This window comes from Phalangium opilio, unplaced genomic scaffold, assembly GCF_054372755.1.
Source record: "Phalangium opilio isolate 3A_F unplaced genomic scaffold, DU_Popi_V2 ptg000070l_1, whole genome shotgun sequence".
Taxonomy (NCBI): domain Eukaryota; kingdom Metazoa; phylum Arthropoda; class Arachnida; order Opiliones; family Phalangiidae; genus Phalangium; species Phalangium opilio.
Window position 1 is genome coordinate 9,933,737 of NW_028324182.1, and position 52,831 is coordinate 9,986,567.

The following is a 52,831-nucleotide window of genomic DNA, read 5'->3' on the forward strand; positions in this document are numbered from 1 at the left end:
AGATAGTAGTACGTCACACCCTCCCAAGTCTTACCGCTATTCTGGTAGCCATATTGGGTGGTCTCAGCTTCATTGCCGCTTTAAACCCACCAATATGGCAGCGTAAATTATGACACGAGACTCACCTCCTCCTCCAACTGAAAGCTCTATAGGGAACTAACAACCGGCTAGGGGGAAGAGATAGTCTGACGTCACATAGCCCTCATGGTTTCCATTTTTGTGCATAATACTGTTTCCAACCGTTAGGGGGGATGAAACTCCAGTAAGAGATAGAAGGGTGTGACGTTTCAGGGTCAGAACTGTTAGCTCCCTATTGCATATATTCAAACGAATTCAACCTACGATTCTCTAATGGAACCAAAGTTAAAACACTTTAAATACAAGTAGTTTAGTGGAATATTGTAATTTCAATTTGAATATTCGTGTAAGATCCGAATAAATTCATATGAAATATCCTTACCATCTCAATACCAGTTCAAGGGTCTTAATTATCGAATTTAACTGAACGACAAACTTAATCTCATCCGGCTGGGAAATTAACAACATCCGGAGAGATAATTCGAAATATAATTCTAGACTTTTTTATCGTGAAAGTTTCTCAAATTACAAACGTCGTTCGTTCTGTGACCTCTTCCCGACTAATTGAGACTCGACTAATCATTATTTTGTCGAAGTAAAGTAGAGATATATTAAAATATGATCGGGTATTTGTTTTAAAAAAAAAAATTCATTTCACTTCGACGTCACCTCATTAAAAACTAATCCTCTTTTTTAGAAGTAAAAGACAACTTTCCAAAAATAAGTTAATTGGATCAGAATTCTCGGAAATACGCCGAAGATATCGAGGGTGGGGGGGAGGGTCTTTGTTAAAATTAATAATTAAAAAATGAAGTTAAAATGTTTTTAACTAATTTCTTGGAAGAACTGCTATCCTGCACGGGAATGGGATTGATAATATGAGATGAAGGTAAAATAAATAGGCTCTTTTTATGTGTGTTACTTTAGGATACTGCAATAAATGTTAATACAGTAAAGAGGTAATGAGGATTGAGGCGGAAAAACTCTAGCACGTGCCTCACATCGAAATTGCCGATTTGGGAGCTAGCTCGCGATGTGCCGTTGATAAAAATGGCAAAACAAATTCCGAGGAAAAAGCTTTTCAACGAATATTTCCGCGAGGATCTTTTTCCTCTCGAATTTCTCCCGATAAACTGCCGGTTGTCGGCTTCCTCCTTCCACCTCTTCCTCGGATCCATCTCCGGAGGATGGATCGAGAGGTCGAAAAGTTGCTATACCTCACCCGGCCCAAGGTTGCTTGAGCAAAGTTAAATTTCAACAAACTGTCTGTCCCCCCGGAAATATGGAGCTCGGAGAAATCTGCTTTCCAGCTGCAACCTTAAGCAAAAAAACTTTATTACTGATATTTTCCGGAAAAAAGATGCAGCGACGAGACACGTCGCGCTTCGACATTTTCTTGGGACTCGATTATAGGCAAGTCACGTTGGATAGAGAAAAAAATGCTTTTAAGAGCATACTACCCATATATCCCAGTCAGTAATGTACTTTTTAAACCTAACCGATAAAACGGTTCTTACGATTTCCCGAGAAGTTGACGGATTGACCTGTTCTAACCCCTTCAAAACACAAATTTTACTCTTTTAAGGCCTAAGAAAATCCTCAAATATAACTCAGAAGAGTCAGAACTAGGTACAGAGCTTTGTTCCGTTTCTTTCGAGGAGAACGAACTCAAAATACATAGTTTACAGGCATGGAGGATTTCAACCATTAACACAAGGAGACCAAGCGACTTAGAGCGTAAAATCGTCCGCTATTTTACATTCTAAGTTGCCTGTCTCCTTGTGCAAATGGTATGAATCCTCCTTGCGTGTAAACCATGCATAGCTAAGCCTACTTTAAAAAAAATTCAAAATAGGCTTAAAAAAACTGAAAGCAAATAATTTTCATCATCGGAATCCCTTGAAAATTCTTTCACGTATAAAAAAAACTCGCTTCAAATTCGGATGTAATTCGGCCGAACCGAATTCTACGTAACAATAAAATACCTTTTCTTTTTCAAAAAGGATAGCTGGATATACCATCCATAGTCCCGGGTCAGTGATGCTATTACAAAACGCCAGACGCCAGCGAGCCGAATAAAATGAAAAATTCCAAACAGATTACACCACACGAATAATGAAAAATAAAAAAGTTTTAAAAAAAGCATACACACAATCCTAAACTACAGGACGTTGCGGCGATGTAATGCCCATCCCATGCTTACGTAATATTGGAGAGTTCACGAGCCCCTGAAGAGGGTAGAAAAGGTTCAGGGAGGGAAAAATTTGATGCAGGTATGATGATGGAGCTAAACCTAAACGTAACGTAACGTATAATTTAACAAAAAAAATCTCTCCCCGATGTTAAAAGAGAGAAGACGTGAAAGGAGTGGCTCGGTTCAAAAATTCCAGTTTTTATCGAGGGACAAATCACTTGGATTATTTAAAAGCAAACGTCCGTAGATGAAAAACTAAAAGTGTACTTAGTTCACAGTTCCCAGACTTTGGATGTAGATGCCCATGTCAAATGAGAAGCAAGCGTCCCTCCTCTCAACGTCTATACGAACTAACCAATCATAGATGAGGTGTTTTGGGGGGTCAAAGATCTATATAAAATAGCTATCTATTGTGCCGATCCGAGCGTTAATTCTTGGTACTACCGTCAACTTAATCATACGCGGAGGGGGTCGACACTATTCTGAGAGATAAAGGGGGGGGGTGGCGTTCTCATATTACACGGCGCGAGGAAGCTTCAATGATGTACCTACACTTTTTGTTTACCTATGAACTTTTGTTAAAACTTATCCGTTGGTCGAACCCATTCTTTTATGCAAGCAAAATTAAGTTATTCAAACCTAGCTTTTTAAACATACATAGATAGTCTGGAAAATGCAATATAGTCGATGGAATAAAGCAGTATATGTCTGACCCATCCCACATTACGTATTAAAACATGATCGGAAGGATTTAAAACTCGGAAGTAAACAGCCTTTAGCAAAGGATTTAAATTCGGAAATGTTGTTTACTTCCAAGTTCTTCAGTAAAATCAAATGAATGAAGCTTAATTTTTAATTAATATTGAAGTTCCGTGATTTAAATTTCATATAAGAGGCTTATTATAAATTAACTCTGATAAATAATGTCCTACGTTGGTTTATTTTGAAAAATAATGACTAGCTTTTTTTCCATTATTATTAAAAAAAATGGTTTCAGATGAATTGAGTATTAAAAAAAAAGGAAATACAAAAATAAGAAGTTTAATTTCTTTTCTGAGAAATGACATTTCATTTCCTCACTCCTTCCCTTCCCCTATTATTCCTTGTATTTTTGAATCCCCCCCCCCCCCCGAATTCTCAAGATTCGGATTTCCAGTAAGACGACCCCCTTTCTTCCTCTTTACTTTAGCTTCAAGGAATATTTCTCCTCCCACTAAAGGTTTTTGTTACAAAAAATGGGACATATTCTTTTCGTTTCAAATAAAATAATACCTTTTTTTCCCGAAACAAATTAATCTTAACCGAATAAAAAACAAAACAGAGTAAGTTGTTCCAAGGAGTAAGGCATAATAAGAAAACAATGTAACTGATCTTTCTAGTGGAGTTCTTCTCGATCAGCGTTTGGACGAGGGAGCAATATTGTTACGGTCAAGCTGACGTTAAAAACAACCCATAAAAGTCAGCGGGGCCATAAGCCTATCCTGGGCTGGCTGGAACATCGGGGGTTTAGCTTCGCGAAGTTTCGTGGAATTTGGGGTGAAAAATATACTAGTCAATGGTACCTGAGACTAACTGAAGGGAGAAATAAGGGTTGTCAGGCTATTATTAATTGTCAAAAGTTAGGATGAAACTATCGAGGCACGCGCGAAAACGCCACGGAGATACGCTAGCTGTCTCTCGACTGAATTCCGAAGTAGATTAGGCTGAAGTTATCAAATTCCCTGGTTGCCCTAGGAATTTTCTTATTGACTTTTGAAACGACAATGTATATAATCCTAACAGAACGGCAATAAGCCTCTTCAGGGCCGGATTAAGCAATTTTGCACCCCGGGGGCCGAGATAGTGTGCGCCCCCTTAAGTCGGAAAAAAAAACGGAACAGCAAATGTTGCTAAGGGGGAATGGTTTAACTTAATACGCCCCCAACAAGCCTTGCGCCCGGGTTCTAGTAGCCAGTACCCCCTCGGCCCCCCCTTTAATCCGGCCCTGAGTCTCTTCGATGTAACTAACGTTGTATAACTCTGCCTTGTATATCTGTTTCCGGCGTCTGCGCTGTAGGCGTTTTGGGTCCAGAGAGTACCCAGAGATGGCAATGGGTCAACCCCCTTGTACGCTAAGATACTGAGGGTTGCCCACCTCCTTTTGTTTACATCGAAGAGGCGGCTTCTTTCATTGCCGCTATTACTGTTAGCGCGTGGAAGGGTACGTTCCTTTTTACATAACTTCCGAGCTCATATACTTCGGTAAAAACGAAACATTTCGGCCTCATCCAGAAAATCGCGCGCTCTTTTCCAGGAAATGTCGACGGGCTTGATCCCTTCGCGCGATGAAAGCGAAGCGCCATTGGTCTAGAGTTTCCACCCTCCACTCTAACCGTCCCTGTCTACCATACTATACTCCCCTCCATTCTATGGTTAACGCAGGAATAAAGCAGCGGCTGTTCCTAACCGAGGTCTTTTCTCCGAACGAAGTCCTCGAGGAAGCCTTAACCCTTACTTCTTCCTTCCCTGACATCTCACAGAGTGAATCTCCTCTTCCATCCAGTTTCCCCCAAATTTTCCGTGTGACGTCACATTTGGAGGGTGGCCGACTCAAAAACAGAAGATAAAAAATATAAAACACCCAGGCACGAGATCACGCAACGCAACCCCCCCAAATGTCTGGAAATAGAAATTTGCGTAGCCCAAAAATAACGCGCATTTTTCTTTTTATTACCCCGTTCACCACATCGAATTTCTCACGCTAGTGACGAGATTAGAGGATCCAGGACACACCCTTTCATAAATTTGGTTCTTTTTCAACCAAATTTTTATATTTAGACTGGAAGGAATAACTAAATGAACATTCCACTCATAGATAAAAGATAGTATCCCCTTCTCATATAAACATTTAACAAGGCCTAACTGATATACTCTTTATCATACCAAAATATGTTATCTATATAGGGTGTTTGCTCCACAAAAAAAGTATAGTGGGTGGTTCTATGGCCTATTTTGAGCGAAAAAAGTTCTATAACAATTTCCCCTATGGTTCACACTTCACAGTTTACAAGTTATGACTGGAGTATTTTAGAGATGCACTCTTAATTAAATTAAACTAATTAGAATTGTTTTTCAGTTCATTAACTTAAATTTAAAGGGGGTCATCCGTAAAATACTTCAATCTTAAAGGCCGACTTCCATCGAAAAGAGTTCTAGCGAACTGAAAACCGAGCATCGAGACTAACAATGAAGCGACCGTGCCGATTTTCGAAACCCCGCTGGGGTAAAAGTTGGTAGGGTTCTAGCTAACTGAAAGCCGTGCAATGTGGTTCTAACACAATAGAAATCCTTTTAAATTTATTTCCTCTCGAATTTTTGCTTTCCGCTGAAGGAAATTCACTATTGCGTATCTTCAGTTCGCTGGAACCACATTGCACGGCTTTCAGTTAGCTAGAACCCTTCCATCTTTTACCCCACTGCGGGGCTTCGAAAATCGGCACGGTCGCTTCATTGTTAGTCTCGATGCTCGGTTTTCAGTTCGCTAGAACCCTTTTCGCTGGAAGTCGGCCTTTAAACCCGCTCAATTTCCCCATAAGCCTACGTACTAAAATTAAATATTTGCATATTTACATATATATACGATTTTGTTTCGTTTGGCAACATAATTTGGTGTACTTTTTTAATATCACAGACGTAATAATCAATGACGGACAAACAGGACGAAAAAGGCACCGTTATATACTTTTTTCTATCTCCCCCAAATAAGTTTCTTAGGGGGAGATTATTACGAGTCCACTTATCAGAGTTTGATTCACAAATTTTTATCAAGAAAGTCATCTGTGTATTTTTGTTTGTTTGTTTACTTTGTTTACTGTGTTTCATTTACAGTAAACGAAGTTTTTATCTTTAAGTTATATACAGGAACATATTTTGTTGATTTAATTTGATACATTTAAAAACTCGCGGTAGTTCTCTTTTTTTTACACATTTAAAAAAAATCTTGCGATATTTTCATCGGATATTTTTAATTTCATTTCGTAGAAAAATAAAAAAAGGTTAAAACAGGTACTGGTAAATTTGTTACAATTACTTATTTATCTTTCTATCATTTGCGTGTGTGTTTTTGTGTGATATCCATCAATAGGAACAATTATTTAATAATAATAATAATAATAATAATAATAATAATAATAACAAAAAAAAAAATTAAAAAAATACGAATTTAAATTCGCGACGCGATTTTTCTTTCTTAATTTATTTATTTAATATTTATATTTCTTTTATTCTAAATTGCGGTTTTTTTATTTATTTTTAAGTCGCATGGTCCCACTTTAATCAATTTCATTTAATTTTTTTATCCTAACTCCCTTTGATGGAAAATGTTTTGTTTTCTGTATTTCTGATGGAAAAACGCGCACTACTACTACTAGCGGAAAACTGTTTTTTTCTCGCGCATTGAATGAAATAAACGCGACGTTAAAAAGCTAAAAATTTTTTTTATATTTTTCTATATTAGGAACGGAGAAAAATCGCTTTCTTTTATCAGTTCGTATTTTAGGGTTATAACGAAAAAAATATAATAAAATCCTATTAGGTTTGCGGTAAAATAATTCCCACTACGTTTTCCGCGAGTCAAAATTATTTTCGCTACATTTTCCACGCGAATCAAAATTATTTTCGCTACATTTTCCGCGCGAGTCAAAATTATTTTCGCAACATTTTTCGCGCGATTCAAAATTATTTTCGCTATATTTTCCGAGCGAGTAAAAACAATTTTCGCTACATTTTCCGCGCGAGTCAAAACAATTTTCGCTAAATTACTTCCAAACTAATAAATATCCGTGACTTTTGCGAAAACAATCTTTTCCATCACGTTTATTTAAACAATTTCGCGTGGCGTTTTTCGCTCAGAAAAAAACAAAAAAATTACGAATTTTACGTCAACCAGATTTTTCACGGAATTTTTTGGTACAAGTGCTAGTACAAGTACGAGTACAGCAGTATAAAAATCGTCGACGTCAAAATTCGTAACAATTCATGGGAGGCGGCGCAGGAGGGCAAAGCGTATAGCTCAAATAAAACTAAAAATCCTTGTTCCATTTTAAACGAAGGCCAACTGACGTATGAGGCTTTAGTAAAACCCAAGAAGCCGTTTTGGTTTTTTTTTTTTTTTTTCAAAATAGGCATGAATAGTCATTCATAGGAAATTTTGAGGAAAGAAAAAAATTTTTTGGTCGTGTCGTTTCGTTTTTACTAGGAAATTTTACGGAGAAAAAAAAAAGGTTTTGGTTTTAAAAACTTGCGGGGAGGGAAAGAAGAAATATTCAAGGCGGAGTTTAGTTCAGTTCTATCGCGTAGCCCCAATTAAATACACGCTGTACCGAGAAATTCTAATTAGACTCGAAAAAGTTCTAAATTCTCTAGAAAAAAATAATAAAAAATAAATTATATATCGGAAAACTGGTTTACGATAATCATTACTAAGAAAAATCTTATATCCGCTTATGACTTCTTCTAACTTTCAATCGTAGGGTTGTTTTTTTTAAAGATTAAAATATAAAGTCGATCATTTTAAAAATTTGTTGAATAAGGTCATTAAAAAAAAAAAAAAAAAAAAAGGTTATGCAAATTTTTTTCGGGGTCTTTAACGGATCCTAAGTACAGTTTTAAAATATAAATATGTAAATTGTTATCCCTAAATTTCCGAGTGAGTTTATTTTGCTAATATTATAGCGTAATTTAAAAATTTAATGAAGAAATTAAAAATTAATAATTATGCTATGCCTTGGGGTTAAATTTTTAAGCAAAAAAAAAAAAAAAAAAAAAAAAAAAGGGTCCATGCGCCTCTCTCTCTCTCTCTCTCTCTCTCTCTCTCTGCTGTGGGTTTTATTTTTCTCTCATCAAAGGGGTTAAATAATAAATTATTTTTTCTAAATATATCTTTCTGTCTGACGTTTCATCCAAAGGCAGTTTTAAGCTGATTCGGTTTTTGTTAATCATACAAATCCCACTCACGGAGTCGCGTCTAGCAACACAATTAATTAATTTATTGATTGGTTTTTTTTTAATAGTTAAAGACGATTAGTCCGCGCCGCTTTAGAAAAACTAAAGTATAGTTTTCGATGGATAAAATGTAAGTATACATGGGGGGGGGGGGACGAGATGTAACAGTTAATCCTAAGCGTCTTTAACGCGTCATAGCCAGTAAGGGTATTCTTTTAGGTAGTTTTTGACGACCGAAGGTAAGTCCAAGTCATCTTCGGTCAGTCCTTTCTTGTTGATTAGGGTGCGCGCCGCGGTTCGGCAGGCGTGTTGAAGGCTGGGCACGCGACGATACAATGGCCTGTACAATCGTACCCTGAGGTCTCTTTTGCCGGAACCGTCTAACCAGACGCACGATTTTCCTTTCGCGGTTTGGCTTAAACGGACGTAATGTTCGACCAATTTTAGGACGCAATCGAACGTAGGCATAGAGCAGATTAAGTTGTCCTCGCAATCCAGTCTAAAACGACCGGCGGCGTAATGGATTCTCACGCTAGTCGGTCCGCGGTCAGTTTGCACGGACAAGGAGTACAAGTGCCTGGGGTCGGCGCTTTCGCGCACCAAAAACGTTCCGACGGAAGCGCCCCGTAACAATTCGGAAGCCCTTTGCCACGTTATGCCTTCGTAGTAGAAGCCGCACGTTTTCAGAGCACTTTGGGTCCCTCGCAACCGTTCAAAGTCGTTAGAGTAGGAGGACGTGGCTGGAGTCGGAAAGCAAGGGGGCGCCGAACCCTTGCCCGAAAGGGACGCCGGGGTCGGCGTGCTGGGCGCCGAGGCGCAATTGGGGTCCGGGAAGCACCAACGCGGATTCGAAAGCGTGGTCGACGGAGATAAATTCGTGGGGTTGTGGGGGGAGTGCGCCCCGAGGTAGCACGAGTTGGCCACTCGCGTCGTCGTTGAAGAAAAAGAGTCAAAGGGGTCACTCGGCGCCGTCACCGGGGTCGTGGTAGCCTGATGCAAAATGACCCCGCCGCCACCGCCTCCGATGCAGGGGCAAGTGACGAAGAGGACCACTTCCGGCGTTGTCGGGGCAGCCGGCAAAGCACCCGACCCGGTGGAGATCAAAGACAAGTCGAAAGCCAGCGGAACTCTAGTTAGCATGGCTATGCCACGCGACGCGCCCGATATATTTACACGCTCTCTTTTTGTCAATATCGCGCTTATAGCGTTTCAGATTTCTTTCCGAAACATGACTCAAAGACAATCGTCTAAGAAATATCCATGCAGCAGTCTGCAAAAATCCAATGGAAGGACAAAAAAAGGAACAAAATCAAAATACGCTCTCCAAAGCCAGAAAACAATGAACCCATCGCGTGGAATTCCCATAATGGAATAATCTAATTTAAATTAATACTGATAAGATGGTGCGCGGAGTAAATTTAAACTAGATAAAAATATAAGGATATTATTGGGAAAACCCATGAGGGGGAAATTAGCCGTGCCATGCGTGGAACATGGGCCGAAAAATTACTATCCTACGCTTTCAAAATTATCTTCTATCGTAAAAGAAATCTCTAGGAAAAGGGGCTTAATAAAATAGATAGTGAAATTTTCTTAAAAACTCACCGTATTCGACACGGAGCTAATATTCCCATAAACTCCGCTACAATCGAATCGATTCACTTCAAATCCACAGAGTGGTCTTAAGCGAAGTTAAGCCTCGGACGTCACGAAAACAAACCGTTCCGCGATTTATTCTTAGATCAATGAAGCCCGTTCTAGGACTAAAATGTCCGAATATAAGCTCGAAGTATATTATTTCAAAGGATGATATTCGCACCACGAGTTAACGGATCGAAATCCGGAGGGAAATGACATCCAAAAGCGATATTTAGCTACGTTTTGCCATCGTTCCGTTTCTAGCCAGAGTGACGACGAGGCCTCCGTATCTAACAACTGGAAGCTAGAGCCAGCCAGAAACCGCGCTCGTTACCTAGAAATCGTTCTCCTCACTCAGTTCAGTTTTTGCCCTCGCCTCTTCCAGGAAAAAGACGCGCGAAAGCAGAGAGAGATCGCGTACACGCCGTACAGACAAACGTACACTCGACTCGACCGAAATCTGACTGTCGCCCGATTCGCTCAGAATCAACTCGCACCACGCCTAACTCGACACTCTCTTTTCATTGGCTAGAAAAATTTACCCGCGAAAATAGGGATATTTCGATCGAACGCGAGACCGCTTCAGTCACACGTCCAAAGTTAGACCTACTTTATACCTAAAATAACAAGCTATTTTCAGATATTCCCGGGAAATGTTGAATCGATAGAATTGATTATGAATTTTGAAAAAAAAAAAAGAAAAACTAAAAAAAAAGGCGGGAGATTGTGAAATTCTAGAAATCGAATAATAACAATGGTTTAGGCTATATGATATTGGAAAACAATTTCAATTAGGCTTAGGAAGAGTGTGGGAGAACAGAGTACGGAAGAGGGTCTCATCTTTTAGGTCATTCTCTACCTAGAGTTTTGGTTGCATAAATTAATTTTTAATGAAGTCTGACTTTCATTAATAATTTCGTACTCCGTAAAACGTGTTGATTAAAATTTAAAACTTAATTGTGGCACACCTAACTTTACTGTTTTATTAAATTAAAAAGTCCATTATAAATTTCCTCTCTACGCCTGTAAAAGTGTTCGACCCTCCGAGCACCGAGGTTCAGAGATAAGGTAGCACACACAAACGCGAAAGCCCTCGGAGCAAATGCATTTGCAACAAAGCGCGCAAAGCCAGGTTTATTAATTAATCTTACATTTCAGATTATAATAGAACCTAATAAATTCTTCGAAACCATTGAGATTATTCTGGTATTATATTAAACATCACGTGACCTCGAATTTACATGGAATAACTTTCAAGGCAAAGTTTTCACTATAAATACATTTGAGATCTCCGAGAATTCCTAATTTTGTTGAATTAAACTTGGAAAAGTGAATATTTTGATTTCAAAGAAGGAAACTAGCTTAATTGTAATAACAAAAGAATGTTTGATAAATGTATTTGTAATGAAATTCCAAGAGGTCAGAGAAAGCGGAGAATATAATGAATTTTCATTTCCTCATCTAAAATATTTTTTTTTCCGGCTAAAATGTGTCGTTCCTCTTTGAAAAACGAAGTTCATTAAATAGAAGTAAACAATTATTAACTCTTAAATTAAAACAGGCTGTTTTGACGAATCTAAGAAGGGAAGTATGCGGAGGGGGGCAAAACTCTGCCTTCCATCTCGCTTTTCGACGCCTGCGCTGAGAGAGTGCACTGTGACATAGCCCACTCGATCACGCGCATCACGGCACAAGCTGCTACTATAGCTGTGACGACAATGGATCAACTCCTCTTCCCCCTTTTTATACCCCGATACGAGGGGTGAAGGTTGTCTAACCCTTTTGTTTACCTCAAAAAAGGGTTCCATACCAGCAATATTTGTAAATTCAAGCGAGATAAAACGCATTTTTTTTTTATTTACAATTATTAAATTAAAACTATAAAAGGCGCTTGCTTATTTACATCAAATAATTAACGTTTATAAGTAAATATATAAAGAGACGGGAACAAAAAAAAAATGGATGGATGGCGTGATGATAAAAATTTTCCCCAGTATTTTGATTAGTCAATGATATGTTTGGAAAAAGGTAGTGTATGTAGGTAGAAAAAACCATCGTATGTTTCCATAGAATTGCTCGAACTTGAGACACAGAGGAGGGAACGCCGTGTGACGAAATCAAATGTGATTAAATTATCACGAAATAGGTAAAGAAACCTTTCTACTAGTTTCAACAGTGACTCAGAATTATATATTTTAAAAGATTACACCCACAAAAGCGGTAAAAGAAATTAAAAAAAAAAATTAATTTCCATTTTTACGTAACGCAAGCTGGAATCAGGCGACTGGCATATCCTGAATTTTTAATGATGACGTTTCATTTTAATGACGTAACTTCTTTTTTTTTGAGACCCATTTAATTAGGGCTTAGGACAGTTATCGAAGTGTCCTCCCAACCCGCTACATTACGTAATGGATAAATAAAGGGATTGGTTAATGCTTGTACAGGGTTCGGACGAAATTTTTATATTTAAAATCCCTGACCTTTTCCCCCTTATCCCTGACCATTTTAAGGTTAAACTTTACATCCCTGACCATTTTAAGGTTAAACTTTACATCCCTGACCATATAGACCAATTCGAATATTACATGCAGAGAAACAAACTTCCAGGGGCAAGCCGCCATTCTGAATAATTTCTCTCCCGCCACGAAACACCACTAGAGGGCAGCCCAAGCTCACTGCGTGTTAGAGGCTAGCAAGCCCGATCATGCCTCTAGCGATGTCTCCTGGCGGGAGAGAAATTATTCAGAATGGCGGCTTGCCCCTGGAAGTTTTTTTCTCTGCATGTAATATTCGAATTGGTCTATTAAGGTTAAACTTTACATCCTTGACCATTTTAAGGTTAAACTTTACATCCCTGACCTTTTCCCCCATTTACCAAATCTCCCCGGTTTTCCAGGTTTTGTACGAACCCTGTTATAACGGTGTTGCTCGCGCCGATACATCATAAGGTTTAATTTCAAGTTACCTCTCTCTCTATCCTCGAGTCATTCGCGATTAGGAATAATTCCAAGTTTACGTCATTACAAGTTTAAACTCTTTTTTTTTTCCCCAGGAGTTCCGAGTTCTCAGACTGAAAACAGTAATGACGAAAGATTTCATTTCCAAAATAAACCGCGGGATTTCTTTTTATATCCCATAGTGTTCGACGAACCAAAAAATAAGAATTTTCTTTTTAAATTTCAACCCCTAGCTCGCGTGCCACCGAAACATATACCAGTGAAGCGCTATAAACAAGGGAAACAAGCCAGTAGTGGATCCCCAAAGCGTGTTACTCGCTCGACGCGAGCGGTTTTTCCAATAATTCCATGACATTTCAGCAAATACCCCTTAAGTTACAAAATGAAAAACTTTCCCCATTGGAATAATTCTGAGATCTCGGTTTAGATATTCTTTCGTTACACTATACTGTTTGTCGGGTTCTCCCGATCTTGTCAAACCATCTGAGTCTATTTTAAACATACCCTAAAATAAAATTGTCACAATCTTGATTTAATGATTTATAGTTATACATTGTATTCAGGGTAAGAGACTAACATCATTTACAAAAGGAGACCAGGCTACTTGGCGGAGAAAATGCAGTACCAAGTAGTCTGACATCCTGGTGTAAATGGTATCAATCCTCCTAGTCTGAAAACTATATATATACATTGAAATTGTAAATAGAAAAATATACTATAAAAGGTGATTCTGATAGTCTGTTATAAATTAAAGGGTGTGTTCATTGGGTCAGACTCAGTGAAAAGTGTCAAAGTTCGCCTAAGAAAAAATGCGCCTTCCGACCGAACAACATCAAATAGATAAACCCTGTGAAAATCTTGTTTTTCAGGGTTTAAAGAACGGCGGGTAAGAGAAATAAGATGGCGTAAATATAGAACAAAAGTTCGGCAAAAGATTGATCGCTTATGTCGGAGGGGGAACTATATAGCATATAGCCATAATCCATACATGCCACTGGGAGAAATAGACCAGCAATTCGAAAATACAGTAGGAAAGAATAGCGAGGCCTTGACTCCATTTCGCCTATAGCGCAAATATAGGATTTACGAGAAACGTCGATTACGAGAATATTTTTCAAACCCCATTCTTTACATTAACGCTATATAAAAAAGGGATCACGCGACGGTTAAATTTCCAACAGAAGTTCATCTCGTGAAGTAAACATTCATTAATCCTTGCGGTTAAAAATACTGGGAATGTCAAGAGCTTAAGTATTTATCTACCAAACGACACAAAATTGTTGACAATAATCAAAGTGGTAACGTAGGTTCAGAATATATGTCAATGTTTGGAAGGTCAGAACTACGACAGTTGAAAAGATATGGGGTAACTAAGTAAAGTGTTCATAAACGTTCGCTCCATAGGATTAACATGATCGTATTTTATTTACACGACACCCTATAACTATGGTTCCATAAGAGATACAGGATAGCCCTTTGAATATGTTATAGTCCTATTTCTCCCCTTTCCAACGATACTAAATAATTGGTTCTACAACAATCCGGGCCCGAGCAATTAAGAAAAATGTTCATAAGCGTTCGCACCATAGGATTAACATGGGCTTATAAACACGACATCTTTTAACTCTGGTTCTATAAGAGATACGGGGTAGTCCTTTGAATATGTCATAGTCCTGTATCTCCTCGTTCCAACAATACTCATTTATTAGGGCTACAACAATCCGGGCCCGAGTAATTAAGGATTCCAAATTTTGTTGTATGTCACCAAGAGGTCGAGTTAGTAGTTACCAATGTTCGGAGAGGGGGGGAGGGATTTTTTTCAGAAGCCTCCTGAAAATGACGACTACGTCACTTTGAATGAAAGGTACCAATTTTGAAATCCCATGCAGAATTACTGGGAAAAGCTTAGAGAAGAAGGGGAAAATTTTCTGTAACAACAACAAAAAATACTTCAATATATGCACGTCTGTTGGTGTTCATTCCCAAGAACGACGGATATAACATTTCCTACAGCTCGCACGAATTTCTTTTAAAATCACCCCCCCCCCTCCCTTCTCCCCTAACCAATTGCTTTCGGGAATTAATAAAAACCAAAAGAAAGGGTTATCAGAGCAAGGGGGAGGGGGAGGTGGAGGTGTACAGCTTAAAACTGAAAGATGATAATCGATTCCGAGAGAAAGAAGAGATATAAGAAAATCATTGCGTGGTTAATCTCAAGAGGTATAAAGTAACCGACAATCAATTTATCCCCCCCCCAGCCATGAAGTTAGTACCACCCCCTCCCCCTTCTTGGCCCTGTTTTATCCTCGTAATTCTTTTAACACTGACCCGTAAAAATTAGGGTGGGTATAAAGTAACACGCAAATAAAAAAAATAATAATAATAAAAACTGTCGACATCAAATTGTTATACTATTATCGTGACGTGAAATTAATTCAGAAGGAAACTCGTAACCATTTTGTTTGTTTTATGGTTATGTATTGTTGCGTTTTGTTTAGAATATATTCAAATGGTGTTCATATATTTTTAATTTCAGAGACAGTTCAGTGACTTTTCCAGGATTTCTGAATCCTGACCATCTAAAGTCATTTTCTTTGACCAATTTTCCCACACTTTGATTTGTAAAAAAGTCAGAGAAATTTGCATTACAAAATTATTAGTACAACGAACTTTTAAAATAATAGTTCGTGGTACTGGTAGTCCTACAAATAAAATTCTCTGAACATTTCTGGGTTTTTATTGCAATTCCGATTGGAGAAAAAGCTATTAAACTTGGGACACGTTTTACATACGAAACCAAGGCCACAATATTTCAGTTCGGGGGACAACACGAGGACGAGGTTAATGCGTAGTGTTGCCTTGTCCCAGGATTCAGGAAACAAACATTTCAAGGGTGCTTTACTAAAAAAACTTCCTAGACTTTCGTCTCTCAGTCTCTAGAATTCACTCTTTTCTCGGCATAGCGACAAAACGAGCTTAGCTCCGGTAGAGATGAAGCAAAAATAGATTTTTTACGTGGAATAGCCATGATTAAACTTTTACAGCGTAAATAAAAACGTTTTAGGTTATATTAGAAGCACTGTTATGTTATTTTCAGAGTTATTTTTAAGATAAATTTCTCAATTCATTCTACAGCCTGGACGAGGGGGACGGACGTCTTAGAGGAGGGTGTAGCTTGGGTGTATAAAGATGTTTACACAGCGGATAGTTTTTTATACTTTCGTTTTATGAAAGGACTCGGGTTAATAATACGTTGGAAAACTAAAACGGAGCTAGTATTTTGTTTCGCCATAATTCTTATTTTAACTTTGGCTACCGAGAATCGTGTAGGGGATCATAACTTTCTCCTAAGATAGGGCTACCGGGGTAGCCAGTATTTCCCTTTTTGGGTTCAGTGGGAGAGGTATTAAGAATTTAAGATGTTTCCATTTACGGAGTTGCCCTCGGGAGTAGGATTTTTCGCCGAATCTACTCGAGGGGTAAACCACTAGTAGATTACAATAATATAGCGAAATTATAGTGAACTACAGACCACGTCGGGTCGGACATTACATGCAGAGAAACCAACACATAGGGGCGAGGCCGCCGTTTGGGTATTCTCCCTCTCGCAAAGAAGTACCGCTAGAGGCAGAGCGAGGTGGCTAGCCTCCAGCGTGTAGTGAACCCGGGCTCCCTTGCGTTGCCTCTTTGCACGAACGAGAATACCCCAATAGAGTAATGGCAGTACTACGTATGCAAACATCATACCCTTCTCTCTCTTAGCTCAGTATCCCCTCTTACAAGAGCGCGCCCAGATGGAGGGATACACTGTCTACGCCCCTCTCTACCGCCACTAGTCTATGGTGGACTCGCCGATGTGTGTTGATTTCTCTGTATGTAATTTTCGAAATTGTCCATAATTTCGCTAAATCCCGGTATTTTATTGTGTGAGGGGACAACGCATGGTTCTTGAAATGACGCGAACTCAATGCTAAAATCGTAAAGAAAATCACTCACCAAATCGTGCGAAATGTGTAGGTGTGTAGGTAAAAGATTTTCAACAGTGATGTGCCCCTCGAATTGACTCTCAAGGGGATACGGGTATTTGGCCCGTCGAATAAACGTAGTAAATAAACCGGACAGCTTTCGCTATAACCCTTTACCCAACCTTCATTGGTTACTTTCAAGAACCTTTTTTTTGTCTCAAATGTAGTATGCAATAAAGCAATTGCATACTAAAAATAACCCCTTAGAAATATCACCACACATTGTTCATATAAACACTCAACCTGGGATGAACTGTTTAAAAAAAAACTCGGGGTTTTAAGTCCCCCCCCCCAATTCCTGGCAAAACCCTTCAAGTTTGACCAAAGACCCCCCAAGGGAACAACATACAACCCTACCAATTTCCAAGAGGACCGACCCCACAAGAACGTGGCAACGTGCTTGTAGGGGAGGCGGGGTCAAATGTGACACACCGAAAATAATATAACCCCCACTAAAAATACTCGTTCTTCCAAGAAAAAGTCCCAAGGATTAGGCCTACAACCTTTTGTACTTAAAAAACCCCTGGCAGGCATAAATAACTCCGATTTGGAAAGTCACTTCTTAGAAACGAACTTCTTACAATTACAAAAGGTTTTTTTGGTCAAAAAAAAAAAAAATAATAATAAAAGGTGAGAAAATAGTTAAAAAAGCCTATTTCCAAAATATTTTCCATCCCAAGAAGTTCAAAAAACAGTATTGTGTGCGAAATGGGCGTGTCGAAAAAAAAAAGGACAATGACATCATTAGCATTTAGGCGTCAAACCATGATATGGGAAATACCATACGCACCTGGCTGTACTCACGTAGTAGTTCTGGGATTTTTCAATGAGAGAAAAAAAAAACAAAAAAAAAACAACCATTGTCGGCCTAATTCCTAGCTTTCGTGACAAACCACCCTTTTCACCTACAAATCCAACAGTTTTTTTTTCTAGGAACAATACTTTCATTCGAAACATTTATTCCCCTTTTATCATAGAATTACGTAACTAACGATTTACCTGGAAGTTCTAAAGAATCGGGCGTAATCTCAAACCCTCCCCCCCCCCCTTTGAGCTATTATTAATGAATCGCATGACTGGGATGTTTCATTGACCGCATAATCTTCACTAGAACAATAGTGAGATCATAAAAGCCATAGAAACGAATATGAATGGGTTTCTGATTTCAGGCAATGTTTGTAAAGAGAGCTTTACACCGACAATTCATTATTGAAACAGGAAGAACAGATAGAAAGGCATAAGCCTAACAAGGAACTTTGGTAGTTTGATACTAAACACGGTTTCTGAAAGGGCACCAATGGTCAAATTGCAAAAATGTGCAGCATTATAACTTGGGGTCTTTCAGGCATGGATTAACTAACGCTAGGGATTTTTCATTCCCCCAAAAAGATAAAGTATACCTGTTCCAAAACGCCCCCTAGCAGCAGCTACTATCCCTAACAGGAAGTTATAAGAAAATTGGACCAAATATTACGTGTCCTATGACGTAAAAATTAAAATCCTGCCTAACATGGGCGCCGCCATCTTTAAAATCGGCAAAAACTATTTATTTTGCCTGGAGATGGCGCCATATCTACATCCGTTTTGGTCCAATAAATTGGGGGAATGAAGAGGGGAATCAAGGAATAATTCGAAACATGTAGTTGGCGATATTAATACATGGGAAACGCGGTTAGTGAACAATTCCCTAGCGTTATTTAATCCATGTTTCAGGCTTAACCCACATCCATTTTAACTAAACTTCTTTCTTGAAGTTAAAGTTTACGAATTGCGAAATGGTTTAAACTTTCGTGGAAATTTTTCTCTCCCCTATCTCTTTATCATATTCCAAACAGATTAAATTAATAATAAGTTATCAATCATGTGATTTAAAAGGATATTCTGATAAAAAAAAAATACTAAAAATTCCAGGGAAAAACTGTACAGACACTAAGCCTTGTATTTGATTAAATTATCTCTAAAGCACTTTGGCGACTTTTTGGCAATATAATACTAAGAAACAAGTAGAAAAATAGATAAGATTATACTAGTTTTACTAGAATTTTAGCGATTGCCTAATTTATCATAGGGAATAAATACCAAACTGATACCTTCAAAAGAAGTGACGATAATTTAGATTATCCACGAATTAGTACTTCTAATACCTAGAAAACCAATTTCCCAAGTGATATGACGTGAAATAAATAAAATCTACAATTTTATCAGTCTAGTCTCAAAAATATTGTCTTGTAAGTGAAACCGTTTTTTTTTTCTTGGTAATTTGCTTAAGTCTAGACATTCATTAACATTAGAGATTATTAATTAGAAATTTATTTGACACCTTATCCGTTTTACAGTCACACAGTCTGCAGAGCCAGATCAAACGTGAAGATTGGCGATTCCTTGGAACAACTGGAAAAAGTTTTCCCAGAATTTCATTTTCAATTTGATAATAGCAAATTCAATTTCAAAATTGTAGGAACTAATTTTCTTCAGTGATAAAGAATCCAAATTGTTAAATAAAACTAAGCAGCCCCCTCCCCTGCCCAAGGTTCAATATTGAAGTCTGCATGCATCTGGTGCAAGCTGCCAATAAGTTATTTTCCAAAGGCCAATTAATTTACTAAAGCATTGATATAGTCTATCAAGGAACCAACCCAAAGGACATAATACAAAACTGGGTCTTTTCAGGGTCGCTTAATGGATTGGAAATTGGCCAAATATAGTTACAAAGATAGTGAAGAATCCCATTAACTATCAGAAAAATTTCTTTCAGACATAATTCCAACCTAAAACTATGCACCTGTATGTCCCTACTGATCAAAACTACACACCAATATGTCCCTACTGATCAAAACTACACACCAGTATGTCCCTTCTGATCAAAACTACACACCAATATGTCCTTACTGAGCAAAACTACACACCAGCATGTCCTTACTGAGCAAAACTACACACCAGTATGTCCTTACTGATCAAAACTACACACCAGTATGTCCTTACTGAGCAAAACTACACACCAGCATGTCCTTACTGAGCAAAACTACAAACCAGCATGTCCTTACTGAGCAAAACTACACACCAGTATGTCCTTACTGGTCAAAACTACACACCAGTATGTCCTTACTGAGCAAAACTAACTACACACCAGTATGTCCTTACTGATTAAAATAAGAACTACACACCAGCATGACCTTACAGACTAAAATAAGAACTGCACACACATTACACTGTAAGTAACATACTCCAAACTTCAAGAGATGCACCATCTTTTAGTGGTGGCATAATCCAGGGGTGGTCTTTGACCTCAACATAACTCAGAAGGTTAATGAATCCTCATCCACTTTGCAGTCCAACCCATTGTTTTCCACTTAATACCTTATACCTTTCATAACATTTTACATCCTCTTCAGTGGTGTTTGTAGATAATGGAGTGTTTTTTGCGTGTTCATCCTTCAAACCCATTCAATGTTGTTTTTTGAACCTTCTTCCATGGGTTTCAAACTTCTTATAACAACCTCCACATCCCTTTGCCACCACAAACTAGTGCATTCAGAGCAACACTCTAGCTAACCCATTTCCTCTAACACTAGAGTCCAATAGGCTTAAATTTAAAAAATTAAAATAAAATGTGACCTTACATCTTCAAATTTGTGAATTTGCCTGATGAAAAAGTCTCCGTATCGTCTAGCCACTTTAGTGTCCGCAATGTGAATCATGTTCTATTGGAGACAAGAAAAAGAAAATAAAGATGATCATGATATAACAATTTTAAAAAGTTTAATTTAAACTTTAAAGAGACAAAAGTCTAATACTTTATCAACATAAAAATCCACTTCAGATCCTGATTGGAATTCCCCTTCAAGTCCACTTGTCCCTTTGGTCCAAACAATGTTCTTCATCTTATGCTTTAATAATTAAACAAAGAAATTAGGATGAAATGTTGGAAATTGAGTTTTTTCAAGTTTGAAAAAGAAATTGAGTTTTTCAAGTTTGAAAAAGAAATTGAGTTTTTTCAAGTTTGAAAAAGAAATTGAGTTTTTCAAGTTTGAAATTGAGTTTTTTCAAGTTTGAAATTGAGTTTTTTCAAGTTTGAAATTGAGCTTTTCCAAGTTTGAAATTGAGCTTTTCCAAGTTTGAAATTTGAGTTTTTCAAGTTTGAAATTTGAGTTTTTCAAGTTTGAAATTTGAGTTTTTCAAGTTTGAAATTGAGTTTTTTCAAGTTTGAAATTGAGTTTTTTCAAGTTTGAAATTGAGCTTTTTCAAGTTTGAAATTGAGTTTTTTCAAGTTTGAAATTGAGTTTTTTTCAAGTTTGAAATTGAGCTTTTTCAAGTTTGAAATTGAGTTTTTCAAGCTTGAAATTGAGCTTTTCAAGTTTAAAATTGAGTTTTTCAAAGAAAAGATTCAAATTAATTGACATATTTACTTTGAAACAAAGCAAGTTTGTGCGAAATACATCTTCAGACTATTATAAATAAACAAACAAACCATAATAAAATTTAGTTTCGAGAACTGATTATAGGGCCTAAAAGGGTTATTATAATCTTACCATGTCCAAAAACGCAGCTAACTTAGAGATAGGCATAGTAGTGTAGAGTTTCAAGTAACTTTTATAGAAATTAAACAGAAATGATTAAATTAACTAAATATTTTTCAAAAGATTAATGATTATCTTCTTTTCAATGTAATTGAAAAGCTGCCCAACCTTCTAATAGTCGGAAGTAAAATTTGTTGTTGAACTTCATCCATGAATACTTTAAGTTGGGCCATGTAAGGTTCCATGTGAACATTTTGGGGATTCTTACTATCATAATTTGGTGGTATTGGGGACAAAAACTTGGGACAAGCGAAGCCAAAACAGTTTTCAAACTCCTTAGTGTCACTGTATGGAAAAACTATCGTCAATTGCAAAATATGTAAAATTAATTTAAGAGGTATTTGAATTTACCCTCTCTGCATACGAAGCATTTTTTCACCAAAATTATCTTTTAAATGTGAGAGAATACTCTCATCAATTTGTTGAGGATGCAAAACCAAGCAGACAGCCAAAAGGGTATACATTTGTTCAGTTTGCTTATTGATCTGATCAACTTGATAGCTTTTCTGTTGAAATATTTGCCGTGTCCTTTGAATATAAAGGAGAATATCGGAGAAAGTTCTGATGGCATCCGCGTATCGACGCATCATCATATAAGCAAATCCAACATAGTAATAGGTGGTCACTTGGCAAGCTGGTACCCTTGAATACATGTTCTGAAAAACCAGCGTTAGTCTCAGAAGTACAAAACCTGTGATCAATTAATTATTCACCTTTTTGTTGAGTTCAATGTTTTCCAAAACCTTGATAGCTTGATAATAATCACCCAAAAGAGAATGAAGACGTAATAATCCAACTAAACTAAAATATCCCAACATTTTGTAAAGAGGGTGACGTCCAAATTCACCAGCTACACTATCAGGGTCCCCTCCGCTCGTGTAAATTTCCAACTGACAGTTTATGTTTGATTTCTCAACAAGAGAATGTAATACATTCAAAACACTATGAACATTCCACACCTAAACATATTTCACGTGACAAAAACGTGTTAAAACAAAGAAAGTTTCTAAGACTTAGTTTCACGTATTTACTATTTACCTTGGGATTTTCCCCAAGTAGTGTCACTTCCTCGGGGGTGATTTTACCTAACTTGCTTCTATACTGACAAAATGATTGAAACTAAAACATCGGAAAATAGTTCCATGTTGAAATTAATACATTTATGTTTTTGACAGAGATATTTTTCATTAGAAATGAACACACTTGATAAATAAATTCATCAATCATATCCCAAAGCCACTGATTGGGTAATTGCAAAGGTACAGGCTCTTCTGGTTCTGAAGTTCATTTAATTTAATTGAGATTTAGGTTATTTTTAATTAACTTCATCTATATTAAACATACGTAAAATATAATTGAAGACATTGCAGTAATTGAAGTAAGATTCAATTCTTTGCTCCAAACTGGGGCCACCCTTTTAAATTATACACAAGGATAAATAAACATCCGTTTTACTTAATTAATTAATTAATTATCTATATTAAATTAATTAATTTGGTTTGGGGGGTCAAACTCACAGGAATTCGAGCATAGATATGCCTGTAGTATAATTCCTTATACAAAGTCAAAAACAAAACATCTATGAACACCAAAAATATGCTTTAAAAACTTAATCACAAATGATTCAAAATATAATTTTTATACCATTTTTAACAATGGGTTCAACATCCTTCACATCAGGCCAAGGAATTTGCTTAAAACAACGTTCAGTCAATTTTGTATAGCTATAATATAATGAGATCCACTATTTAGCCAAGCCAGCAATAATGGTTCTCAAAGAGTATATCCTTTAAAAATCTTATTACCTATTGTCATAAAGGTTCTGAATATCATAGACATTAGCATCGTGAATAGCTTTTTGTAAATACACTAAGAAGTTTTTCACAGGCTCTTGAATTTTGTGAGCTGATGCATAATGACTACGTTCAAACTCTAAATCTTGACGTGGGTCACCTAACAAGTTGTTCAAATTGGTTAAATATTCATCTAAGAATGCGGGAAAGGGCTTATATACCTGAATGAAGGCCATAATCTCCATGATAGGCGTAAGGATCGTGCTACAAAAAAAAATTAAGTTGAAAATCTTAATTAATCCTTTTCTGGCAGCAACGTTATGCCACGCTTGCATGAGACCAAGGCTTAGAAATAGCAAAGATGGTAAGCCTCGGTTTCAAATATGCTCATAATTTACATTATTTTTATACTATATTTAGAAACATTTACCACATAATCCGCATCAGTTCCATCGGGGTAAGGTTCGTACATGATTTCGACTTAATTTAAGTGTATTCTCAAAGAAAATTAATTGTAATTCTTCAATTAAAGTCACCGAACTCGTTGAAAGCAAGCTTTCGACCACGACCAATGTATGATCACGTGACACGTGGTCAAGTTCAATAGCGCCGCAAGAGGTCGAACACTTTCCATAGATAAAAAAGAGATTCAAGTTTAAAACCGCGCGGTCATGAAAAATAATTTCAATATTCATTTCATACAATTAACACTTAACACTCATTCTTGAAAATAAAAATTAATTTATATCTAAAACCTCAAAAGTGACTATTAAACTCCGAAATAAATAAAGCCTAGGGGCAACTGTCCGATTTCTCGCTGAACCGGGGTTTATGTGCGGAAAATTGCGTTGATTGTAAACATGGCAGAGGTATCAAAAAGAGAAGCCAGAAAATCCGCCCTTAAAAACAGAATTCAATTAAAAGAAAAAGAACGTACACTAATTAAGCAGGTACATAGTTGATTAAAAAATATAGTTTAGTAAAATTGTTTCTCTAACGATGTTAAAAATAAAAACCCGATTCCTTACGATACAACGTTAAGCCTTGGCTTCCTAATCTTCTTAAAAATCAATTTTGTTTTTGTAAGGTAAGAAAAATATTGAAGAAAGACAACAAAGAAAGAACATGCGATGAGACAAAATTCCTCCAAGAATATCCCGAAGCGGTATCTCAAGTTACTGAGAGAATATCTAAACAAGCACAGTTCAAAGATCGTTTAAAAGAGGTTGAAGATGAACCCCTTGATTTAGCTGCTAAATGTTGCTTATTGGCAGAAGCAATAAAAAATGCAGATTTTGTTGTGGTATACACAGGCGCTGGAATAAGCACGGTATGAAAACTATTACCTCTTATTTTTCTAGCCCAAACTATTCTAATAATTAATTATATAATGAAATATTTAGGCTGCAAAAATCCCTGATTATAGAGGACCCTCAGGGGTTTGGACCCTTTTGAAAAAGGGTCAAGAAATCAAGTAAGGAACTAACTAAATAAATAAATAAATGGGTAATGGCAGCCCTCTGCCTTTGACTGTATTAAGCTCTATGGGGAAATAACATGGGGTGCCATTAATCTATTAAAAGTAAGTATCATTTCTGATAAAAATCTAAATAAATCAGGTACCGCGATTTATCAGAGGCCAGTCCTACATTTGCTCACATGGCTATGTTTGAATTATACAAACGTAAGCTAATTAGACACGTAGTGTCCCAAAACTGTGATGGTCTTCATATGAGAAGTGGTCTACCTCAAAAGGCATTGTCTGAAGTTCATGGAAGCATGTACATTGAAGTATGTAGTTGTAGCTCTAAAGCCTACAAAAAAATCATCCCTTAAAATTAATTTAACTACTTAATTTAACAGGTTTGTACATCGTGTAAACCAATGTGCCAATACATAAGAACATTTGATGTGACAGAAAAAACTTCATTACATCGCCACAAAACTGGCAGAAAGTGTGGAGTGTGTTCTCAAGATTTGAGAGACACCATTGTGCATTTTGGTGAAAGGGGAAAGTTGAAATGGCCCTTAAATTGGGATGGAGCTGCTAAAGCTTCCAAAAAAGCTGATTTAATTTTGTGTTTAGGGAGTTCTTTGAAAGTGAGTTTCAAAAACGTATCAGGGTTCATACAAACCTGGAAAAATCAGGGAAATAAATAGTTGACAAAAACCTCAGGGAAATTTATAATTTGTAGTAAAATTCAGGGAAAATCAGGGAAATTTGAGTCAAACAGGGACCAAGTAATTAAGAAAAATGTTCATAAACATAGCCTCCATAGGATTAACATTACACTAAATTTTGGAGGCTCATAACTCTGGTTATATTAGAGATAGGGAGATGTCCTTTGACTATGTTATAGTCCATAGGATACTCCATACACGGGAAAAAACCTGGAAAACTCAGGGAAGTATATGGGGAAAAGCCTGGAAAACTCAGGGAAATTTGTTTTCCTAAAGTTGTATGAACCCTGAGTATATTTTAAACAATTACTACAGTCCTTGTATTACGATTTAGGTATTGAAAAGATACCCTTGTTTATGGTTTTCTGAGGGAGAGAAAGCTTCTATATACATAGTCAATCTTCAATGGACACCCAAGGATGACAGTGCAGAGTTAAAAATTAATGGAAAATGTGATGATGTTATGAAAAAAGTCATGGAATATTTAAAAATTCCAGTTCCAGAATACATAAGGTGGTTTGTTTGTCTGTTTTCAATGTTTTAAGGTGTTTTTTTTTGTCTGTTTACAGTGTTTTAAGGTGGTTTGTTTGTCTGTCTGTTTTCCAATGTTTTAAGGCGGTTTGTCTGTCTGTTTTCAATGTTTGAAGGTGGTTTGTTTGTTTTCAATTTTTTAAGGTGGTTTTTTTTGTCTGTTTTCAGTGTTTTAAGGTGGTTTGTCTGTTTTCAATGTTTTAATGTGGTTTGTTTGCATGTTTTCAATGTTTTAAGGCGGTTTGTTTGCCTGTTTTCAATGTTTAAGGCGGGTTTTTTTTGTCCATTTTCAATGTTTTGGGGCGGTTTTTTGTCTGTTTTCATGGTTTTAAGGCGGTTTGTTTGTCCGTTTTCAATGTTTTACACTAACTATAACTCTTTTTAAAAACTATTTACTAGGGAAAAGGATCCCTTATTTGCTTTAGCCACTCCTTTACGTCCTAGGGAAGAAAAAACTGCAACCACAAACCGCCTAACCAAAGATGGAAACAATACCATTAAATCTAATGATAGCCAGTCCTCATCTGAGGATACAAAAACTGAAACTGGCATTGAAATGAATTCATCTAATGGTTCGGGGGGGCTTTTATTATCAGAAAGTAGTAATACTACTAATATTCCATTTTTGGAAAAAACTGAAATAAAGTCGGAAGATTCTCAAGAAAGTCAAGATGATAGTGATGTACCGGAAAAAAAGGTAAAAACAGCTAGTGGGGGATGGTATGGTAAAGGAGTAGCTAAAATACGTAAAACTAAGATAAAAAGGTAGGGAATAAATTATCATTAAGTGATATGCAAATGTAATTGATCTCTTTTTGGAAATTATTTCAAATAACTCCTTTTTTTTGTCAATAATTTCCTTCAATATATAATTAATTCCATAATGATAGGAGGTTTAACTTTAATCAGTATTTTTTGCTTATTTTTTTTTAATATAACACTAATTATCTTTCATCTATTTATGTAACCTCATATTGATTTTCCTAACTGGTTTTTTTTTCTTGTTATTTCTACTTTGTTGTTGTTGTAAATCAGTGGTGTGAGAGTCCCATTTTTTCGGTTTCGAGCCGAGTCCGAGTATCAAAACTAATTTCTTATCGAGTATCGAGCCGAGTCTCAAAAATTCTTTCGAGTATCGAGTATTTAGATAGGTCAAATTTTGGTTCTTTCGAGTAATTATCGAGTCTCAAATATTGACTTGTCGAGCAGTAATTTTGTAAATTTCTTGAAAATAACGAAGATGTTCAATTATCTAATATCTAACTAGTTCAGAAAGATTGCTAGTGATCAATTAAACATTGAACAGGTGATTTTCAAAATAAAGGCTCATGAGCTCATCTTCTGCTATAGTTGTAAGCCTCGGACTAGAGTATTTAAGATGTTAAAAAGCTACTCGAATCTGTCTCGAGTATCTCAATGTGTTGTTATCGAGTATCGAGTCGAGTACTCGGCTCGATACTCGAACCGAGTACTCGAACTTAACGAGTACTCGCACACCACTGTTGTTGTTTCATGTAAAACAATATTTTTCAGTTTCTTTTTATAAAAGTCACTGATGCCTGTGATATAATTTTAAGTAAAAAACAAACAAAACAAATTTTGGCTGTACAAAACTTTTTACCTCATGAATTCAAAATAAAAAGTTTCTTTTTTTTTTAATAATAAATATTTCTTAAGTTGTCACTTAATTATTTTATCAGGATTCTCTCGACACTCATTTATTATTTCAGGAGTTATTTCAATAACTTTAACTCCTAATTTTTTTAATTGCCTAATTTTAGTAACTAGTAAACCAACTGGTTTATGGTTATGGTTATGGCTTGTACAGACATACTGATCTAATATTTCTATACTTGTTAAATTGTGAAGCAGGGAAAGGTTTCCCAAGTCATGGTCATGAGGGACATGGAAAGACTTAAGGAGACTGTTTTTGGATACAGATATCACGATACTAGCTAATTGAATATGGGGTAGAAGATAGAGACATTTAATTTGGTCATCTGTTGAGTTCAAATATGATTTAAGTATCGATGCAAATTCTATCAGACTTTCTCTCTCGGCTAATTCTTTATGAAGCTGTCGATTTAACTTATTAGAAACTTTTCTAAACATATCAGGGGATAAAAAGGAACAGTTTTCAGGATTTTCAATAGTGGAGGAACAATGAAGGTAGAATAACTGATGAAGGGGTTTAGTTCTTGATGATTTTAAACATTTCTGAACCAAACCATCATTGAACGCCACGGACAACAAATGTTTCGGATATAAATTATAGATGCTTAAAGACACAAGAGAGTCTATAAGGTAATGGGGATTTTGGTGATCACTGGCCACAATTGTTTCAATAGATTTTGTAAAACATTCCAAAGACGTATTAGAACATTTGTGATGAACGTGACTTAATGCCCATAAAAATCTTGCAATATCTTTGGATCTTGGGTGTATTGAACCATGCAATTTTCCAGATGTTTCTAATGAAAGGTTCTTTTTCATTGCTTCTTGTAAAAGAAGTACGCCTCTTTTTTCAAGCTCACAAAAAGCAGGTTCATTGTAATATCTAACATTAGCAAAGGCAGCTATGAAATGTGCACATTCTGTGAAGTTCCAATTTTTCGCGTTTAGAATGATGTAATTTGATAAGTTTCTCCATAATTTAAGGTCCCAGAACTGTGAATACCTCATTGCTTTTAAGATATTCACAAGCATGAAGGTATCAACATGTTCAAATGCATTGTCTTCTTCCAATAATAAGTTTGTAACACGCTCCAAAATTACTGTAGGAACCTTCATTTTGAGTTTGAACAAACATTGGCACACCAGAGTTAATTCTTCTAATGTTATCACATCTTTAAAAACCTCCAGACGTGTACTCAAGTCATTCACCCACATAAATCTCGATTGTGATGCAAAAAATAGCATCATTATCACCTGAGGAGACATTGTTTCTTCTAATTTTCTTTTCCAGAAATAAGTTATCCTTGAATAAAATTTTTGTTGTCCATTGAAAGCTTTCAATCCCAGTAATAAATGCCATGTTGAAAGTATCTTTAAAGATTGAGATATGTCCATTTTTGAAGCCAAAGACACGCACTTTGAATCCAAATTGCAAAGCATGTTTTTAAAGTTGAATGAAGGGTCATATTTTGACTTTAAAACTAAAGCAACTATTTCATTTTCAAGGGAAGTTACTTCTGAATCTATTTGTGGTTTTCCAGATTTACTTTTGATTACTCCACTGATCAAATCATTGTATTTTGAATTTGTAACAAACATATTATAAGAATAAATGATGAACTTATCTTCCATCCTTGAAGGTGGAAGAAATTTTGTATCAAATTTAGGTTGGATATTTTGGCTGTAATGACAGAAACTCCCTAGGCTTGTCAACCATTTAGATTTATAAAGAGCACTCCAAATTTTTAATGTAGAAATCCCCGTTTTCAAACTTTTTTCACACCATATCCCATACATTTTAAGAAAGTTTATATTTTAGGGGCATCAAAGTGGCACATGTTTTTGTATTTGGTCAAGAGCTCTTGTTTTAGGATCAATTGTTTTCGAAGAGCTTCTAATTGTTTTAATTGGTCTTCCTTACTATAGTTTATTCCAGGAAGTTTTTGGATGTGTTCCCGGCATTGTTGAAGCTTAGTTCTCAACTCTTGAAGTTTTTGACTATTATCGAAGCTTTCTCTGGGTTTAGGGCTGCTATCATTTAAGATATCCCTTTCGATGCTCCTACGCGTGATTCAATTTAAATATGAATCAGCTTTAATCTTGGATCAAAGCTTAAATATCTTAAACTACAATTATTTGCAATAGGGACTTGGCAATTCGGGCTTAACTCCGCCCCCAGCGCCATTATGGTATGTTTTTTTAACAGAATGAAAGCTACATAAGCCCCTCCTCCTGGTATGTTTTTTAGCACTAGTGGAAGGTAGCCTGCCGTTGCATGACGTAGTACTGCCAAGTCCCTATTATTAAACCTAGCTCTAACTGTTCTCACCCCTACCAAGACCAAGGCTTAGCTAATAACAATTCATTACTTCCCTCCAACTAACATATTACTTCTACACGTTAAATTCATAATTCTGAGCAATGTAAAACCTATTTTTTATATTTACTTAATAAATTTCATATCTTACCCTCTAATTATGTCATAAACAATGGGCAAAATGTCTTGATTAACCTCGTCTGTCGCCATTTTTACCTTATGTTACTTGCAGACGACAATCTTTAGGCGCGAGTTAGATAGCCAGGGTGGGAAATTAGCAATGAACAGAGGTCTATATTTTGTATATATCAGTCTACTCTAGACAATTGTTCGATTGGTTTCTAGAATTTTTGAGATTCATTTTATAGTATTTGGAATTTTGGTTATTCTTTGTACTATAACCTTTTTTTATACTATAAAGAGGGTTCATTATTTTAGTGAATAAAAAAATCCAACAAATTGTCTTCGCTTATTTCCGTCCCAGTCCCTCCCTCCGACTCCCATTGTTGTTAACCCTAAATGTCATAGAAACGCGCGTATGTCGTTGTGCACTTGATACTTATTTTGGCGGGACTTTTAAACTAATCGGGACACGTGTATCTAACTTACTAGTTACCATTTCCGATAGAATTTTCCCTATGTCAAAAGAATTTCTGCAAAAGAAACATTATTTCTTTTTCAGCGAGCTACAAAATTTCTCCAGCGAGTTGCCTGTGTAATTATTATTAATTATAATTTGCTCCCAAGAATTATCAGACGCTGTAAAGCTTATTTCTTCCGTTCCTAGATCATACCAGCAGAGATTACCATACGAATTACTCTCCAATCTAGCAAATTCCTTGCTAGATGATACCATTTTCGAAATAGTAAGAGGTTTAAAAGAGATACAACAAATGACAGAGAGGCAACTCATAGAAAGGAGAATGAAACTAATAAACACTAATAAAGGTATTGGAGCCCTACAATCCATCCCGTCTTTGAAGATTCTCAAGTAGGCCTAACTCTTTAATTCCAGAACTAAAAAATGAACTCCTGAAGAAACACAGGGATCAATTATCAGATGAGAACATGACATTGCCTCATATTGCCACTGCTGTACTTGCAAGGCAGGAAAAGGAGAGAGAAGTAAGTAAAATTGAAGTAAGCAACACTAAGCCTAACAATGTAATGTTAAACAATTCTTCAGGATCTGGACAATTACTTGGCTGATACCGAAACAAGGCTTGATATGAAAATTGTCATGGAGTTGGACCAAACTGTAATTAAACGCGATATACATTTGGAATGTACTAATTTCCTGTTTGACAATCCATGTTGCAAATGATAATTTTCATTGCAGGTGAGCGATCAGCAAGTTACCCTACACAAAGCAGGAGTTCCTGGTTTTTACGTGTCAAACAATCCTAATGATATTCGTATTATGATGTACCTACTAGATTTTATAAACAGATTACAAAATAAAGAAATGGTTGATTTTTAACCCATGTCTGATGTTCCTTATTCTAACAAAAACACTCGAAACGAACCATAGGCCTAAATAAAAATATAAATAATGAAGGTTTACATTACACTGACGCTATAAAAATATAACGGTATATGTTGGCAAGCTGCCAAATTCGATAAATACGCCGCTACAAGTACACTCGCGTACATTGTAGTGTCTCCTACGCAACGGTAAACGGGGTAACCTCGCTCGTTTCGCCTTAGGAACACGAGGAAAGTGCTTCTTTTAACTCTTTCGTTACTAAACCTTGGAAATCTCTAACCCTTTAGTTCCCGGAGGAAATGAAAGGGAAAGGATGCGACGAAAAAAGTGAGCTTTCTCTCTATTTCTAGCAAACGGGAGTCGCGTGAAGGACGTCGAGAGGCCCCTCAAACCTTTTTACCCATTTCCAGGGCCGTTTCGAGCGCGCTTACCCGATATCGAACGCAGTCAGGGCCGAACCTCTCCGCAATTTCATTATTGAAGGGCACGAAACAAAGACTGGGGGCGATAGTAAATGCCCTTAATTACGCCATATTTTTTCCTAGTAAAAAAAAACTGCCTCTCATAATGGTTTACTCGTACACGCGCTGGGGGAAAATTTAAACGATTAACCGTGATTATAAAAAAACTTTGAACACCTGTCTATCGGTAATGTATTAAAATAGGCCATAACCGTAGAATAACAATAAAATGAACCTAAAGTTATCAAAGGGTAGCGTTTCTCCTTGGGAAAGTCCTATTATAATTAAAACAGGGCCGTGTGAACGAAAGAGCACGGATATCTCTGGTATACAGGTAGCATCATCGCGCGCAAATGGGGTGATCGACTTCTATCCAAGCGATTTAACATTCGTGGGTTCATGGTAAAAAGAGATAAAGCGATGGCCTCGGAAAGAAAAAAAGATATTCCAGGGTGACCCTTAGTTACCCCGAAGCCGCTCGCGTACGAGGGACCAAAGACTTCTCTGGGATGCGTCCTTGCGCGGGTACGTCTTCCCAAATCAAGAGGGTCAACGCTCCTCCGTACCCAAGGAGAGAAAACCCAAAATAATTGTCCTTGACCGAGACCTTCGCTTCTTCTCTTCTCTAGAGATGAGCCCACTATCGTCTTAACGGGGAGAATTTTGGAAGAGTCCAGTATTACCAAGGCCGTAATTAAAATTAACAGAACTAATAGCGTTTTGAAGGTTGCTGGAAAGTTAGTAAGCCTGGAGTAGTTAACTAATTAGTTGAAATTTTGAACAAGAATTAGACAGTTTGGTTGATAGTTTCTTCAGTGACCATAGATCACCAATTATAAGAAATTGCCTTGAAACGCTAAACAACCCCAAGCAATCAATTAGTTCCATTTGTTGACCCTTCCACATTCTTGAACAAACCCAAAATACCCAATATAGTAATTACAAACGGAAACCAAAGAGTTAAAATAGAATCTCAAGTAAAGAAGAGTCTATTTCGTTCGAATTTCACGTCACGGTTGCTAGGTAACCGGTGTTTGGAATCGTCCGGAGTTGGTGGTATGGCTTCTCCAAAAGATTACCAGAGTTCCAGCAGAGAAGATCGGATAGGCCCGTAAAAAACTTAACCCGGGTGAAGCCATAAGGAGAGGGGAAAAGGTGTACTTCAGAATAGACTCTTCTGGAGGCCGACTTCTCTGTACAAATGGAATCTACCTTATCCTTGGGGCACGAAACTTAAGTTCCCACGATTCCACCCGCAGTTCTCTCTCTCTCTCTCTCTCTCTCGCTGCGGCATAGATCCAGTCCAGTCAGAGACAAATTAACTAACAAGGACAGCTCAGTAAAAAAAATTACTATATGTCATTTGGGGTATATAACTGAATTATAAGATAGGGCAACGAACGTTTTTTCCCTATAGTACAGGATGGAGGGAATGGTAAATCATTGTCCTTCATATTAGTTTGTCTAGGATTTTTAAGTCCTTCGGGGTTGGAGGCAAACTAGACGGCTTAGTTGCAGTACTACGGGAGGCGCTATTACCTAAGCTTACCAGATGAGTCTATTGTACTTCTCCCGCGTTCTCCAGTCGCGGAAGCCAGGGGGAGGATGGATTGATTCTTCCTCCGACGGAACGGTCTTTTTGACCCAGTTCTACATTAGGATCGAACTTCCCTACCTGAGACGGGTGCCGCGACCTCATTTTCACCCTCCCGCTTCCGGTAGAGTTCCGGGGACACGGCCCTCCCCGAGTAAGGTACGGCGTTCTGGTGGCCTTCTCCGATTGTCCTCTCCACCCGACCTCCTAGATTCGCCCTCTCTTTTCCATACAATAGCCTTCGAAGCCGTTTTAAAGTTGAAAATGGTAACGAAAGGGGCAAATAAACCGCCCACGCACGCCTACGCTTTGCTCAATTTTCACCGTATTGCGTAGCGGAAGGATTCAAATCGCGGGGGATGTGAAGGTGGTTTCAAAACCATTTTAAAATTTCTTTATAATTTTTTTTTTTAAATTTTAAATTTAGAGTGTACTAAAAGGTCAGGGTCATACTGCTACCGAGAGGTTAGCTTTACCTCGAGGTACGGACGAGGCCACTATCGAAGTTCGGATAACAATAGATCACGGGGATGCTGGGACGGGACAGAAAGAGAGAGGGGATAAAAGCGTGCGGAACAGTCTATGTTGGGGATCAATAAAGTCTCGGGGTAGTGAGGGATCGATGAATAGGTATGGCCCGTCCCAGGGTGAAATATTATGTAAGGCGAAATTTGGCGTTCATGGCGAGAATTGTACGCAGGGATTGGTTATAATAGCTATGAAAATTGATAAACCAAATGCAAATAAAGGATTGGAGTCCCGCGGACCTCAACTTGGCTACATTTAATATATAAAAACGCTGCTAAATTAACGGAAGCTTATGGAAGGATGCAACTTCCCGTAAAGGTGATTAGCTCCTCGAAATTGATAAGAGGACAGGGGTGACCGCCCCGGGTGGTAAAACTCCCGTCTACCCCACTATTTATGGTCTGTGAGACACAACAAGAATGATCATGTTTGTTTCCATAGCAACTTCAAAAGGTGTACAGAAAGGCGACCATATGTCCTTTTCTAGCCTTTGATCGTTAGTATCAAAATATTAGACATGATGGGTCTCCTAGGGTTTAAGCACATTTGTCTATTCCATTCTCTCCTGAATATTGATTGAACTGTGCAATACGAGTGATGAACCTTTAGACCATTGTGATCATAATAAAACATTTCTAACTGAATCAAACAGAAGGCTATATTTGTATTATAATTCCCTCTAACTGAAAGAGAGACAATGAGTCTAGCCTCGTAACAATAACGATATTAAGGAGGTTGTTCCAGAGCGATAATTTTCAAGGGTAGACGTTCCCTATTAAAATGGGGGCCCGACTCCTTTACCTATTAGCCGACATTCGCAGTCGGCCAAGCGGCGAGTAAGAGGGTGACCCTCAAGGCCAGCGTCCCCGAAAGTGGGGCGTCGGGACGCTTTCTGGGTCAAACTAAGTTCGAATCGACTATTCCGCGGGCAACTTGGTTCTCGGTCCAATTAAAACTCGGAAACTCTACTATATTTGACTCCCTCGAGACCTCGAAAAACGCGCGCGCGTATGGTCCAATTCTTCCAACCTTCAATGCCAGTTTATATACGCGCATTTTAAATTTCTCTATATACAAAACCATGATTATTTCTATACATAAATGAGGAAATATATCAACGCGAAGTTATTCGTAAGATAGTTTAGTTATGGAAATTTCAAGGCTACCGTGGAAACGGTTTTAGAATGTGATATGCAAGTCACAACTCTCAGATGCTATCAAAGACTTTGGTTTACAGTCATATAACCATAAGTTCATAAGATATGTTATATAAGTTTGTCACTGGTTACTGAGAGCTTGTCATGAAGTGACATAGGTCATAGATTCTTGTAAAGCGACACCTGGTGAGACGCTGTCAAAGGGTTAGGACAGACTAAATAGGAAGATGGACTGCAAAACCGAGTTTAGTCATTTCTCGAGTCGTTCTTGAACAAGCTCTCAGTAAGCTCTAGCACTACGAAGTATAGGTAGTGTCATACTTATGGAGCATATCATATAATAAACTTATATGATATAACCTTAACTATTTCACAAACTTCACCGTGTATAAGTTCACAGGGTTCATAGAACTTTTGGAAAGCCGATATCCCTAACATTTGCAGGTTTTTTCCCACGTATTTCCAGGTGCAAGGCCACTTAGTAACTACTAGTGTGGTTATTTTTAGTTAGAGTAGGCAACCCCTTCAGGGCAAACTCACTAAAGCCTCACAAATTCCCCTTATTTCCCTAAAATAATGAACTTCCCCATAGTTTTTAGTCAACAATTTAATTCCTGACATTTCCAGGTTCCCCATGTTTGTATGATCCCAGAGTTATATATTTCTTTAAACATTTCGGCTTAATCCATTTCTGATTAAACGTTAACCCTATACAAAAGTACCCAAACAAAAATAATGGAACCAACCGGGAGCCTACATTCTTACTGGGGCTGCCCTTGGATGCAATGGTGACGAAAGTTCCTCACACAACGCGATGTTGAGAGCTTAACGATATTTTTGACCTTATTCTAATTCGAGAGCGTTCGAGTTTAAAGTACCCGTTCGTAAATAAAATCACCAAGAAAGAGAGCTAGCTAGGTGGAGGCGTCCTTTATAATAGGAGCCGGGTCAACGGAGTACAACGAGGAATTTTTAATGTCAAGATATCTAGGAATGAGTGTCAAGAGCCCGGCCGCGCGCGAGCGGTCAAGGCTTTTCCTTGGCGTCCCGAAATCCCACTTTTTCTCCGATTAATCCCTTTTATTTAAAATAGATTTCTAGAACGACGCTCGATACCCGAACCGAAACGCCCGCCCGAATCTAGAATTCTAGACCTACTCTAAATAATCCTTGTAGGTCGATCACCAACAACGCGCCTAAATATTCAGGGACGAGAGAGAAAGCGAAAACTATTTCCAGGCCTAGAGAAAATGAAAACTTTCGTCTTCAATATTGAGGAAAAGTTCTTTTATACAATTATTTTTAACATTCTTGGGTTAATGACACGTTATGTGACACTTACCAAGGGTTTTTAAAGCGTATAGAGAGCTTTCAGTTGGAGAAGGAGCTTAGTCTCGTGACATAATTTACGCTGCCATATTGGTGGGTTTAAAGCAGGAATGAAGCTGAGACCACCCAATATGGCTACCAGAATAGCGGTAAGACTTCGGAAAGCTCTCTATAGGTTAGAAATACCAGTCCCCCACTTGTATAGTGACACCGGAGCCATTTCAACAAACTCCCATAGGAAATACAAGTCATTTAAAAAAGACGAGGCCTAATTGTTGTAAATTTATGGTGAAATTTGAATGAAAAGTGACGTCATTTCGCGAGAATACGCACCAAAAAAGTCCTGAGAAAAAATACCATGCATGGGCCTCGATAGGTTAAAGAGGCAGTGCCCAAAAAATAGGGCCCTAAAATAATAATTACAAAAATCCTAATCGAAATAATGTGATCATTTCTGATTTATCCCTCCATTGACCTATCTGGGTACTTAAACCTTTCGCCTTTATTTTATTAAAAGGTTACCTCTTCTAAGACTTTCGCTAATGAGCGAATCGCACGATGGTGCGATTAATTAATTAATTGCAAATTAATTCAGCAGGTATAATGACGAAATTCCCCGGAATTCTTCAAGCGTATTATGGTCGATATACCTTATACAAAAAGGGGCGGTGATCCCGGGCCATAAACCATTATTTTGAATACACGCCGCGCAACGTTGAAAGCACGAACGAAATAAGCCATAGGAAACGTTACGTAACAATAGGGAAGGGAACTATTCTATTTCACTTTTTGAGGGAAGAAAGGCGGTCTATATTAATTCGAAAAGGGGGGAGAAATAAACTTTTCTAGTGGTTGTGTAACTAAATATATATGTTTGGAGAAAAATGGAACACTCAAATCTACCCGCGCCATATAAAATGAACTCTCCCATCTCACCTTAAATTCAAAATGGATTTTCTCTCCCGCCACTGGTATATTTTCTCTATGCCTCAATGACGAACTCATTTTTAATCCTACTCTAATCAGAATTGCATTAAACCAAAGTTATCAAACTCGCTAGTCGTCAAGTCTTATATCATTATTCTACAAATTTTGTAGAATCCATAAAATGCAATTTTACGTATTAAGATTCTATGATCTCTTTAAACATTTCTTTTGGTTGATTTCCATGAAATCCGTGAGGCTTATTAATTAACGAGACATTTCGCGAACAATGCAATTAAGGGAATCTCGTGAAATTTGAGCCTTTGAGGCGAATTTCACGGAATATCACGAAATTTGAGCCTTTGAGGCGAATTTCACGGAATATCACGAAATTTGAGCCTTTGAGGCGAATTTCACGGAATATCACGAAATTTGAGCCTTTGAGGCGAATTTCACGGAATATCACGAAATTTGAGGCTAATCTCGTGAAAAAGGGGGTAATATTAATATCATGAAATAAACGTGAAGTCAATCACAAGAAGTCAGTGAGGAAATCACCCAAAATATTAAATCGTTGTGGAAAAAAGAGTCGTCTTTTGAATATCTACGTCATTTTTTTGATACAAGCAATGATAACTTCGGTTTTAGCTACATCCGTTTACAACCTCTATACTTTAATATCACGCTTGAACGAATGAAGGGGGTCGCGTAGAAACCCCTGAAAAACGATTTCACTAATACATTAAATGAGGGTCGCGAGTCGGGGGTGGCGTAGGCGCCCGCCTATTAATCGAATTTAATCAACCCTTCCTTTCTTCCCTTGGGGCCATTTACCACTTTCTCTAGCGTTGCCATTCAAGGAAAGGATCTAGGAATCCAAGAGAGAAAGAGAGAGAGAGAACTGAGAGTGCTCCCGAGAAAGAGGCCCTTTACTCCCTTATAGCCTAGAGCCTCGAAGCGCAGCCTTGGTCTTCATCTAGCGCCCTTGGCCGGGGCTCTCTCGGGCAACAAAGACCTCGAAAGATAGGGTCGCGCCCCAAAAGGGACGTAACCAGGGTCAAAAATGGAAAGGCTTTCGACCTCCTACAAGGCCACCGCCTCGTCGATTCGTTTTGCTTGCCTTTCATATATTGGAGTTACAATTAAAATCATTTAACAATGGGTTTTAAAGGCGCGCACCGCGTTCGCACTATAAACTTGAAATATCGTCAATTTTTATTAAACTATACAACGATATATTATATTATATTAAAGTTAGGGGTGAAATCACTCGTGAAAAGCCGTGTACATTTTTTTTATAAACTAATAAGTTTAATTCATACTGAAACCGAATATATTATATCTAATATTATTTAAATTGGGTGAAGTCCGTGAAATCTGCGTGAAACCATTATATTTATGGCGGTAAAAGTCGCCATTAAAAAATGTACAAGGGAATTACAACATGAAATCGCAGGAATTTCATGGAATTATCTCACGAAACCGGAGGAAATCTCGTGAAATATATCTTTTCAATTCAAATTAAGGAGGAATTCAATGAAATAATCACAAGAAATCAGTGAGGAAATCACCCAAAATGTGTAGACTTAGAAAATACATTAGAAAAATAAATCTGAAATTTAGCAACAATGTACGCGATTTTCACGAGTGACACGTAGCCAAATTGCTCTGTACTAATATAGCCACCCATTATGAAATTAAATATGCAAATTTTACAGTGCGAACGTTACTATTAATATCAAGAAGTGATATCTAGTTTATTAGGGAGAAGGTATAAGATGTCTACGTATTCGCGCGCCATAGTCCCAGTCCCCCTTTCAAAATACAAGGGGGGACGTAAAAGAAGGCCGGGCTATTTCGCGCCTATCCTCAGTCGGAAAATACTACGTAATTTTCGTCATTCGCGTCGAGCTGACGTGAGTTTTCATGAACCAATGAGATGCTGGTTGTAATTCAGAGGAGGGATTAACTCCGGACAGGCTACGTTTGGAAATGTGGCGAATACCTTCTTCCTAATAAACTGTAGATATCACTTCTTGTTAATATCAATGCAGAGTAATATTATCCAAGGCATTTTTAAAAGGTTTGTTGGGAAGTATATGAAAATAATCAATTTAATCGTATACTGAATGCGACCTGGTTCTCAGTTCTCTCTTATCTCGATGGAAGAAGCCACCACCAATCCGACGGGATTAAAATATAAAACAACCCCTTGACTCTTTCATCCCCTGAAATACGGGCTTCTCTACTACAGAACCTGACTCTTCCTAAGAGGTTAAAAGATACTCTAGGGAACGATGAAACCCCGCTGAAAAATAAGGGCGTTCGTGTATTTAATGCTTTCTCCCAGCTCCCAGTTTCATTAAGGAGTATTAAAATGGCTTATGGACCACCATTAATTAAAAGCGTCATTTAGATTAACTCCGCATCAGGAGGAGAGGAGGATGGTTGGAGGAGAACCGGGTCTTCTATCACGCGTATATAATAATTGTGAAAACGGGTTTTTATTTTCAAACAGATAATATTTCTAATTTGCTATGCCTATATATATACGTACGAGACGGGGTTAATTTTTTCACCCTAATTTTCTTTTAAATGACCTCAGCAGATCCGAAGCGCGATGGAACTCATTAATTGTATTATTATTATTGTTATAACTGGTCTCTTTTTCTTATAGCGCCACGATGCCACTTCGTTAATAAAAAGGGAAGATGAAACTGGGCAGATTACCATTGGGAATAAAATGTGCGATTTTAGATAACTTTGACATAATATCTATATAGAAAACTATTCTAATCTCCTCTCTCATAGCTCTGTATATTCTTCAAAATATGACGTATTTCGCTATAGTGTGCAGACAAGTGTTGTCTGTCATTTGAGAGCGCGATTCAATCGCTATCTATACAACAGATTGAAAAGCTTGTAGAATTCTGTTCGATTCAGTTCTGAGGTGCTCTAATAACAAATTATTTACTGGCAACTCTGAAGCGAGGTTAAAGTTCATAAACGGGGGGGGGGGAGAGAAGAACTAACCTACAGAGAGCCCTGGAACGCCACGCCTAAGTTTACAACGGAGAGGAAGATGATTAAATTTCTGTAGCCCGTTATCAACTTTTACAGTTAAAACTATGAATTTGAGGAAAAACAGAGCGAAAATAGGCATATCTATGGTTCAAAATTTATGAAATATGCAAAGGAATCTATAGCTTGTAAAATTTCCGGGGAATCTCGGGAAGAAATGGTAATTCATCAACTGACCGTCAGTGAAATTCATATTTTCCACCACTGTTTCACGCTCCCTTTTATGTCATTTCTAAGATCCAAAGAGGACAATTCGGGTTTTTTTACACCTACGCTAGACAGGTTTCTCTTAAAGAAGCACGTCAAAATCCCCCCAATTATCTCTGCCGCCGAAATTCTCACAATTAGAGGCAATAAGAATTATTTTCTCTCTCTCGTCCCTGAGCTTCTCTTAATTAGAGACTTCCCTCTCCTATTCTCTTCCCATCCAAAAAGAAAGAAAGAAAAAATGTTTTCTTTGCGTTCCACCCCCCTTTGCAGCTATGCTATATTTCTCTTTTATTATAATTTCTAAACGAGCTTTGAAAATTCATTCCACGTTTTTTTCCGCCCTCCTTCAAAAAGAACCAAACGCAACGCGAAGAGCAAGTAAATCTATTCCTAAAGGTTATGAAAAGTTTGAGGTCGGTCACAGAGCTACAGCCGCCGCGATCTTTGAGAACGATTTTAAGCAAAGCTAGTCTCTTCTAAACAACTAAATAGAACCCTAGTTCCTGTTCAAAACGATTTAGCCAACCAATAATAAGCCCCCTTTGAACGTTACTGGTTATTATACGCACCGCGGTGCTATTATAGATCGGCAGAAGTAATTTTCTCGTTCAATATGGATGTTTCTCTCTCTCTCTCTCAGCTATTATGAAACTCAACTCGAGCCTGACACAAAACTTTGAGCCTCTATTTCCTGTCTTCTATTCTGATTGACCCTACTACAGCTAACGTTGAATGCGGACAAACGGACGTGCACTGTCGTGCAGTGCGGGGGAGTATCTAAGTACCTCTTACTCTGGCGGGGAAAAAAATAATATCGTGATCCTCCAATGAAAGAGGATAGTGCATGCATACGCGTGTGTTATTTAACGACTACACAGTGAGAGAGCGTACGTTTCCGTGCACCGTATGTGTTTATAATAGATCCGCTAAAACTAAACGAGAGCTCAGCTAAGTTATTTTTGCCGAGAAACGTGACCCCTGAACCCAAGCGTGGATTTAAAAAAACATGTATCCATGCAGCATTCTAAAAAGAAACATTCCTTTCGGTGCTATGATAAACTTATAAAACCTTATCGAAAATTTCGTTATGGAAATATGTTAAAAATGCCGGTAATTTTTGTGTGATATGAAGTGTGTATTCACTCGAATCTCTAGGAACGATTTCTATTTTTGTGCGTGCTATTTATAAGTGAAAATACTGGTGAATTTCTTCCATGAATACCGCTTCATTATCGTAGCCTTTAAAACAAGCCATTGACCAACAAAGAGGTTTGTGTTTTATCAGTTGTAATGATAAAAATATTTACTGTCTGGTTGTTTGAACCCCATTTTGTACACATGTCAACTATGATTGCGGTGTATCTAATTTTGTTTTTGGGTGAATCCCGCCTGAAATCTACGTTCAACGTATATTTTTTATGGGGAAACGCGAAACCTACATAGGGAATCACGTGAAATTTGAGGCGAATTTCACGGAATAAGTTTCGATCTCACGAAATTTGAGGCGAATTTCGTGAAGTATGGGGCATTTAGTGAAAATTAGGCGAAGAAAATTAATGGAAAACAAATCTTGAGAAATCATTAGGAAATCACCCAAAATTACGCGGTGTACACTGCTTTGTACAGAAGTAAATTTTCACTCTATTCTGTTGACAATGCGATTGCATAACATACACTCAAATATTCATGGAAGAATTCTTAACTATTCCATATATAATAAACTGAAATAATGGATATTCTAACCGTTCTCCATTCCTACTTCTAAAATTAAATCTATCCCTGCTGAAATCTAATATACATTTTTTTCATTTTCAGAACCTCTCAAGCTACTCCATCATTTTGTGCCCTCATAAACCCATCGGCATTCGACTAAGGTTTACATTAACTCGGATATGTTTCTTCTAAAAACTGTATGAATCACGTCATCATTAACTCAAAGGTTAAAATAGAGGTGTTATTTTACCGTTACGAGGGGAAAGATTTATTAGTCATACTTATCGACGCGATCTCTCGGTTTGTGCATGTATGTGTGTGTTCGTGTAAAGTGCTTAAAACGTAACGTAACGTTGTTCTTGGCCTCAAGACTGAATTCAAAGTTTGAAGGGGGATAAAAAAAACCTAAACCCATCTCGGATTATTAGACCTTCGAACCTCTCAGGGAGAGAGAAAAAAAGAAAAAATTCCAACGGTCAAGTTACCCAAGAAGTTATTTTTCTAAAAGTTAAAAACTACGGTGATGTTGAAATCTTAGCGGGCATACCAAAGAAAGAAGAAAAAAAGGCGGGAAAAACTGTGAAGATTAGTTTCCACTTCGACTAAGTAAGTGCTGGAAGAGACCAAAATATTTCGGTACCATGTAGGATACGAAAAAAAAACGGGAATGGATTTTCAAATAAAACAAAGCCGCGACGGATGAGTCGCTATACATTCATCGCGTAATAATGAAGGAACGAAAATATTCAATTCAACGATGATGATGATGATGACTTTTTGTTATTAGTTATAACTTTTTATCTTATCAATGGTCACCTAGCGACGGGAAAACTATATACGTGTAGATTTGGATTTAGAAAAAGGACTTGAGACAAAGTCCGCTGATAACACCACCAGAAGCGTTTATAGCACCAGCAGCTAATTAGTGTGGTGGAAGGAATAACGGGACTGCTTGAGTTTTGTTGGTGCAACGCGGGCACCAGAAGAATTGTGTGGTCGAACAAAGTTAAAAACTTAAGGGCGCCTCGATTCGAACGATGTCATTATTGACCCACGGACTACATTATTTAATCATCGTGTTGTTCTGTCTATTCCGTGTCCCCGGCGCCTCATATTTGACTCATCAACCTCTTTCGCAAAATGGGCAACAAAGAATCGAGTACGACGCGATACGGGAGAACAAAGGGCTGACGGTTGCGTTTCCTGAGGAAATCAGTATCACCGAAGCCAAAAATTTGATCGAAAACGCTAAGGTATGAATAATAATATCCGTGGGAGGGGATTCGCTTGGGGATTTTTCGGATTAACACTGTCCATTTCCTTCCGTTCTTTAAATGTTCCATAAAGTATTAAGTGTGGAAATAAAATAATACCCCGTAAAACGCTCTATGACCTTTGAACTTGGGATCTAGGGGGGAGGGAAATAGAAGCGATAACACTCTTTGGAAGTGGTTGAATTTAGCCGCTAACGTAAGGCAAAATTTTTTATCAATGCTGAGAGTGGGTACTTCCGTCAAAATTTTCCAAAATTTGCCCTAGCATCATGAGATACCAACCAAACTGCCTAATATGTAAAGCACGGATGAGTACCATACTTAAGTAACCCTAACCTTCTGGGAATAAAAAGTTATTGCGTCTCACATACCAAACGAGTTCTGATCCGTTTTTACTAAGGGTACGCGAGATAAGATATGATAAGTATATACGTGTGTGGTTATTGTATTAGCATTTTTCCCTATATGATCTAATACCGCGGCTATATTTTATACTGCTTCCCTAAGATTGAAGGGTTTCATGTTTCGCGCCTTAACCCCCAACCGATTTCCTGGGCCTAATACCTTCCCTAAGACCATGAATACATAATACACTAAAAACCTAATATCACATTACTTTCTCCTTACCTTATGCATGTCCTCAATCACATTAATTTCTCCTTACCTTGCGCGTATCCTTTTCAGAAGTCCATAACCCATAATGGACTTCTGATATCCTTGAACTTACCTGATAACGTTTATCATTAAATAAAGTGGGTTTTCCTGGAAGCTTCGAAAGCTTTACACAAAGCCACGGGTGGTTTGACGAGCTTGGACGAAATAAACTTCTTAATTCCACGTTCATGGCCCATTTCCAATGGAATTTGGGACATTTTTAATCCACCTGTCTCGGTGTCCCGGGCCAAGAAGGAAACCTACGAGATCGCCGCGATACGTGTCACCTCCAACGACACTGAGTTCCAAGGCACCAGCGTCCATCCTCGACCATTGACAGTTCAGTACTCTAGTCAATGTGGAAAACCTGGAAAATACATATTGGTACCCAAGGCTTACTTCAACAGAATCCCGCCAGCTAGTGACCCGGCCTCCAGAGAGATCCATGGTTGGTAGTATTTCTACACAAATGGTCCTGGTCAGGTTATAAAATTCAACTTTTTCACCTGCCAGTTAAAGAATTAATCAAGGAATACGCCCGGTTCCGTTTCGGAGTTTTTGAAGAAAGAGGGTACGCGGATGACCTCTTGTATCCATTGTTTTCGGTTGTTCCCGGGTCAACCGGACGTGATAACCATACCGCGATACTTAATTCTTGTACCAATACCGAGTTGGTCATCGCGGAAAGGTTAGTGTCATAATTTGAACCCGTATATTTTGTCCAAACTTCCGGATGGTGATTTTTAAAATCCGTGATTAGAGACGCAAATGGAGGTAGTTGCACGGTATCTGTCAACGAAACCTCAGGCTTGCCCAATGACGATGGATGCTATATGGACCCCATCGTATCCCAAAACAAGGAAAATCAGGAGATTCAATCATCCATCATGTTTTCCCCGGAAGTTGCTCATGTAAGCCGAGAAATTACCACATAGGCTCTTGACTCCAACTCATAATTACCTAAATTAATGTTTAGGGACGTTTCTGCGATAAGGACAACACTGTTCCTCATAATCCAACGTCGCCCAACAGACAAAACGCGTTTTGCAACGGGAAATCCGTCATGACAGTCATTAGAGAATCACCCGAATTTCAGTTTGTCATGTAAGTTGTTCAACAAACCTAGAACACCGGAAAAATGGCGCTAATTTCGATTACTTTTTAAGGCCGAGCGCGAATCCGGCTATTCCGAGATTCAACTTTCTTCAAGAACCCGAATTTCGATTGGCTATTCTCCTGGACGTTGGAAAACACATGTTGCAATCGAGTCCGAATGATTTTCCATTGGAAAACATCAGACCGGTTTTGGAACGATTCTTTGATGAAGAGATACCGGCTAACATAACTGCCTACGCGGGTTCCTTCGACAGCAAGCCGTCGGTAAATATCTTCGAGGCTAAAATTACCGACGGCGATCGACAGTTTCTAGTCAACAAACTTAGCGCCTCGACTAATGATCCGAAGGACTCTTGTCTTCAATGCGCCTTGGAAGCCTTACTTCGGAGTTCCGGCGACTACCCAGTAACTGTCGCTGCTATTACTAACGCTAAAATAGGGGATCCGACCACCTTGAAGGGATTGCTGGATCAAAATCCACAAATAAAGTTGAATTTGATCATATATCCATCCGGAGTGACGCTCGATCCAAAATTAAGAGAGACCATCTTGTCAAACGCGGGAAAGGTCATTGACGTCAAGACTTCCGGTGCCGTGTCCACCGTTGTAAGGTTACAAGAGGCCTTCACCAGTGTCTTGGGGAAAGAATCTCATAGAAACGAGGTAAAGCTGGTCATTAATGGTATTCTGTCCTGGAATTACTTTAACCCTTTTATCTCCGCAGATCACCAAAGTTTCACTTTCCGATATGGACGCGCAAAGCGTTCCATTTTCGTTGAGTCAAGTCGAGGGAATTACGAGATTAGACATTTGCGCCTATCAAAATACGACGCGAGGCCAAACTGTATCAGTGAACAAGAACAGTCTCGTTGTCACTCTGGGTGACGAACAATACACGGTATTCAACTCTCAGGAAGGACAACTTCAAATCCACAAGTTCGGAGAGAACTGTCTCGCCTATTGCTTCTCCTTTTCCGCTGAAAACGTAATATTTTGCCACTTATGACATTGGTACGACGTTTACATAAGCACCTTTTTTCTCGTAGATCGCGATGGAAGGATCCCTGAATTTCACCGTGACGGGCCCGAGCGAAATCATAGTTAAAGTTTGGGTAGTTTCATCAACTGATTCCAAATTCACATCGCGGAAAATTAACCTCCGTTCTTGGTTCGAGTGGGTGAAAAAGGTGAATGTCTTAAGGACATAAATTGGATATCAATATTTAAAATTCTTACTTATTTTAGGACAAAGATGTCCCCAACGCGATAATTATTTACGCCGAACTTCGTCAAGGTACGCGTCCTATCAGAGGCGCCGACGTAACCGCCAAAATTAGCCACGCGGGAGAAGAGTCCAAAGGACACGAGTTAAAGCTATACGATAATGGAGCCGGTGGTAAGATACCGAAATATGGTTGAGCACGTTACCCAACATATAACTCACGAGGTATACCCGGCACAGATCCTGACATAAGGGAATCGGATGGTATTTACAGTCGTTACTACAGCGCATTTAGCCAAACCGGTGGGTACACCGTCAGTATCTTAGCTATTGGAGACGCCGGGAAGGTACAAGTGTTGGAGCAATTCCCTATTCAAGATTTCTCGAGGACAGGTACATCACGCTTCAAACTTTTAAAATTATTCACGGTGTTAACCCCCCCCCTTTATAACTAAGGCCCGAGATGGACCCCGCTGGAAAGTTTCCGACGTTCCCTATCAGTGGCTGAAACGTTTCAAGTCAACTGGGAGATTCCAGAAAATTTGGATATCTATCCACCGAACCGTATTATGGACTTGAGAGTCCTGGAAGCTAAGGATAGAGAAATTGTACTAACATGGACTGCACCTGGAAACAATTACGATGATGGTAAGAGATCGAAATGTTACCACCATTTATAACCTTGTCTAATAACCCTTTTAACCTTGAGCAGATACACAGGCTGCTGAATACAATATCAAGTATTTTACAAGCATAGACGACGCTCGATTACGGTTCAACGAAACCGGAAATGAAATTGGTTATTGGCAAGTAACCGCGGGGCCACCGTTAAAACCGGATAAATATGGCCTGGTTCAAACCGTCAACTTAAAACTTGATAAAGATGAGAAAGGGGGGCTTCTTTATTTCGCCCTAACTACTTCGGACGCGAGTAACAACACCTCCCCGGTTTCCAATGTTGTCGTCGCTTACCTAACGACTTTGGAGGAATTATCGACTGCTGTACCAATATCTACAGAAACCCCGGGGAATGCAACGTCGAGTAATTACGAGTCTGGTGGTTTGAACAGTACCGAAATTGGGCTTATTGTCGGGTAAGTCCTTAATTTAATTCTTAAAACTGTACTTCTGACTAACGTTACGCGGGTTATTTTAGGTTCGTTTTGCTCGCCGTTATTTTAATAATAGTGGTGGTCATAATGGTGATATACCTGAGGCGTAAAAAGGCGAAAAAAGAACCCGAAACTATCACTTCCATGATCCGACCCAGGCCGAACCCTACTAACCCACCTCTGGCGGAACCTAAACCTCTTGGCGGAGGAGACCCCAAGCCATCTTTCGAAACCCCACCGCGTAATGGTAACATCCCAACTCGATTCGCCCCTGATCCCCCGGACCCTGCCCGTTTAAGCGTGGCCAATGGTGATCATATTCAATCCTGGCCGGCCGAAACTCTCCTTAGTCATTACGACCGCGTGCAAGAAGCTAAACAAAGAAATCAACCAAGGCCCATTTTATCCGTCGTTGACCTTCTCGAAAGTTTGTCCGAATCGAACAGTTCGGTGGCTAGCGTCCCAATTCAACACCAGAATGGAACTTTACAACATATGAGACGCGAAAATGGTTCAGCTCCCCCTCCTCGATCCGCCTCGCAATTATCCAGCCATTCCAAACAAGTAACGCAAGTTTGACAATGACCTTAGCCTCGTGACCGAGGTCAACCCTAACTTGACGTATTATTATAGTCTATTAAAACGTGCCATGGGAACTCGTAACACCGTTCCGTTTCAGTTCATAATAATATACCCTTTTCTAATTTAATTTTTAAACCCTAATTACGTTCCTAGATTCAGATAAAACTGACGGTAGAAAAAAGTAAACAACACGTTTCCCGCCATTGTTTAAAATAAAGACCAATATACTGGCAAGCTAGAGGGTATTTGAACTTTTGGAGGGAAATTTCGAGTTTATTTTCCAAACGTTTCAGCCTAATTAAGTCCCTAATAATTAATATGGGAAACTCTTTTTAAAGACGAAACACTTGAATTAGTACTAGTGAAAACCAAAGATAAAAGTCCAGTTTTATAAAATCCTAAATAACATTGAAAAGTATTTTTTAAAACCCTGTATATAGCAAACTTTAAAATCAAACCAAATTAAATGATCAAATTTATCCATGTAAATATTTTTATAAAATAGTAATAAAATATTTGATTGTTAATCATTTTAATTAAACGAATGTTTCACGGATTAATTTTTTTTTCTTTCACCAATTTCCTGACCCTTGACCACCCTAACATATTCTTCTCCAGTAAAATTCACACGCAATGAAATTGTTTCAAGGTTAATTAATAATTATAAACACGGATTTAATTATATTATCGCCACTAATTAGCTTGAATTATTGTAATAATAACAATACTTCAGACGACTTTTTATGTTTGAAATACTCTCAATCGAGTGAGGAGTCCCAATCTATGTGTGTTTTATTTTTAGGGTTACTCAAGATTGAATGACAAGTCCAATCTGAGAGTTTAATTAATTTTATAATGAGGAATACTCCAGATTAGGTGAGGAGTCCAATCTGAGAGTTTTGATTCATTTTATTATTAGGGATACTCCAGATTGGGTGAGGAGTCCAATCTGAGAGTTTTGACTCATTTTATTATTAGGGATACTCCAGATTGGGTGAGGAGTCCAATCTGAGAGTTTTGATTCATTTTATTATTAGGGATACTCCAGATTGGGTGAGGAGTCCAATCTGAGAGTTTTGACTCATTTTATTATTAGGGATACTCCAGATTGGGTGAGGAGTCCAATCTGAGAGTTTTGACTCATTTTATTATTAGGGATACTCCAGATTGGGTGAGGAGTCCAATCTGAGAGTTTTGATTCATTTTATTACTAGGGATACTCCAGATTGGGTGAGGAGTCCAATCTGAGAGTTTTGATTCATGTTATTAATAGGGATACTCCAGATTGGGTGAGGAGTCCAATCTGAGAGTTTTGATTCATGTTATTAATAGGGATACTCCAGATTGGGTGAGGAGTCCAATCTGAGAGTTTTGATTCATGTTATTAATAGGGATACTCCAGATTGAATGACAAGTCCAATCTGAGAGTTTAATTAATTTTATAATTAGGGATACTCCAGATTGGGTGAGGAGTCCAATCTGAGAGTTTTGATTCATGTTATTAATAGGGATACTCCAGATTGGGTGAGGAGTCCAATCTGAGAGTTTTGATCGGTTTTGATTCATGTTATTAATAGGGATACTCGAGATTGGGTGAGGAGTCCAATCTGAGAGTTTTGATTCATGTTATTAATAGGGATACTCCAGATTGGGTGATGAGTCCAATCTGAGAGTTTTGATCGGTTTTGATTCATGTTATTAATAGGGATACTCCAGATTGGGTGAGGAGTCCAATCTGAGAGTTTTGATTCATGTTATTAATAGGGATACTCCAGATTGGGTGAGGAGTCCAATCTGAGAGTTTTGATTCATGTTATTAATAGGGATACTCCAGATTGGGTGAGGAGTCCAATCTGAGAGTTTTGATTCATTTTATTATTAGGGATACTCCAGATTGGGTGAAGAGTCCAATCTGAGAGTTTTGATTCATTTTATTATTAGGGATACTCCAGATTGGGTGAGGAGTCCAATCTGAGAGTTTTGATTCATTTTATTATTAGGGATACTCCAGATTGGGTGAGGAGTCCAATCTGAGAGTTTTGATTCATTTTATTATTAGGGATACTCCAGATTGGGTGAGGAGTCCAATCTGAGAGTTTAATTAATTTTATTAATAGGGATACTCCAGATTGGGTGAGGAGTCCAATCTGAGAGTTTTGATTCATGTTATTAATAGGGATACTCCAGATTGGGTGAGGAGTCCAATCTGAGAGTTTTGATTCATTTTATTATTAGGGATACTCCAGATTGGGTGAAGAGTCCAATCTGAGAGTTTAATTAATTTTATTAATAGGGATACTCCAGATTGGGTGAGGAGTCCAATCTGAGAGTTTTGATTCATGTTATTAATAGGGATACTCCAGATTGGGTGAGGAGTCCAATCTGAGAGTTTTGATTCATTTTATTATTAGGGATACTCCAGATTGGGTGAAGAGTCCAATCTGAGAGTTTAATTAATTTTATTAATAGGGATACTCCAGATTGGGTGAGGAGTCCAATCTGAGAGTTTTGATTCATGTTATTAATAGGGATACTCCAGATTGGGTGAGGAGTCCAATCTGAGAGTTTTGATTCATTTTATTATTAGGGATACTCCAGATTGGGTGAAGAGTCCAATCTGAGAGTTTTGATTCATTTTATTATTAGGGATACTCCAGATTGGGTGAGGAGTCCAATCTGAGAGTTTTGATTCATTTTATTATTAGGGATACTCCAGATTGGGTGAGGAGTCCAATCTGAGAGTTTTGATTCATGTTATTAATAGGGATACTCCAGATTGAATGACAAGTCCAATCTGAGAGTTTAATTAATTTTATTAATAGGGATACTCCAGATTGGGTGAGGAGTCCAATCTGAGAGTTTTGATTCATGTTATTAATAGGGATACTCCAGATTGGGTGAGGAGTCCAATCTGAGAGTTTTGATTCATGTTATTAATAGGGATACTCCAGATTGGGTGATGAGTCCAATCTGAGAGTTTTGATCGGTTTTGATTCATGTTATTAATAGGGATACTCCAGATTGGGTGAGGAGTCCAATCTGAGAGTTTTGATTCATGTTATTAATAGGGATACTCCAGATTGGGTGAGGAGTCCAATCTGAGAGTTTTGATTCATGTTATTAATAGGGATACTCCAGATTGGGTGAGGAGTCCAATCTGAGAGTTTTGATTCATGTTATTAATAGGGATACTCCAGATTGGGTGAGGAGTCCAATCTGAGAGTTTAATTAATTTTGTAATCAGGGATACTCCAGATTGGGTGAGGAGTCCAATCTGCGAGTTTTGATTAATTTGGATACTCCAGATTGGGTGAAGAGTCCAATCTGAGAGTTTAATTAATTTTATAATTAGGGATACTCCAGATTGGGTGAAGAGTCCAATCTGAGAGTTTAATTAATTTTATAATTAGGGATACTCCAGATTGGGTGAGGAGTCCAATCTGAGAGTTTTGATTCATGTTATTAATAGGGATACTCCAGATTGGGTGAGGAGTCCAATCTGAGTTTTGATTCATTTTATTAATAGGGATACTCCAGATTGAATGACAAGTCCAATCTGAGAGTTTAATTAATTTTATTAATAGGGATACTCCAGATTGGGTGAGGAGTCCAATCTGAGAGTTTTGATTCATGTTATTAATAGGGATACTCCAGATTGGGTGAGGAGTCCAATCTGAGAGTTTTGATTCATTTTATTATTAGGGATACTCCAGATTGGGTGAAGAGTCCAATCTGAGAGTTTTGATTCATTTTATTATTAGGGATACTCCAGATTGGGTGAGGAGTCCAATCTGAGAGTTTTGATTCATTTTATTATTAGGGATACTCCAGATTGGGTGAGGAGTCCAATCTGAGAGTTTTGATTCATTTTATTATTAGGGATACTCCAGATTGGGTGAGGAGTCCAATCTGAGAGTTTAATTAATTTTATTAATAGGGATACTCCAGATTGGGTGAGGAGTCCAATCTGAGAGTTTTGATTCATGTTATTAATAGGGATACTCCAGATTGGGTGAGGAGTCCAATCTGAGAGTTTTGATTCATTTTATTATTAGGGATACTCCAGATTGGGTGAAGAGTCCAATCTGAGAGTTTAATTAATTTTATTAATAGGGATACTCCAGATTGGGTGAGGAGTCCAATCTGAGAGTTTTGATTCATGTTATTAATAGGGATACTCCAGATTGGGTGAGGAGTCCAATCTGAGAGTTTTGATTCATTTTATTATTAGGGATACTCCAGATTGGGTGAAGAGTCCAATCTGAGAGTTTAATTAATTTTATTAATAGGGATACTCCAGATTGGGTGAGGAGTCCAATCTGAGAGTTTTGATTCATGTTATTAATAGGGATACTCCAGATTGGGTGAGGAGTCCAATCTGAGAGTTTTGATTCATTTTATTATTAGGGATACTCCAGATTGGGTGAAGAGTCCAATC

General features: G+C 37.9%; 7 protein-coding genes across 7 annotated transcripts; 3 read left to right on the top strand and 4 right to left on the bottom strand.

Moving 5' to 3' along the window:
* Positions 1–5,893: 5,893 nt before the first annotated feature.
* Positions 5,894–10,571, bottom strand: LOC149661477 (suppressor of cytokine signaling 3-like). The gene is made up of 2 exons (XM_089843017.1): positions 9,860–10,571; positions 5,894–9,524 (listed from the first exon to the last, which is right to left on the bottom strand). The coding sequence occupies exon 2, from the start codon at positions 9,392–9,394 to the stop codon at positions 8,447–8,449; it is 948 nt and encodes a 315-aa protein (XP_089699143.1). The 5' UTR covers positions 9,395–9,524; positions 9,860–10,571; the 3' UTR covers positions 5,894–8,446.
* Positions 10,572–19,164: 8,593 nt separating this feature from the next.
* Positions 19,165–23,835, bottom strand: eIF3l (eukaryotic translation initiation factor 3 subunit l). Its single transcript, XM_089842997.1, has 16 exons — positions 23,678–23,835; positions 23,469–23,511; positions 23,260–23,407; positions 23,099–23,178; positions 22,972–23,033; positions 22,799–22,868; positions 22,658–22,731; positions 22,493–22,573; positions 22,168–22,413; positions 21,806–22,110; positions 21,563–21,739; positions 21,407–21,464; positions 21,284–21,322; positions 20,672–20,764; positions 20,498–20,578; positions 19,165–19,268 (listed from the first exon to the last, which is right to left on the bottom strand). The coding sequence occupies exons 1-16, from the start codon at positions 23,717–23,719 to the stop codon at positions 19,236–19,238; spliced, it is 1,632 nt and encodes a 543-aa protein (XP_089699123.1). The 5' UTR covers positions 23,720–23,835; the 3' UTR covers positions 19,165–19,235.
* Positions 23,836–24,034: 199 nt separating this feature from the next.
* Sirt7 (sirtuin 7) lies at positions 24,035–27,615 on the top strand. Its single transcript, XM_089843005.1, has 7 exons — positions 24,035–24,197; positions 24,335–24,577; positions 24,651–24,721; positions 24,867–25,038; positions 25,111–25,347; positions 25,763–25,941; positions 26,359–27,615. The coding sequence occupies exons 1-7, from the start codon at positions 24,108–24,110 to the stop codon at positions 26,726–26,728; spliced, it is 1,362 nt and encodes a 453-aa protein (XP_089699131.1). The 5' UTR covers positions 24,035–24,107; the 3' UTR covers positions 26,729–27,615.
* LOC149661480 (non-canonical pre-mRNAs endonuclease FASTKD5, mitochondrial) lies at positions 26,844–29,430 on the bottom strand. Its single transcript, XM_089842995.1, has one exon. The coding sequence runs from the start codon at positions 29,428–29,430 to the stop codon at positions 27,640–27,642; it is 1,791 nt and encodes a 596-aa protein (XP_089699121.1). The 3' UTR covers positions 26,844–27,639.
* MED9 (mediator complex subunit 9) lies at positions 29,350–30,203 on the bottom strand. Its single transcript, XM_089843031.1, has 2 exons — positions 30,102–30,203; positions 29,350–29,694 (listed from the first exon to the last, which is right to left on the bottom strand). The coding sequence occupies exons 1-2, from the start codon at positions 30,158–30,160 to the stop codon at positions 29,442–29,444; spliced, it is 312 nt and encodes a 103-aa protein (XP_089699157.1). The 5' UTR covers positions 30,161–30,203; the 3' UTR covers positions 29,350–29,441.
* Positions 30,204–30,453: 250 nt separating this feature from the next.
* Positions 30,454–31,436, top strand: gdl (gonadal protein gdl). Its single transcript, XM_089843027.1, has 5 exons — positions 30,454–30,665; positions 30,738–30,898; positions 30,966–31,075; positions 31,137–31,208; positions 31,290–31,436. Exons 1-5 carry the CDS (start codon positions 30,589–30,591, stop codon positions 31,428–31,430), a joined length of 561 nt encoding a protein of 186 aa, XP_089699153.1. The 5' UTR covers positions 30,454–30,588; the 3' UTR covers positions 31,431–31,436.
* An 11,604-nt stretch (positions 31,437–43,040) lies between these two features.
* LOC149661483 (calcium-activated chloride channel regulator 1-like) lies at positions 43,041–48,934 on the top strand. Its single transcript, XM_089842969.1, has 13 exons — positions 43,041–43,686; positions 44,461–44,809; positions 44,875–45,049; positions 45,122–45,272; positions 45,338–45,465; positions 45,528–46,140; positions 46,202–46,462; positions 46,524–46,664; positions 46,723–46,873; positions 46,940–47,092; positions 47,156–47,347; positions 47,412–47,793; positions 47,856–48,934. The coding sequence occupies exons 1-13, from the start codon at positions 43,471–43,473 to the stop codon at positions 48,388–48,390; spliced, it is 3,447 nt and encodes a 1,148-aa protein (XP_089699095.1). The 5' UTR covers positions 43,041–43,470; the 3' UTR covers positions 48,391–48,934.
* Positions 48,935–52,831: the final 3,897 nt, after the last annotated feature.

Excerpts from the sequence above, each read along its gene's own strand:
- Sirt7 (XM_089843005.1), top strand. The coding sequence starts at position 24,108 with ATGGCAGAGGTATCAAAAAGAGAAGCCAGAAAATCCGCCCTTAAAAAC. Across the intron at positions 25,039-25,110 it reads ATGGAAGCATGTACATTGAA|GTTTGTACATCGTGTAAACC; the intron begins GTATGTAGTTGT and ends TTAATTTAACAG. Across the intron at positions 25,348-25,762 it reads GTTTAGGGAGTTCTTTGAAA|GTATTGAAAAGATACCCTTG; the intron begins GTGAGTTTCAAA and ends ATTACGATTTAG.
- LOC149661477 (XM_089843017.1), bottom strand. The coding sequence starts at position 9,394 with ATGCTAACTAGAGTTCCGCTGGCTTTCGACTTGTCTTTGATCTCCACC.
- LOC149661483 (XM_089842969.1), top strand. The coding sequence starts at position 43,471 with ATGTCATTATTGACCCACGGACTACATTATTTAATCATCGTGTTGTTC. Across the intron at positions 45,050-45,121 it reads GAGTTGGTCATCGCGGAAAG|AGACGCAAATGGAGGTAGTT; the intron begins GTTAGTGTCATA and ends ATCCGTGATTAG. Across the intron at positions 45,273-45,337 it reads TTTCCCCGGAAGTTGCTCAT|GGACGTTTCTGCGATAAGGA; the intron begins GTAAGCCGAGAA and ends ATTAATGTTTAG.
- LOC149661480 (XM_089842995.1), bottom strand. The coding sequence starts at position 29,430 with ATGTATGGGATATGGTGTGAAAAAAGTTTGAAAACGGGGATTTCTACA.
- gdl (XM_089843027.1), top strand. The coding sequence starts at position 30,589 with ATGTCAAAAGAATTTCTGCAAAAGAAACATTATTTCTTTTTCAGCGAG. Across the intron at positions 30,666-30,737 it reads TTCTCCAGCGAGTTGCCTGT|ATCATACCAGCAGAGATTAC; the intron begins GTAATTATTATT and ends TTCCGTTCCTAG. Across the intron at positions 31,209-31,289 it reads TCATGGAGTTGGACCAAACT|GTGAGCGATCAGCAAGTTAC; the intron begins GTAATTAAACGC and ends TTTTCATTGCAG.
- eIF3l (XM_089842997.1), bottom strand. The coding sequence starts at position 23,719 with ATGTACGAACCTTACCCCGATGGAACTGATGCGGATTATGTG. Across the intron at positions 23,408-23,468 it reads AGATTATGGCCTTCATTCAG|GTGACCCACGTCAAGATTTA; the intron begins GTATATAAGCCC and ends ACAACTTGTTAG. Across the intron at positions 20,765-21,283 it reads CAAACTTGCTTTGTTTCAAA|CATAAGATGAAGAACATTGT; the intron begins GTAAATATGTCA and ends TAATTATTAAAG.
- MED9 (XM_089843031.1), bottom strand. The coding sequence starts at position 30,160 with ATGGCGACAGACGAGGTTAATCAAGACATTTTGCCCATTGTTTATGAC. Across the intron at positions 29,695-30,101 it reads GTTTATGACATAATTAGAGG|GAGCATCGAAAGGGATATCT; the intron begins GTAAGATATGAA and ends AATCACGCGTAG.